At 45.6% G+C, this 71,894-nt stretch overlaps 1 protein-coding gene across 2 annotated transcripts; it reads left to right on the top strand.

The window, feature by feature from the left end:
* Positions 1–28,081: 28,081 nt before the first annotated feature.
* On the top strand, positions 28,082–71,354 carry LOC308572795 (uncharacterized protein C15orf39 homolog). Of its 2 annotated transcripts, XM_081169188.1 has the most exons (4): positions 28,082–28,749; positions 57,979–61,578; positions 64,062–64,095; positions 67,432–67,572. In XM_081169188.1, the coding sequence occupies exons 2-4, from the start codon at positions 58,026–58,028 to the stop codon at positions 67,433–67,435; spliced, it is 3,591 nt and encodes a 1,196-aa protein (XP_081025314.1). In that variant the 5' UTR covers positions 28,082–28,749; positions 57,979–58,025; the 3' UTR covers positions 67,436–67,572. The 2 variants fall into 2 exon arrangements, with proteins under 2 accessions (XP_081025314.1, XP_081025313.1); XM_081169187.1 differs by lacking the exon at positions 64,062–64,095 and having other exon boundaries at positions 28,086–28,749; positions 67,432–71,354.
* The last annotated feature ends 540 nt before the right edge of the window (positions 71,355–71,894 follow it).

Below are 71,894 nucleotides of genomic sequence, written 5' to 3'. Positions count from 1 at the left end.
AAAAAGTGTTGAGAGGCGAACCATGATCTGCATGGATGAGCTGGAGGCTGGACTGTACTTAATTCACACTTCTTGAAATGATGTATGAACCAGAATGCAGCTGTCCCTCAAAATCCCCAATTCTCAGAATTTTGCAATGCAGTTCTCAAGCTAGAAAAATAAATAAAAGCGTGTGAAAAAGTGTATGTCAGCATGCATTAAAATGCATATATTAATGAAAATGCATTTTTGTAAACCACGTTGAGGTCTTCTTTTTATAATCAAGCACTGTATAATTTTTATTTACAAAATAAATATTAGGAGGAGCTACTTACAAAGATGTCTTTATTGGCCAAAGCAGCATACAGAAACTGAGTATGTTCAGAGAAATGCAGACTCAGATGCTGACAGATTTCCATAAGGACTTTTTTCTTTCATTTAGAAAATGGCAAAGCGATGCCAGAATGTGACACACTGAACTCAAGAGGGCGAATAAAATGAGAAACCAAAACTGACAGATTCGTCAACCTGTAATACCCATGTCTGGTGACACCACCAATCAAGGGGTAAAGTGTTTTTGTATTTTTGCAATGACTTTTCAAAAGGTTCGCCTTTTATTTTTTTATTTTGTTGCTGCCATTATTTGTGTTTGCCATTTTATGGTGTCCAGGGTAGCGACTCTGTTTTATACTGTACATCACCCTGAGAGCCAAGAACACCTAATAAATGTTTATAACATCAGTGATGATCTCCTTAGGGCTGAGACCTGTTTTATTGGTGGTGCTTTGAAGAGCACCCTGTATTTTCCCCGCATTGAAGAAAATAACAACAAGCACTATAATTCCCTCTAATAGCAAACTTAGATGTGAGTGCTGACAGCTATGCGGCCCAAAAGGAAGGGATTGGCATATTTGAGGAGACATAGTATAGGAAGTATGGGACGCGGGTGGCGCTATGGGTTAAACCACAGAGCCTAGGACTTGCCGATCAGAAGGTCAGCGGTTCGAATCCCCGCAACAGGGTGAGCTCCCGTTGCTCGGTCCCTGCTCCTGCCAACCTAGCAGTTCGAAAGCACGTCAAAGTGCAAGTACAGCGGTACCTTGGGTTACATACGCTTCAGGTTACATATGCTTCAGGTTACAGACTCCGCTAACCCAAAAATAGTGCCTCGGGTTAAGAACTTTGCTTAAGGATGAGAACAGAAATTGTGCTCCGGCGGTGTGGAGGCAGCAGGAGGCCCCATTAGCTAGAGTGGTGCTTCAGGTTAAGAACAGTTTCAGGTTAAGAACGGACCTCCGGAACGAATTAAGTACTTAACCCGAGGTACCACTGTAGATAAATAGGTATCACTCTGGCAGGAAGGTAAACGGCGTTTCCGTGCACTGCTCTGGTTCGCCAGAAGCGGCTTAGTCATGCTGGCCACATGACCCGGAAGCTGTACGCCGGCTCCCTCGGCCAATAAAGTGAGATGAGCGCCGCAACCCCAAAGTCGGTCACGACTGGACCTAATGGTCAGGGGTCCCTTTACCTTTACCTAGTATAGGAAGAGGCCATATGTTAAGTCAGACCATTGGATCATCTAGCTTGGTATTATCTGATATTTCACCTTCTAACTGGGAGAGCTCAATCAGTCGATCAGGAGACTCTTAATCTCAAGGTTGTGGGTTCGAGCCCTGTGTTGAACAAAAGATTCCTGCATTGCAGGGGGTTGGACTAAATGACTCTCCGGATCCCTACCAACTCCACAATCCTATTATTCTATGACTGGCAGCAGCTAAGCAGGATTTCAGACACTGGACCCCTCCCAGATCTACCTGGAGAAACTGGGGCTCAAACCTGGGACTGAGCTATGGCCCTCCTCCAAGGTTGCAAGAAATCTTTAAGGGAAAATCTCTTACGGCAGCCCCCTCCCTTCAGAACTATTCCAGCATCTTAAGGTAATTCCTGAAATTTCCAGCTGAACTTGAATGTGAATTAAGTTTCTTTTGGCGTGGGATGTCATCTTAATCTTTTTAAGTATATGATGAAAAATCTAACTTGTTGCATTAGACTTTGAGAACATAATTACAGAGACAGTGTTGGTTTTTGTTTTGTTTCGCTTTTGCTTTATCAAAGTGGAGTTAGTTCACTGACTATTGTAGTTTTATATCAAATACCTCCAAATCTTAAGTATGGATTTTCAGTACCTTGAGCTGAGGAAAGCTGAGTTTAGAAAAGGCATCCCAACAACACTTTCTTTAAAATTTTGGTTTGATTGTATTGTTGGCAAGATAACAACAAAATAGTTTTGAAAAAAGAATATTTTCTACTTCGGCACAGGACCTTATTGAATGTCGTTTTTCCATTCTTGTGTTTTTTTCCTCTTACGATCATTCAGATGTACGTACATGAAGTAAACTCCCCATGAAACAAGCTAGTTCATTTTGTCAAGGGACAAACATAAATTGGAGCTGGTTCTCTTTGGGACGTGTTGAACTATACCTAGTTCCTCTTCAGAATGAACTTTCCAAGCTCTGCCAGGAACCACAGGATGTTGAGGATCATCTGGAAAAGAAGAACAGAAAACTGGAGGGGAGGGGAGCTGAATGACGCATCCCAGAGGAGCACATGACTGGCTTGGCTGTCGCACTGAACAAGAGCTCTCCTATTAAGAGACAAGGACATTATACTGTTGCATTCTGTTGCAGATCCTACTGATACAAGAAGCTTTCATTATTATGCAGCGAGACTTCTGCGCAAAAATTAGGTGTTTTTCCGCATCACCTTTTTTTAAAAAAATAAAAATCTGAATTATAAATGGAGGAGGAAAACAGGTGTCTGGTTTTGAAAGGGAAGGAATAGTGCAATGCCCATTGCGCTTGACGACTCGCAGGTAGAGAAGCAATGGATTTTGAGGAGCAGCTACTAAATGAAAGGACATCTGTCTGCACCTCCCTTTCGCTGGTAGCTATTTGAAAGCTTTGTCTTCCCCCACATGCTTTGAGAGGACCTGGGGGCTCTGGCTGTGTGCTTAAGAGACCCCCTGCTGCCGCTTGGTGACTGCATCAGGGTGAATCTTAGCCTAGACCTTGCCGTGACCCCTTGGTAATGACACCAGAGGGAGTTCATTAGGAGCAGGCACCCTCAATGCCTCTGCAAACCAGTAATTGTGCCCCCTGTGGTCTGGGAGCATTGCTCAGCAGACGCGATTCCGTTTTTTCTAGGCTGATTGCTAGCAAGGGCTCTGTAATGCTCTGCTATGAACATCAGCTTTGGATGACTGAACCCTGCCTTGCTCCCTGCGATAATCAGGTTGAGATAAAGGGATGCATCCTGTTTGTTTTATCCTCTGTGTACACATGCCCTTCTGTATGGCAGGCATCTCACAAACTGGGGGTGTGACTTTCACTTTGCTCACTCCCTGCATGTGCCTTGAATGGTGGGTGGAGCAACTCCTATGAGGAGAGGTTACAGCATTTGGGGCTTTCTTCTTCTTTTAATTTCTTTTAATTTTCATTTTCAAAAACAGGAATAGAGAACATATTTAACCCCCTCCCCTCCCCTCCCCCTGTCCCACTTACAACTTCGTACCAAATAAAGCATGTATACATACACTATATTATTTCCCTTCCACACTTTTCCTGGTTCATTTGCTTTTCTACTACTCCGCGTAATCCACATCTTCCAAATGATTACATCCCTCCAATCACATATATCAGGGATTTTTTGTTACACATTTTCTTCTTGACTTCCCGTCCTTCCTTCCCTGATTTCTTTTTAAAATCCCTCCTTAATAGATTAATTAAAACAATAGCGTAATTAAAACAATAGCTTAATTAAGTATCTCTGATAGGTCTGACCCCATGGATCAGTTGCCGAGACTGACAGGTCCTGCCTCCCCGCAGCTGTCTAAGTTTCCACCTCTCTAGGGCTTTCTCCCAGCAATCGGAGACTATACCTGTGTGAAGTCAACCTCTTCTGTGCCCTTTTCATGCCTCTTCTGGTTCTGGGAGATGAGTGGGGTGGGGAGCTTGTTGCAGCAGGAAGGGGAGACACCTGCGACTCTTCACCAGTCAGATTCATCTCTGCCTCTTGGCTCCCTCCTGCTTTAGATTCTGCCTCTGTTTCTGGATTCTCTCTGCCACAGACTCTCCCAGCTCACTAAGCCCTGTTACATCTTCAGTTTCTGACGCCTCCTCTTCCCTCTGCCCATTCATCATTGTCCCACCACCACTCTCTCGGCTCAGAGCCTTCTTCCCTTGACGGTTCCCCAGCTGGTTCCTCCCAGTATTCTGCTGTGTCCGACTAGTCCATGACAATGATGAAGATGCTCTTTGCATTTCCTATCCGTCCAGCCTTGCTGCTTACAATTCCCCCTTCCAACTGTGTGAAAACTTAGGATGATACTTTGTGCATTTCGTGAGGTGGACTCCAGCCCAGAAAAGCTTATCCATCAAATAAATGTGTTTGTCTTTTAAATTGCCCCAGGACTCTTTGATGCTTTTGCTGCAACAGACTAACACAACTAGACCCTCAAAAATTCTTCCCTATTTCAACACTCAAAAGGACACATTGAACCAGGTCAGGATAACCAAGTGCACTGGGACATCGTAAATATTGACTATTTTAAATATGCGTATTAATCAGCACTGCTTGGCACATGCCTGCCTTAGGGTTGCCAGCCAACTAGGAAATAACTGGTCAAGCCTGATCCTGCAAATTTAACACATGTTTAATATGCAGAAATCAGCCATGGAGCGAGGAGGGGGAAAGCGTTGCATTGCACTGAGCCACAAAGAAACCATCACTTCCTAGTCCCTGTAGTCAAATAGCAGTTAAACCAGGAAAGGGGTGCCTGGTGCCCTCCAGGTATTCTGGACTCCAGCTTCCATTAGCCCTGGCCAGCATTGCCAATGGCCAGGAATGATGGGAGTTGTGGTTCTGACAACACCTGGGCTACAGGCTCCCTGCCCACTTGAGTTACGTTTGCTGCCACCTGGTTCCAAAGCCAGCAGACATCGGTTGGTCTCCACATGGCATTCATTTGGGATCTTGAGCTTCAATGGGAAAGAACCTGAATCTGATTGGCTGATGTGTTTGTATGAGCACTTAAGGCTTCAATGGGACCAGGAACACGCATGAAACAATTAGGTAAGGGTCTCTTCAGATGCAGTTCCCCACTTGTGGAATATTTTTGAGGGCTGCCTGGCATGATCATTAACATCTTCTTGGCACTAGGAAAACACTTTTTTCTTCTCCCAGACATCTGATGAATTGGGGTGGTTTTGCTATTTATTGATTGTATGTTTTTCTGCAGAAGCTTTTGCTGCTGGTTTGTTGCACGCATTTTATAGATCTTTGTATTTCTTTATTGTAAAGTGTTATTCTTTTTTATTTTTATATTACACTTTATGGACTTAACATTTTGTAAGTCGCTTGGAGGCTCTTTGGGTGGTGAGTGGCTAATAATAATAATAATAATAATAATAATAATAATAATAATAATAATAATTTTATTACTTATATGCTGGCCATCTTACTGGCTTTCCCTGGTCACTCTGGGCACCTCCCAACAGAATATTAAAAACACAATAAAACATCCAACGTTAAAAACTTTTCTATAGAGGGCTGCCTTCAGATGTCTTCTAAAACTGGTTTTATTTCCTCAACATCTGAAGGGAGGCCGTTCCACAGGGTGGGCGCCACCACCAAGAAGGCCCTCTGCTTGGTTCCCTGTAACTTCACTTCTCGCAGTGAGGGAACTGCTGGAGGCCTGCAAGCTAGACCTCAGTGTCTGGGCTGAACCATGGGGGTGGAGATGTTCCTTTAGGTATACTCGGCTAAAACTGTTTAGGGCTTTAAAGGTCAGCAGCAACACTATGAATTGTGCTTGGAAATGTACGGGGAAGCCTGGGGAAATCACGGACAGACGGAGGGAATGCTCTTTACGGAGGTGTGGAAATGGCGTCTGTTCTTTATGTGATATGATTTTTGGAGACTGTAAAACCCACACAGAGGATGTTTGTTTTCAACCCGCTTGTGAAGATTATCAGAGATCGCAAGGAAAGGAATATATGATAACAATAAGAAGATGAGGCAAGTAATAAAGAGACTATCTGGACAGAACTGGATAGAACTGTTTAATTAAAGCAGCAACATGAGTGATGTTTGGTCCCCTTTCGGAGCTTGATGTATGGGTACTCCCAACAAAAATTAAAAAATCTGGCTGTATAATTTGGAATTAATGTGATTTGGAATTAATGTGATTTGATTGGCCTGTTAATAAAAATTATATATATATATATATATATATATATATATATATATATATATATATATGGAAATGTACTGGTAACCATTGCAGGTCTTTCAGGACTGGTGTTATACGGCCCCAGCAGCCACTCCCAGTCACCAGTCTAGCTGCCGCATTCCGGATTAGTTGTAGTTTCTGAGTCACCAAGTGTTGTTTATAGCAGAAGCTCTGCATGGTGGTCTTGGGTAGGCGATACAAGGGATTGAACCTAGGGGGTCTTGCTGCCCCCGCCAAAGCCTCCATTAATCTGGCCGGTGTGGTGGCGCTTGCCAAGTTGCGACAACAACGACTGGTTCTGGCAAGATCTCAGCAAGATCTCACTGGAAATGCTGGGGCTACCAATACTGTTTCTCCACCAGCATTGGAGGTGCTGGGCTTCCGCTGCCCGAGGCAGCTGCCTCAGCCTGCCTTATGACTGGGCCGGCCCTGGTCAGAGGTTCATACAGATGATCCACCATGTGCTTTTTTTGTTGCAGCACAGTTGTGTCTTGTAAGCTGCCTTGAATCCGCTTTAAAAAATGAAAGGGCAGGGTGTAAGTCTTTCAAACAGAATAAATAACGTATTACAAAACACCAGGAAGCCTCCAGGGCTTCCTTCAACAGGAAACGAATTCGAGGTAAGCCCTTGCCCTTCCCCCACTGCCTGGAGAAGGGGATAGGGCATAACAATGGACTTCTTCACACATTACTCTGAACTCAGGCACAACACTTGTGCAAAGGTTTGTGCGAGAGTATACACTTCTTGATTTGTACAGCTCAGCAGTGGCACACACATGGACTACACTCACTAAATATTACATGTGAATAACTTTACAGGTGTACAGCTCAACTGCTCTGAACACAGATAGTATATTTGTTGAATGTAATGTGGAATCACCCCCATCATCAAAATCTTTCTTTGGTTTATATCCTGTTTTCCCTCCCAAAGGATCCCAGGGTGGAATGTGAAATTCAGAAAGAATTCTCTGGATAAAACAACATGCTGATACATATGGATGCCTTACAGCTTACTTAATTTGCTTCAACGAATTGTTTTGGGAGGTTCCTGCAAGCCCCGTGGCTTGGTACATTGCATGCTTTTTTGGATTTAGATAATCTGAGATAAGTCATCAGTGCTTTGCATCCAAACTATCAGTCTCCCATTCAACGCCTCTGTAACAGTGCAAGCGAAATAATATAGCATGTCTTGGGAAAGATCTTGGATTACTCACAGAGCTTTTGGTTAGTTTGAACTCTCTGGTTGCCCTTCCAAGGAATTGAGAGGGCATTGTTTGCCATCACAGTGGAAGGAAGGCAGAGAGGTTGCAGGCGTGAAACATGTAAGGGCAAACACACAATTGCCCTGAAAAAGGAGGAAATGAGGAAACCCAGATTAAATTACACAATGCTCAAAAGAGCTTATCAAGATTGTTTCTTCTAGACCAGTATGCCCTCTGTATGGCCAACAGAGCTCTTCAAACCTGTTACACAAAACCTAGATTTCCAGTATGCTCTTGAATTGCTCCCACAAAACACTGACAATCGAGAAGCACCCATTTCCGCCCATAGTACAGTGGTACCTCGGGTTACGTACACTTCAGGTTACATATGCTTCAGGTTACAGACTCCGCTAACCCAGAAATAGTAGCTCGGGTTAAGAACTTTGCTTCAGGATGAGAACAGAAATCATGCTCCGGTGGCGTGGCGGCAGAAGGAGGCCCAATTAGCTAAAGTGGTGCTTCAGGTTAAGAACAGTTTCAGGTTAAGATTGGCCTTCCGGAATGAATTAAGTACTTAACCCGAGGTACCACTGTAGTTTCTTTTAGACCAGGGTTGCCCAAACTTTTTTCAAAGAGGGCCAGATTTGATGAAGTGAACCCAAAGCTGCTGACCTTTTTTTAGGATTGAAGTTGTTGAGGTTTTTTTTACAATTTTATCCCAACCCCAAAGGATTTAAGTTGTTGTTGAGCTTTCTTGGGGATTTTACCCCAGGAAATAAACTTCCACAGGGGCCAGATTAAACCAACTGGCGGGTCGGATACGGCCCCCAAAACAGACTTTGGACATGCCTGTTTTAGACAGATCAAATGTTTGGTAGAATGAGGGGGAAAGTCTTTGCTAACCTCCTAAAACTCAAGAGAAGGGAAGCAATTGTGCAATCCAAGCGCCACAACTGAGAAGGCCTTGCACTAAGCCAAACCCAACCTCCCGACTCAGTGGCCATGTAACTTGTGAAGACCTTCCTTTAATTTTCCCAACCTGGTGCCCTCCAAATTCCAGCACCCACTTGTTCCGACCTTGCTGGTGAAGACTGGTGGCAACTGGAAGCCTTGTGCTAGTGCATGGCAGAGTTTATAGCTTGTTCAATAAAATAATACAATGCAGAAGTAGTGCTAGCGAAAGCTTTTCATGCAACAGCTTGACTATTGTCATGCAATCCATTGTGCTGCAATCATGGATAACGTACTTGCATTTTTCCTTGCACAACATCATTTCACAAGCATAACAAGGGGACCACAAAGGGACTTTAATTTGGCGGGATGTTGGATACAGTCCAATAATAATGGCAAGATCTGTTGTGTTTTTGTTTGAATTACAGTACAGTGGTACCTCGGGTTACATATGCTTCAGGTTACATACGCTTCAGGTTACACACTCCGCTAACCCAGAAATAGTGCTTTAGGTTAAGAACTTTGCTTCAGGATAAGAACAGAAATCGTGCTCTGGCAGTGCCGTGGCACCGGGAGGCGCCATTAGCTAAAGTGGTGCTTCAGGTTAAGAACAGTTTCAGGTTAAGAACGGACCTCTGGAACGAATTAAGTACTTAACCCGAGATACCACTGTAACTGCTTCTTAATATGTTGCTATGTGTTTGAGGTGTTAAGACCCCTCTAATCCCAGGAAGTGTTATAATTTAATCTTGGAATAGCCAGTTTAGTCTTCTGGTGAGTTGACAGTCTGGGTGATGAGCCATTAAGGGAGACTAAGGGGTGTGGTGCGAAGAGGCAAATGGGTCTCTCAACAGAGTAAGCCAGAGTTTGCAGTTGGAGGTGGGTGTGATGTGACCAAGAAGTAATGCGGCAAGCCGGAGAGAGCGTCAGAGCAATGTTTGAAAGCAATGTTTGATTTTTGCTTGGATCCAACTCTGCACCTATGGGAGAAAAAAGACCCTATTGGGGTGCTTATGCTAGGAACCCCTCCCTCTGCCTGGATGCTGTTGGTAGCTCCCAGCTGGTTGCCCAGGAAAATATAAAGACAAGGAAAGGTTTCTTACTGTCCATTTTATTTCAATCTTTACAGAGAGAGGCTATAGAATCCAGCCTCTTGGATAATGGTGTTGTCCTGAGTGAATCTCCACCCCCTGTTTCTCCCACTTCCTCATCCATCACTTCTGTGGGCGCTGCTATGTGCCCTCTGTCTTTGAGCTTTTTGTTCTCCTACTTTTAAGGCTTGCCAGATTCTGGGAGATGGAGGGTCTGGGATGCTTTCTAATGACAATGTGTCAAGTGGGTGTTGCTCTGGCTCTCCCATGATTTCCCAGCTTTTCCCCTCATCTGCCTCTGAGCTGCTACCGCCGTCAACCCCCTGTTGTCAATCTATCCTGCCTTCCTCTTCCTCCTCCCTGGAAAGGTCAGGATGGGGAGGCAGTCTCCACCATCCCTCCTCTGCCCAGTCCCTGACACCATCATAGGCTCAGCTTGCATAAAAAGATGTTAATGATCTGTGTAAATAAACCATGTATAATAAAGACACCACAGTCTCTGTTGTGCCTCAATGCCAAAGGGAAACACAAGCCCTAGATAAGCGCCTGGAACAAGGTGGTGTGCAACAATATATAAAAATTAGCACGCACACATTTTATGCAGATCTGTGTCCTCTTTCGTTTCATTTTTTGTGGGGGAGGGATGTGCTGTGTTGAGTGACCACTTTGCCTGTCTACGCTGTCCGGGTCGCACTGGGGAGGGGAAGGCTGCCCCCCTCTGCTCCCCCGAGAGCTATAGGACATTGAATGCCTTTCATTCTCTATCTAAATCATCAGAGTATCCACCTACCTCAAAGTTAAAGCAAATGAAATCTCATTGATTCAACAGCGATCCTGTTCCAAAGCAAACTAAATAGCTCCAGCAGGTATTTGCCTACACATTCTGATAGTCTTGGATTCAGAGCTCTGGTTTCAGGGATGGCTGGCTCAGGCAGATTCCAGTTAAGCTCCTGGAAACTGAGGTCCCACCCTGAAAGATCAACAACTTCCAGTTGTTTTATAGCCGCTTCCAGAAAGGTTGGCTCACCTTACCGGACTATATTTCGGGAGCCACCAAAGCCTGTTTTTGAACTGTGAAGAATTTTTATCTGATTTGGTCATTATAAGAATCTTGTAAGATTTGGTACCTGAGCTGACTTGGTTTTCCTCTTCCCTTCCCATCCCCTTTTCATTTTGTGTTATGACTTTTTTGATTGTAAGCCTGAAGTGGGGAATGTTCTATTTCTTTTCTGATTGGTATGTAAGCCACCCCAGGAGTGGGGTATAAATGCTCTGAAATCATGATCCTGAGACTCTAGACCACCGAATGCTCATAGACCTAAGCTCATGAATGACTTTTATACTACTTTATAAATGACGCTGATATCTAGATGCTGTAATTCAAAAGTTGTTTCCATGTTGTGGTCTAATGGGACATATGAGACAAGGGATGGGTGGATGGGTGGATGTGGCAATTTCAGTTTCTCAGTTTTCCAGTTTTACATTCACTGGAATGTATATATTTATATTTCTGCTGTATGTGTATTTATATTTCTGCTGCAATTCATAATTTATTTACTTTTTAAAAATCCTCATTGACACTTTAGTGCAAATTTCTCCCAATAGGCACATTGATGTATGCAGTTTTGAGTGATATACATATTTTTGCAGGCAATTCTCTCTCTCTTATATAATAATTTTATTGGTTTTACAATTGAGTTTTTCATTTACAAAAAAGAAAAATACAATAAAAAAATATAGAATTCGCCGAATTCTCTGACTTCCACCCTCCCTTTCGTGGGGTCCACTAATAATCATTTTCACTGCATATCATATTATCTTCCATATATCCTTAAATCTATATTTTCTCCTATGGTGCTTTTCACATTGCAAGCGTAATTTCAATCCTGCTAATGTTTTTAACTGTTTACAATGTTCTGTCAAATGTATTACAAATTTCCCCCAGTCTCTGTTGAAGTTTTTATCATCCTGATTCCTGATTTCTCCAGTCATTTTGGACATCTCAGCATAGTCCATCAATTTTACTGTCCACTCCTTTCTTGTAGGTGTTATGTCCAAAATATATTCTCTTTATCCCAGAGATTTAACTCAATAATTTCTGTCCACTTATGAATCACTTCTTGTAAAATGTCTCGAAGCTTCAAATAATAAATAATAAATACATATAATACAATTTTTGCATGTAAAAAAACTATTTAAAGCTACTTCAGTTACAGGCTGATAGAGCTGCGCTCAGAAGGCTTTTGCGAAAGAGGAAGGTCTTTAATAGGAGGCAGAAAGGCAGCTGAGATGCTGCCAGTCTGATATCTAGTGGGAGGGAGTTCCAAAGGGTAGGGGCTGCAATGTGAAAGCCTCGGTTCCTTTAGCACATGGAATGGACCTCCTAATGAGATGACATCTGCTGAGCATCGTGAGCAGTTGGGTATCTGGTGGATGAGGTATCTTAGTCCTGGCTTTGAACACCAGCATCAGTGCCTTGAACACAGCCTAGTAAGATAAAGGTACAGGGACCCCTGACCATTAGGGTTGCGGCGCTCATCTCGCTTTATTGGCCGAGGGAGCCGGCTTACAGCTTCTGGGTCATGTGGCCAGCATGACTAAGCCGCTTCTGGCAAACCAGAGCAGCGCACGGAAACGCCGTTTACCTTCCCGCTGGAGCCTATTTATCTACTTGCACTTTGACGTGCTTTCAAACTGCTAGGTTGGCAGGAGCAGGGACCGAGCAACGGGAGCTCACTCTGTCATGGGGATTTGAACTGCCGACCTTCTGATCGGCAAATCCTAGGCTCTTTATTTCAGTAGCTGTGTAACATGATAGTGATATCCTGCCCAGCGAGTTCCTGCCTTTTGCACTAGTTGTGCTTTTCAAAATGGGAGCGTTTGTTCAATTCAGTAAGCCCTACTAACTGATCTGAAACATGCACAAACTCTATGTGCAGGGACACTATATATGCAATAGGGAACCCTGCAGAAACATGGGCCCTGATTGCATGAATGAGTCTGTACAACCATTTACCTTCTACCTCTGCATACGTCAGGTGAAGCAGCCTGTGACCCGAGACACATACTTGTGATTGTTAGACTTGCCCCATCATTATTGATTGTGCATGTTCTCATGCAGCCAAAAAAAGAATTTATGGGAAGTTTTAAATCAGAACACCGTTCTCTGCCATCAAGTGCCGTTTCCCCGTGACACTTTTGGGACCTTCTCTCCTTTCGTCTCACCTCTACTGGTTTCTCTGTCTTTGAAGTTTAAGTCTCAAGCATTCCTGCTACGAAAACAATAAGAATGCATCTGAGGTCAGGGCAAGAGCAGACATGCACCCAAGAAAGGAAGGAAAGAGGGTCAGGAAGGATAAGAGCAACCAATGGCTACACAGTGCAACAGTCACAGCAGGGGTCTGCAACCCGCGGCTCCGGAGCCGCATGTGGCTCTTTTACACCTTTGCCGCGGCTCCGGGGCGGATACTAGCGAGGGGAGGAGGCGCATTGTGTGCCCCGACACTCCCCACTGTGGCGGGCGCTGTACTGGCTGTGACGTCGCATGGGGGCGGTGCGTGCGTTAGTCACGCACCATCCCGACGTCACCTTCCCGCCCGCCCACCCGCTACATTGTAAGGGGCATGTACGCTGGTCACTGCATTGAAAGGGGGCATGTACGCTGGTCACTGTTTTGAAGGGGAGTGAAGAACACACACACACAAAAAAGGTAACTTGTTAATTTATCGTTTATTTCTATGAGGAGGAGTAATTCTGAGGGGTCAAACAAAGAAATAATTTTAAAAAAGTGACAAAAAAGTTATTTTTATAATGATGAGTTTTGCGGCTCCCATTTTTTTTCCTTCGGAAACGGGTCCAAGTGGCTCTTTTTGTCTTAAAGGTTGCAGACCCCTGAGTCACAGGAACATTAGATGCCTTCATACATCATGAGCAGGTTTAGGTTTGATGAGGCCCTAAGCTACTCAAGGTAATGGGGCCCTTTATATGTCCAGCTGTCCTTTGTCAGCAACAAATTGTTGCTGTTTTTTGTGCTGCATATATGCTATATGGTAATTTATGGACCGAATAGGCATCCAAACCATTTGCACATAACAAATAGGAGCCTAAACAACACAAAACACTGTTGCTGTATGTAGGTTTTATGTTATTTGTTTTTTTATCTTATATTTTGGAAATGTATATCCAGTTTTTTTCCTCCTTTACGTTTTTGGGGCCCCCAATAGCTTGTTTAGCTTATATGTAAATCCGGCATGAGTATTATTCTTTAAAAAAAATGAACTTACGGATTGCAAGGCTTAATAAAGCCTTAAGCTAATTCTCTGCATTCATGTAATACAGGCTGCCTCCTTTGCACATTTACCTAGAGGTGAGTCTAGGTGAATACTTGCTCCAGAGTAAACATGCATAGATAGGATCACACTCTAGGGCAAAGGTGGAGGGACCTGTGGCTCTCCAGATGTTGTTGGATTACAACTCCCATCAGCCCAGAGAGCACAGCCAACCATCAGGGATGCTGGCAGCTGGAGTTGAAGAACATCTGGAGGCCTAGAGGTTCTCCATTCCTATGGTAATGAGGTTTAATATCCTTCACCTATCCCAACTGTATCAGGGACAGGCCACGTATTCTGGTTCCTGCTCTTAGTTGATATAGAGATTGCACACACATCCACGGGCAAATTATTCCTAAGGACAGATGCAGATAAATGTGCTCCAGCAGCCATTCAGAGGGTTCAACTCAGTCAACAGTCACAGCTTCCCCCCCATCCAAATGGTGCAAATGTCTTGGCAGGCCTGTGAACAGCATCTTGGTAGCTGAGATGACCCCGGGACTAATTGGTGGAAGATGTAAAATGAGATCATATATGCTTGCTTTGAAGCTTTGAAGTTTTGAGTTTTGGTTTTAGTTGGGAAAGGGGAGGCTTCTCACTGCCTGCCCAGCAACTACTCCCTATCTGAGAGATGGATGGGAATGTCAAACAGGCCTTTAAGCCAGGAGTGGTTAATTGGGCTATTGTTGCCAGCTAATTTAGCTTGCTTTTCGTATAAGTAACGCTTAACATATTAGCTTCTCATGGGCAGTCCTGACGAATGCTTACTGTTTTGGTGTCTGAGTATGTAACTTACTGGCACTGCATCACAGGTTTTTGCCTTTTCATAACAAAGCACTAGGATTAATCACTCTGCTGTTTTCGACATCTTTCTTTGGAACCCCCGCACCAAACCAGTCGCACAACCCCTCCTTTGGGCCCGTGGATCAGGATTATACAGAGGTGCCGTCCCTCTGCACACCTAGCCTAGGGCCCCATTATCACAGCTGGAGGAGCAGAGATCACGAGCAGCAATATGTTGTTGTTGTTTAGTCGTTTAGTCGTGTCCGACTCTTTGTGACCCTATGGACCAGAGCACGCCAGGCACTCCTGTCTTCCACTGCCTTCCCTCAGTTTGGTCAAACTCATGCTGGTAGCTTTGAGAACACTGTCCAACCATCTCGTCCTCTGTCGTCCCCTTCTCCTTGTGCCCTCCATCTTTCCCAACATCAGGGTCTTTTCCAGGGAGTCTTCTCTTTTCATGAGGTGGCCAAAGTATTGGAGCCTCAGCTTCAGGATCTGTCCTTCCAGTGAGCACTCAGGGCTGATTTCCTTCAGAATGGATAGGTTTGATCTTCTTGCAGTCCATGGGACTCTCAAGAGAGCAGAGCAGCGATATATTGGGGTATAAAAGCAGAGAGTTAAGTGATTGTGGCAGAGAGGTGAAGAATGGCAGTGAAGATAAGGACTAGGGTTTGGAGGGTCAAGAAGCCAAATTTATTTATTAAGACGATTCCTACCATGCCGGTTTACAATTGTTTGCAATAGTATCCCACCCTCTTGCATGCATGCACAAACCCACACCACCCGGCCCCCGCTGATGGGTGAGGCCAGAAATTTTCAGGGAATTTCCTGGAAATTCTCATTCCGTGGCACAGAACGGTACAGTCCCATGGATGAGAACACAGCAAGCTGCCTTATACTGAGTCACACCATCTAGCTCAGTGTTCTCCACAGTAATTCTCTGGGGTTTCAGAGTGGGGGTATTCCTAGGCTTACCTGAAAATGCCAGGGACTGAATCGGGGATGTTCTGCATGCAAAGCAGATGCTCTACCACTGAGCTGCCCCCCCTAAAACTGCAGCCCTTCCCAGGTCAGCTGGAGGGAGGTGGCATGCTCCCAGCAGCTGTTCCTTCTCTGACTGATGGATGGGAACAAGCAGGTCTCCCACATGTACCTCCTAAGAGGAAAGAGGTGCTCTCTCCCAAGGGTTGATGGCAAAGGCCGAATTGTGCTTCCCTGCTGCTCTGAGCTCCCAGGGCAAAATTGATTTCATTCTCCAAGCGAGCCAACTAATGTTCCATTTAATTAAATGTTCTGTTTAATTGTTGCATTGCAACACACGGGTGAAATTGCACTGCACTGCAGCAAGTTATTTCCTGGAGTGGCGAGTGGGCACATCTTGTCTCTAGTACAGGGGTGGGGCTGCATTCTCCACTGGGCAACGTTCGAGGTGGGCGCATGCCAGGGGCAAAAGTGGGCAAAGCAATAAATGTGAATTTTACCATTGTGCAGGAGGCGAGTTTCTACATACGCTCACCCTGGCCCCATCTTCCGTCCCGGCAACCAAGAGTCATTGTCTGCTTTCAAGGGCACCTTTCAGCCAGGCACAAAGAAGATGTGAAGTTGTGCCCATGTATCAAGAGGCTGGGAACCTTAAAGGGAGAAACCCCATAATTACGCTCTATGGAAAGACCTCCGGGTGACTTCATGTATCGGACGAAAAATCCAGTGAAGGGGGAAAAGTGATAACACATGTCAGAAATGCTGACCCTCTCAGGGAGAAAACTCATTATAAGGAGGAGGAATAGGAATGAAGTTATAGCTGACATAGTGTAGGTTAAGCAAAGTGTGAAAGTGTTAAGTAGATGATAGCAGAAATATTATATTGCTATGAGTTCGGGGTGTCGGCTTGCATGCCATCCTTGCGGGGGTGGGGGTGGGGGCAGCCTTCCAGGCCTCAGAGTCTGTCTCCAGTAAGGGTTAGAATCTAGTAGAAGCAACTGTTGAACCAGTCAAACCAGTCATTTCATAAGGTCATGGCCTTTGCTGGCCAGTAAAGTCCTTTCATTTGCATCACAAAGTGTGAGCTAAGTGGTAGTATTCTCTCATAGCCTCCAACATTTCTCCAGTGAAAATAGGGTAATAATAATAATAATAATAATAATAATAATAATAATAATAATAATAATATCATACCATACCCCACCCATCTGGCTAGGTTGTCCTAGCCATAAACATTAAAAACTTCCCTTTACAGGGCTGCCTTCAGATGTCTTCTAAAGGTTGTATAGTTGCTTATCTTCTTGGCTTTGGGGTTGCATGACTCCATGCCCTCCAACACTTCTCTGATGAAAATAACCCTAAGGAAAAGCGGGTGGTGCTGTGGGTTAAACCACAGAGCCTAGGACTTGTCGCTCAGAAGGTGGGCAGTTCGAATCCCCACGACGGGGTGAGCTCCCGTTGCTCAGTCCCTGCTCCTGCCAACCTAGCAGTTCAAAAGCACATCAAAAGTGCAAGTACATAAATAGGTACTGCTCCGGCGGGAAGGTAAACGGTGTTTCCGTGCGCTGCTCTGGTTCGCCAGAAGCGGCTTAGTCATGCTGGACACATGACCCGGAAGCTGTACGCCGGCTCCCTCTGCCAATAAAGCGAGATGAGCGCCGCAACCCCAGAGTCAGCCACAACTGGACCTAATGGTCATGGGTCCCTTTACCTTTACCTAGGGAAAAGCAGGACATTCTGGGATCAAATCAGAAACTGGGACAGCTTCTATAAATCCGGGACAGTCCATGGAAAATGGGGACACTTGGAGGGTCTGTTCTCACAACAATTCTTCACCTCGCTAGAGGCAACATCATCCTAGGTTGGGGAACAAGAGGCCAAGGAGGTTTTGCGTGTGTGTGAATTTTGGCTGACGCCTGAAGTGGGAGAGACAGAGGCATGTCTTGCTCTGTGCTGGATCCAAAGCTGAGACTTGGGGTTTTCCTGGATACCTAATGGGGAGGCAAGATCTGTGTGAATGCTGTCAGCCCCTCCATCCCACTAGCAAGGACAAGGGACATTCGATAATTCATTAACAAGCAAAGTTTTATTTCTTACTTGAGCAAGGTTACAGCAAGCAACTGGGGACTCGATTAGAGAGTATAACACTGACCTTTGTTTCAATACAGTTCAGACATTCAACACACCCGGAGGTATGGTCTAACTGTCACCCTGATCACAAAGGCAGGTGTTTTCACACTTGAGCTATAGTATCTAGGCATTTTCCTGTTTATATATCCAAAGTTTAAGCCCTTGCAAGCTTCCATAACTTCCCTTTCTACACAAATCTGTTCTTTATTTGTTCCTCTCTTTAGCTTGTGTTACAGCGTGATTAAAACAAAATTTATGTTACACCAAAATGGCGTCTGTTTGGTTCAAGATGGCGTTAGTCTGGCTTTCAAGCCATAACACTGTAATCAGATTGTATGTATGTGTAAATAAATCCACCATAATGTCCATTTGTCTTCATTCTAGGAAAACAAAACCCTGGGTAAGCACTGCAACCCCTGGAATCTCTTGCTTGGGTGTACGCGCAATGTTGTTGTTAGGCTTCTTAGCATTTATTAGTTGCTTTTTTCATGTAAGCTAAGTGAAACGTCTCAAGAGAATACTGAGTGACATAGAAGAGCAAAAAACATTTTATCAAGGCTGGGCACATTTGGAGACAAAATCATAGCAAGGCATACTGTGTGTCGGCCATGGTGAGAGCTGGAAGGCATGGGTTGATCACAAGGGTCCAGCACACCATGATCTACACTTAAGGTGAGGCCCACCTGACCATTTTGGCATGGAATTTGGCAAGCTGACCAAGGAATTTGGCAAGCTAGCCTGGACAATGAGTCTAGTAAGGTTCGTGCTGGATTAGAATGGGAGCATATCAACTCCTTGCTTAGTGTATTAGAACAGGATGTGTGTGGGATGAAATTAGGAATGGAAGGATCTGTCCATTTCGGAGCTCTCAGCTTCTCGTTTTTCCAATTTTAAATTCAATTCTTTTCTGCAGCAATTAGTGATTAAATAATATCTCATGGCAATTCACCAGTGTTTCAGTGCAATTTTTTCTTAATAAACAAATGGCAAGAAACCAATCTTTTCGTGTACCTTGGAACTCCCTGCCTATTGGCAACTGTTGATTACAGTGGTACCTCGGGTTACAGATGCTTCAGGTTACAGACGCTTCAGGTTACAGACTCCGCTAACCCAGAAATAGTACCTTGGGTTAAGAACTTTGCTTCAGGATGAGAACAGAAATCGTGCAGCAGCAGCAGGAGGTCCCATTAGCTAAAGTTGTACGTCAGGTTAAGAACAGTTTCAGGTTAAGAACAGGCCTCCAGAACAAATTAAGTTCTTAACCCGAGGTACCAGTGTACTGTATATTGGTTTCCTCAAATCTTGTAAGGTTTTCAAGGTTAGTGTGCCTGATCATGCTAAATGAAGATGTTTTTCAGCCACCAGTCACTACTAGTATTTGTTTTTATGAATGGATGAGATGAGAGACACATAATGCCTTTTCTATGCTTTATTCACTCTTTCATTTGTCAGTACATACAACACATATATGTAGTGAATCATTTCAATTAGGAAAGGGAAATAAAATTGATTCTGTTCTCATTTAAAGGAAAATCTATCAAATTTGCACTTGGTGAAAGAATGCGACAACCAAAACACAACCATCCTTCAAATATCTTATCCAGATTTTGAGATGTGGTTCTCCAACCAAGCAGTGTTTATAAATGCACATATTAGAGGGGAGGGTGCATAAAAGAAAGCTACTAGTGAAAAATGCATTATATTAAGGGAAATTGCTTGCAAAAATGTGCATCTTAGTCAGAACTACATACCATGTGTGCCTTCTTGAGGTCCTTGGGCCAAAGGCATGGAAAAATAAATAAATGCAATAAATAAATAAAACTGACAGTCGATGTATAGCAGAGCTGCTTTGGTGTAGAAATTGCACAATAACCCTTAGCCACAGGAATGGAGATAACTACAGCTGCAAATGCAGCTGTTTCATTAACCTGATCCCGACTGATTTCAAAAGCGAAAGCTGGAGTGCTCCCACACAAGGCATTTTTCTACAGAACTTGTGGTTTCTACAGGCAGATTTGATGCCTTATCACAGACTTGATCTGAGGCTTGTCTCACATGACATGAAGCTAACCGAATTGCAGTTCTGCTGGGCTGATGCAGCGATAAGAGGGTCATCCTTAGGATCTTAGCAACGACTGCTGTACTCACATAAACAATGCTAGGTGGTTTTTGTTTCAAATTAGAAACTGCTCCCACTAAAAATAGGTGCACTGATTTCTACACAAACGCACAACCGTTTCTCAGGATCTCAAGACCAAGGGCCAAATATGGCCCCCATCACAGTCATTTCTCTGGCCCTCAGGTTCTCCTCAGGACACACTCTTCCCTGGGCTGTGCACCATCCTCAAGTGTTTTTGCCTGGCCAGAAATGTGTGTTTGGATTGTGCTAATAATAATAATAATAATAATAATAATTTATTATTTATACCCCGCCCATCTGGCTGGGTTTCCCCAGCCACTCTGGGCGGCTTCCAACTGAATATTAAAAACAGTACAGCTTCAAACATTAAAAACTTCCCTAAACAGGGCTGCCTTCAGATGTCTTCTAAAAGTCTGGTAGTTGTTGTTCTCTTTGACATCTGGTGGGAGGGCGTTCCACAGGGCAGGCGCCACTACCGAGAAGGCCCTCTGCCTGGTTCCCTGTAACCTTACTTCTCGCAATGAGGGAACCGCCAGAAGGCCCTCGGTGCTGGATCTCAGTGTCCGGGCTGAACGATGGGGATGGAGACGCTCCTTCAGGTATACTGGACCGAGGCCATTTAGGGCTTTAAAGGTCAGCACCAACACTTTGAATTGTGCTCGGAAACATACTGGGAGCCAATGCAGATCTCTCAGAACCGGTGTTATGTGGTCCAGGGCAGGTGTCAGGAACAGGTCAGCGGTAATTCACATGCCAGTGAAGTTAACTCTCTTTACTCAAAGAAACAAACAGCTCAGGAGCCTAGTGAGCACAGCAACCCTTCCCGGTAGATCTTGCCCCATTTGTGAGGACTGAAGGTCTCCGCTTTCCCACAGCTCCTTAAGTCTCCTTCTGCCCTGGCTCCTTCCCAAGCAGTCTGAGGCTCCATTGCCTTGTCTGTCTTTGCTCCTCACTCTTCATACCTCTTCTGGTTCTGGGAGACAAGGGAGATGGGGAGCTTGTCACAGCAGAAGGGGGAGAAACCTGTGCCACTTGGTCTCCGTCATCCTACTCACCTGCTTCAGTTTCAGCTTCTGATCAAAACTTCTCTCTGACACAGACTCTCCCTGCTCCCTTTACATGTTTCTGGACTCCTGGGAACTATAGTTAGCTAAGGGTGCTTGGAATTGTCAGGAGAGCCTTATTTCTCTCACAGAGCTGCCATTCCCGGAGTTCTCTGGGAAGAAGGATCGATGGCTAAACCACTGTAGCTCTGTGAGGGGAACAGGGGTCTCCTGACTATGCCCAGAACCCTTAACTGCAGTTCTCAGGATTCTTTGGTGACTATTTGGTGACTATTTAAAGTGGAATAATAGCACTTTAAACATATGGTGGAGATGGGACCGATGTTATTTTTGCATTAGTCCAGCAAAAACTAACTAGAGCAGGAGTGCTGAAACTTTCCAGTCTTTTGTGGGTGGCCTTGCAGGGGGTTGCATGCTAAGGGGGGCCAAAGCCAAAATGAGCAGGGAAAGGGCCCAAGGTTAGGCAGGGTGCTGGGTGGACTCTGACCTTTCTATGGCACTTTGCATCCTACTATGCAAAAGCCACTGGTTTCTCCGGACACACCCCTTTCCCCTACTCAGGAATGCAAGAGGCAATATCACAGTTGAAAAACTCATTCTGTTATCATTTGAAATAATTTCCAGAAGGCACTCCCTGGTACCGCAACCCACTAGTCCACTTACCCAACTCCCATTAGTCCTAGCCAGAACGACAAATAATCAGGAATGAAGGGATACCCAGTCCAACAATATTCAGAGGGCCACAGGCTCCCTATCCCAGATTTAAATCAAGCATCGCCATAATCCACTTGTCTCTTGTTTATTCTGCTATAACTACATTGCAGCTCAGGTTTATATTATTTCATTCATTCTGCAGGTGTGTGTGCTCCAAAATTCTTTACTTGGCTTATGCTTTGCTCTTCCCCTTTAGGGTAAGGACAGTTAGGAGATGGGAAGTATGCAAGCATTGCTTAACTAAGCCTTTTCTGGAAGTGAGCAATTGTGTCAATAATGGAGAGGTATTCAGTAAAGAGAAATCACTTGACATCCCTTAACTGCCAATGCATATTTTGGAACAATGATTCTATTTTCATACAAAATGAGGTCATTTGCCTAGTTTTGGGAGAAGACCTTTGCATGCAAAACAAGGTTGAGAAATACAAGCAGGTGACCCCTCTGTCCCTCCTTCCCCAAGGCCTTTGGGCTTTGCTTTTAATAATTGCATGGAAGACCATCATTCAACAAATGCAGCTTTTTTTCAACCGGAAGATGAGAGGACCTGCTCCTTGTTTATTTCATCTTATCACACAGCTGCCAAGGATCTTACCTGCCAAGGTAAGAAAAGAAGACAATGGCAGGGTGGAGGCCATTGAAGATGTACATCAGGACAATCAGGGATGCTTCCAAGACAAAGATCAAAAGCTGAATGATACCCATTGCAGGTACCGGGAATCTCTGGCCTTCAGGGTGTTGTTGGATTCCCAACTCTCATCAGCTTGAGCCAGCATAACCAATCGTCAGGGATGATGGAAACTGTATTTCGACAACAGCCCCAGGACCACATGTTCCTCATCCCTGGTGCAGCAGTTCCAGTTTCACAAGAGGCCCAGGTTCAAATTCCTGATCAGCTGTGAGACTGATCTTGGGCCAGCTCTGCCCACTAAGCCCAGGTTACCTCCCAGGGTTGATGGCCAATGGAATCATGTGTGCTGCCTTCTTTGAAAGGTAGGATACATATCTAATACATTTAATTAGCACTTGTATTTTTATAGGTGAGGGGTGTTAAGGCCGAGAAACAACTCTGAGCAACTGGAGCAAGGCAGGCTCTAGCAGAGCTCATTTGGTCTCAACTTGCAGTTATGGCTGCTATTGACAAAAAGCCTTGCTGACCTTCTAGTTAAGCTTAATCTGTTTATGCATGAAGCTCACTGGGTGACCTTGGGACGGTCGCCTCCTTTCAGGTTAGCTTCCTTCAGAAAGGAAAGGAAAATGTTTCAGCAAAAGGGCCATAGATCAGTAGTAGAGAATATGCTTTGAGAGGGAAATGTTCCAGGTTCATTTCCAGGTATGACCCTTCCATGAAACCCTGGAGAGCCAGTGCTGGTATTCATTGCACAGCAAGACAAGAGAATCTGGGGCCTTCCAGATACCGCTGGACTACAATGTCCATCATCCTAACCATTTGCAACACTGGCTTGGACTGATGGGAGTTGGAGTCCAACATCTGCAGGGCTCAGGTCTGCTCTAGCAGGGATGCCCTTTCAGCCCATCACTGCAAATGGAGGCAGGAGTTAGATTAAGCCAGTTAATTTCAACAGGCACTTGTAGGCAATAGGCTAGGGCTGGGCCGCTAGAGAAATGCTCCTGAAGGAGAATCGTAGAATTGTAGAGAGTTGGCAGGCACCCTGAGGATCATCTAGTCCAACCCCCTCCAATGAAGGAATCTCAACTAAAGCATCCATGACACATGGCCATCCAACCTCTACTTAAAAACCTCCGAGAAAGGAAAGCCCACAACCTTCTGGGAGAGACCATTCCACTGTTGAACAGATCTTAGAGAAGAGCTGTTGAGGGTTCCCTTCTCCATGCAAGGCATAAGAACCTAGGTATCTGGTCAGCCTCTCTCTCTCGGCTTTGTGGAGGTGTTTTGCTTGCTTCTGTTCAGGCTTTCACGCTTTCCCTACCCATGGGTCTTGTTAGATGAAACTTTCCACTCTGAGCTGGCAGCTCATCAAAAGCCAGAAGGTTCTTGCATCATTCACTGAAGTCTCCCTTGTTGTCAAAGGTTGGCAAGGGGAGGGGAGGGAGGGAGGGAGGGAGGAAGGGGAGGGGAGGAGGAACAACAGGAGAGGAAGGGGAATGCCTTATTCTACAGTTCGGCTGGCTGAATTTTCTTTCAAAGGGCGTCTGGTGGAAAGATGAGTCAGTCTCTCTCCCTCTCCCTCTCTCCTTCTCTCTGATAAAGTATGGAATCCAGGAGTGGGGAGGCTCAGGCCTAGGTGGGGCTCCTCAGGCTACACTTGAAGTATTTTTGCTAGGCAGGAGATGCTAGGGACTCAACCTGTGACCTTCTGCATTCAAGGCAGGTGCCCTAACCATTGAGAAACAGCCCTTCTCAAAGGCTCAAGTGGACTGTCTTATCTCGATGTCACGGTGAGCTTCACCAGCCAGTATTATGCCAGACAAACAGAACCAGGTTTCAGGGAGCTCTGGCAGTATGCCCTCCAGTGAGCTCCCTCCTCTATCCATGGGTCCCAGGTTGTGATGGCAGCACTTGGAAGGAGGTTTTGGCCATCCCTTTCAATTTCCCACAATGCCCTGGAAGTCAGAATGCATAGATCTAGTTGCCTGCCTATGCTTGAAGCACCGGGGAGGGGAAATTATAATATAATATAATATAATATAATATAATATAATATAATATAATATAATATAATATAATATAATACAATACAATACAATACAATACAATACAATACAATACAATACAATACAATACAATACAATACAATACAATACAATACAATACAATACAATACAATAAAATGGCCTCAGGCAAGCATGAGCAGTCAGCCCTGCAGGATACTGAGGCCCTGACAAGGATGACAGATGTTGACACCAGCCTTGAGATCAACCCTCTGTTGAAAATCTACAGATTCAGACCGACTCTTCCTCTTTTTCTGGCAATTTGGCAATGAGGGAGAATGACTGTGCCCTTGTGGGTCCCCCTTCCTTATTTAAAATTGGCTTCTTAGAAATTTCCTAAGGCACGCAGGGAAAGAGTTGTGCAGAAAAGGACAATGAACATGACCACAAACCTGGAACAACTCCTGCAATGAGGAAAGGTCACAGAGTTTGGGGCTTTTAAGATAGCAGTCTGCGTCTTTATTGGATTTGCAATCGTTTTCACATATGAAATTGTTTTAATAGTTTGCGTATATGGAGTTGTTTCTAACTGCTGATGTTTTTACTGTGAATCCCTTCAGGTTATTCTGTGGAAAGTGATTCATAACTAGGATCAAATAGATAGATAGATAGATAGATAGATAGATAGATAGATAGATAGATAGATAGATTGATAGTGTGGGGGTGGAGAAAGGGCATAGAGGGAAGTTTTTATCTTTCCCTCATAATATTAGAACCAAGGGTCTCTCAATGAAGCTGAAGGGTAGGAGAAGGAAGGACTGCACAATAGTGCACTGTGGAATATGGAATTCTCTCCAAAGGGATGCAATGATGGCCACCAATTTGAGCAGCTTTAAAAGGAGATTAGGCAGAATTATGGAGGATGAGGCTACTGGAGGTGGTATGTCTCTGAAAGGCAGCTGCAGGCAGAACCTCAAAGCAGGAAGCCAATGTGGCCCTCTGGGAATCTCTGTACACATACCAAAATGTGTACAGAGAAATGTCATTGCATGTTCAGAGTGCTGAAAATGTTGCTGACATATTTACAAAACTGTTGTCGTTTGTAAAGAACAAGCAAATGTGTGAAACCTTGGGTTTGCAGAGGAAAGTCGTGTAAAATACTCTTTATGTGCTCAGAAGTTAATTGCACTGTGTGAGAGCTGTGAGGGGGGTGTTGGGAAACTGTGTACATGCAGCTACTCATACAGAGTCAATTAAGGTTTGGCAGACAGCCAGAGGGTCGTGTGAAGGAGTACCGTAAGTCTGCCTGGTGATAACAGAGGCATGGAGACAGCTCTCTGACTGGTCAAACTCTCTCAAGGGAGTGATAATTAATGGCCCACTAACTGGAATGTGTTAGTTCAGAGTTTGTGAGTTCAGAGTTCTGTGTCAGTGTAGGAATTGTGAGTTGTGTGAGAGAGAGCTAGCTAAAGATCCGTGTTCTGTTCCTGTAAATAGTCCACTATAATGAACACCTAACTACAAGTTCCTGGTTCCTGCTTCGTCTATCCTGTCTGCAGCCAAGTTGCCAATTGCTTCCATGGATTCTGCTTTGACTCTGCTAGGTCTGGGTAAGGTCCTGCAACTAGTCAGAAAGTCGCGAAACGTCAAATTGGTTTTCCCAATAAGTCACACTTCTCTGAAGTCTCTCAGCCTCACTCACCTCACAGAGTGTTTGTTGTGGGGGAGGAAGGGAAAGGAGATTGTTAGCCGCTTTGAGACTCCTTCGGGTAGTGATAAAGTGGGATATCAAATCCAAACTCTTCTTCAATTTAACGGGCAATGCTGTCAGTGGTTAATTCCTGGCTTCTGTTTTTATAGTTTGTGTTTTATTGTCTTGATGTCAGATGTTATCGCCTGTGGCTTTCTTCCTTTAGGATGCAAAGGCAGGATATACCTATTTTTAAGAAATAGATAAGACGCAAGGACAAATATACACTTATTACACAATCAACTGATCATCTAGAAATATGTGATGATGTAGAACAGGCAATGACTTCTCAGGAGGGAGGACTCTGGGGAAATTTTCAAAGAGGAATTTAAGGGATAGTGTGCCCCCCATGTTCTTTTAATTGTCAGACAGTTGCCGTACTTATGTTCTGACCCCCCTTAATGGGGAGGTGTTCTTAAAGCTGTAACAACTGAATTCTGATGTCATTCTAACCCACGTTTCACAAAGTTTCGCTGGGGTTGGTTGTGAACTCCCAACTGGCAAACTGCGATATAAAGCTGTGACCTTGCACATGCATATCTGGAAATTAAGGTGACATTCGACCCTCTATGGTCTGCTTTGGGACCTGAGGTGTTACAGTGGAAGCCTTTGCATGTCTCATTGTCTTCAGTGGGGCTTACTCCCAGGAGGAACTAACAAGGACTGCAGCCTCAGAGTAGGCAGACCTGCTTAGATACAGTCAGGATATTTTTTTGGGGGGGGGGCAGGACACCCACCTGCCATCATCTGCCTAGCAGATTCAGAATAAAATGTCTCAACCACAGTTGATTTAAATTACCATATTTTTCGCACTATAAGACTCACCAGACCACAAGACGCACCTAGTTTTTGGAGGAGGAAAACAAGAAAAAAATAATTCTGAATCTCAGAAGCCAGAACAGCAAGAGGGATCGTTGCGCACTGAAAGCAGCAATCCCTCTTGCTGTTCTGGCTTCTGGGATAGCTGTGCAGCCTGCATTCGCTCCATAAGACGCACACACATTTCCCCTTACTTTTTAGGAGGGAAAAAGTGAGTCTTATAGAGCCAAAAATACGGTACTTTCTTTTGACCCGAGTGCTCAGAAAAACCTGTCAAAGTCTTCCTACAATTTCTACTTTTCGTTAAGTATTTGTATTTATTTACTTGGGGTTTTTTTAAAGGGGGGAGCAGCTTGCCCCCCTGGCTATGCCCATGACCTCCAGTACCTATATCACAGGACAGGAACCCTGCTTCCTTGAGAGTAAGGTAAAGGTAAAGGGACCCCTGACCATTAGGTCCAGTCGCGGATGACTCTGGGGTTGTGGCGCTCATCTCACTTTATTGGCCGAGGGAGCCGGCGTACAGCTTCCGGGTCATGTGGCCAGCATGACTAAGCCGCTTCTGGCGAACCAGAGCAGCGCACGGAAACACCGTTTACCTTCCCGCCGGAGTGGTACCTATTCATCTACTTGCACTTTGTGCTTTCGAACTGTTAGGTTGGCAGGAGCAGGGACCGAGCAACGGGAGCTCAGCCCGTCGCGGGGATTCGAGCCGCCGACCTTCTGATCAGCAAGTCCTAGGCTCTGTGGTTTAACCCACAGACCCCACTGAATTCAGTAGCACTACTTCCAGCTGGTTAGGATCACAGTCTTAGCTCCTGCTTTCCAAAACCTAAAGGGTGGGGAGACAGCTGGGCCTTTTTTCTCCCATTCCAAGAACTGGCTACCTGGCAGGGCTGTTGTGAGAATAAGGGGGGGGGGCTGTGTATGTTCCTTCGAGTTGAGCTGTGATTCTTGCATTCTGGGGGTTGGGCTAGAATATGATGCCCCTTCTAGCTCCATGATTCTATGAGCTCCTTGTTGAAAGGAATTGAATGAGCAACAACAACAAGTAATTCAAAAAGGGTAAAAGGTATTAAGAATAAGATGATGATGAGGATGCACAAGACTTGGCTCCACGCGCATGCTCTTTATCTTACTGGCTTCTTTTCTATCTTTGCGAACTTTCTAGCCTCTTTCTTTTCCGCCTGTTGATGCAACCTCTCCGCGTGGGATCCGATTGGCTCGGCTCGTCCCGAATCCGGATTACGCGGAAGGTTGCCATCACATTTCTGCCTCTCCGGCTCCTCCCTTCTCCCTCGCGCGCCCTCACCCTCCGGACTCCCCTTCGCTCCTTTCCTCCTCCCGCGAGGCGGGGAGGGACCGGAGAGACACACGCACACAGAGATCCTTTCAGATGACTGAAGCAGCAGCAGCGGCTCCGGATCAAGTTCTCGTCGCTTCCTTTCTGCAAAGTGGTTTTGTGTTTTTTGTGTGTGTTGGCGCGTGGAGAACCAACGGGGGACGGCGGGGAAAAAGAAGTCCAGACAGAGTTTTTAGGCCTGGGCAAGTCGGATATGAGTTTTCCCTTTTTAAAAAAGGAGAAGAAGCGAAATCAGTCCGGATCAGCGCTCGCTACGGATCTGGATCCTCTATTTGCTGCCTGCCTCTTTTAGGCACCCGGAGTTCGTTCGGCCGGCTCGGATCCGAGTGCAACTTTTACCTCCTGCGAGGCTGCCTTTTTCTATTTCTTTTTTTCTTTTTTTAAATAGAGAAACCATCTCGTTCTCCGCTACCACTTGCTCCCCCGCCCCGAGCCTCCCGGAGCGATTCCCCACCCTACCGGGGGACTAAGATGCGCTTCTGGGGGGCAGCCTTACCTGCGGGGAGCGACGGAGTCCGACCCCGGCAGCTCCAGGTAAGATCGGCTCCTCTCCGCGCAAGATTTAAGCCCGCTTTCCAGCGATGGAGAAACGGCGGCTGCCTCAAACCAGCCCTTTGAAGGCGCGCTGGAAGCGTAAAATTGTAGAGTTGGGAAGAGGTCCCGGGTTCATCTAGTCCAACGCCGTGCAATGAAGGAATCTCAACTCGCTCATACATGGGGGATCGTGGCATTAATAATAATAATAATAATAATAATAATAATAATAATAATAATAATAATAATAATAATAATAATAATAATAATTTGAATTTATATACCGCCCTAGACCCGGAGGTCTCAGGACGGTTCACAGAAAATAAATAATTTTATTATTTATACCCCGCCCATCTGGCTGGGTTTCACTCTCCGGGCGGCTTAGAGCACATTAAAAATGGTAAAACATTAGACATACCCCCCCCCATGAACCAGGGTTGCCTTCAGATGTTGCCTTCTAAAAGTCAGAGGGTTGTTTGTTTCCATATACTGACAGAGATATATCACACACACACACACACACACACACACACACACACACACACGACTTCCCCTCCCTCCTTGCAACTTACCAGAGGCATGTTTACTCGGGAGTAAGCCCCGCTGCGCCCACTAAATTAAGTCAGTCTGTGTCAGGATGGTAGCCCCGGGCTGCATCCCTGTCAAAGGATGGGAGTAGGAGCCCCGTGGAGTTTGCGTGGGCCCTACTCGCGAGTAAACACGGAGGTTTGGGAAGGAGGTATACGCGCGTGCGTGTGTTGGGGAGGGCTGCCTGCCCCCCGTCTGAAACGGCCTTTTGTTAACCTGGCCTCCCCAATGTAGACAGAAGTAAGCCAGAACAAAACCCGGAATGATAAGCATCGCGATTGCATCACTTTGCTGGCCTGGGGAGGCGGCCAGGGCGCATTTCCAAAAGCACCCAGGTGTTCAGCTGTGCGGAGGGGAGGGGGGTGTTTGGGTTGGTGTCTGGCGGAGAAGCGTCTCCTCCAAGATAAACAGAGAGCCTTAAAAAAAAAGAAAAAAAAGAAGGAAGGAAGGAAGGAAGGAAGGAGGAGAGCAAGCAAGCGTTGTTTAGTCTCTTGGCGCGTTTGGAAGGGTGCCCAAACGCGCTTTGCGGACTCGATCCCAAGAAGGGATCCTACGTTGGATGCCAGGGACCAGTTCTCGCTCTACCAAGCAGAGTTTTCTTGGAACCATGCAGGAGATTGTGCTGGCTTATTTTTTTTAATCACAGGGCAGTCTAGTCTGTTTAAAAGAAAGAAAACACAATTTTTTAATTGTTATTTAAAACAAGAGTTGCCTACCACTTAGGTTTCCTTGGAGACTTCTAATACAGAGGCTGGTTGCAAAGCACTCTGCACATGAGTGGAGGAACTCTGTTCCTCTGCTGTTATTTTTCTGTTTGTGTGTGCCCTGTCCTGTTTTCCCTAAGACAGGAGCATTTAGGAAAATTAAGGCTTCAATCTTTAGCTGTGTGGAGGCTTCATTGAAGACAGGGTTGGGGGCTTAAGTTCTGGGGGTTGGGTGGTGGGTGGGGGTAGCATGCCTAGAATTCTGGGTCCCAAACCCCCAAGGAGGTTTTTCTCAGATTTGCTGCCTGCTTACAAGAGCTAAGGAAGTAAGTAAAGCGTGGGCTTTCTCTTTCAGCAGGAGGAGGTAACATAATCCCACCCCCCTAGAGGAGGGCTGACAAAAGTGTGTTGTGTTTTTCAATCCTGACACTCCTCCTCTTCTCTCTCTCTCTCTCTCCCCCCCCCCTCTCATTTGCTAAAGGGTGGGATTTTTCCTTTGACGAAAACCCCAACAACTTGTTCCCACAAGATCATCTGTTTCTTGTTGGATGCTTATGAAAATATAAGGGCCTTGAGGCTCTGGATAGGGCCTTCGTGACCATTTATGGATTGCCTAAGTTGTGTGTGTGGTTTATAGGAGTGCTTGCATGCGCGCACATGTCCGGGGCTGGAGACTGCTGCTCTGCAGGCACGTGGTCAGCGCTGGTTGAAAAGCCATGCGTTGCGGCAACGGATCTGTGGGCACCGCCTCTGTTCCGAAAGCTCGTGTTTGCGGTAACTATAGTGCTTGTGTACACAAATGCGCTCAGTGGGCAGAGTTTAGGAAATGCCATTGGTGTGAGTGAGTGTGTGATGCTTGGAGCAGAGGCATGGAGGAACGGTTTAGCTCCGTTTTCTCTGCAGATGCCCAGAATGAAGTAAGAAAGTCAGGCAACAAAGAAAGGGGTGTGTGTGTGTGTGTGTGTGTGTGTGTGTGTGAAAGGATGTCTCTTAGTTGCACCAAACCAGGGGTGAAGAATGTGCTTCCCTCCAGATGTTGCTGGACCCCATCTCCCACAGTGATGTGTGGCGATTTTTTGTTGTAGGGGGGCAGTTAGGGCCAGAGGCGCCAGCTTGCGAAGGCGATTTGGGGGGCAGGGAGCATCACAACTCCCTCCCTGAGTCAGGCAGAAGCTTCCCAGGCTTGGAAAGGAGGTGCCAGGGGAACATTTAGGGGGCCTAGTCTCCCTTGTAACGAGTTTTGTTGAATCAATAAAGATCAGGCCTTCTGGCTGCTGGTTTGCTTCAATTTCGTGGCTGTAGTCTTGTTTGACCTTCCAACCTAAGCCTGCGGAACCCACTGCTGCACCCTAGTCCACTGACCACATGCCGCTGAACTCCCATCAGCATGACTGATGGTTGGGGAGCTATAGCACAACCACCGGCTGAAAGGCCGTAGGTTCTTCAATTCCACCACTGGTTTCGGTTGGGTGTTTAATGCCTCTGAAGGAGTATATTGTGGGGGGGGGGGGCCTATGCATGTGTACTTGGAAGTAGGCCCCCTGCCAAGTTCAGTTGGGTTTATTATTCTCAGTTCAGTGTCCACGGATTTCCATCTTTTGCATGCCAAGACATGTGCTGTGCTGCTAAGCTACGGCCTTTGTCCAGCGCACTTTGCCCGTTTACCCCAACCTATGCGTCCTTATCCTTGCACTTCTTTTCCCTGTGTCACATTTTGGATTGTAAGCTCTCTGAGACAGGGACCCCCTCCCCCTTGTACTCTAGGAAGCAGCATTCACACTAATGGCACCATCGCTTCTTCTTTGGCAATCCCTCGTCGCCAAGTAAGATTGTCTTCCATGAACACGGTTTTAACAGTGAGTCTGTAAGTGACTGTGGAGGCCAGTTCTGGATCCACACGGCCTTCCACAGTGGGGATATTGGTTTCCGGGCGGGAGTTGATCACGGTGAGGGTTTGCCAAGCGTGCCTTCCTCTTAGCTCGATTCTCCCTTTTGTCCTGAGTTTGAGTGTCTTCAAAGCCCATGACACCTTTGGTAAAGGCTGTTCTCCAACTGGAGCGCTCGTAGGCCAGTGTTTCCCAGTTGTCGGTGTATATACTACATTTTTTTAGATTTCCCTTGAGAGAATCTTTAAACCTCTTTTGTTGACCACCAGGACTACGCTTTCCATTTTTTAAAGTTCGGAATAGAGTACTGGTAGTTTCTAATGGCACTAGATAGATAACAATAACAATATTTAACCAGAACTTTCTCTCTGTGTTCCATGGGGCTGTCCCAGGTAAGTCATAGCTGTCATCCTAGGCACACTTTGGAAGTTAGCCCTGTTGAACACAGGCAAGATTACTCATCAGCAGTGCTTTTTTCTGGCAGTACTCAACGGTACCCACCGCCCCATGTTAAAAGTGTGGCACTTATTGTGACAGCTTCATAGTGAATACTGGTACCTTTTTCCCTTTAAAAAAGTGCCGCTCATTAGAAAATATGCACAGGATTGTGCTGTTAGAGTGATACACACACACAGCTGTATTCAACTAATTGAAATTAACAAATCTTAATTACTTTTGTTGGCTGATTTCAAAGGGCCTAATGGATAGGACTGACATTGGATGCAGCTACCCCCTCCTAGATCGTAGTTGATTTTATTGCCCCCACCTGTCGCCTCCTGCAACCTGTGTTTTCAACTGAGACGTTGATGACTTAGTGATTGTATTGTGACCTGCACAGTGATCTGAGGATGTAGGGAAGGATAAAAATAGCTCTAATAAATTGTCACTAATAATAACCAGAAGCACTGCCTGGTTACAGATAAAGAAGGCAGGTAACTTTGTTGGCCCATCAGGAAAAATCCAACCAGTGTTATTTGTAATGTTTCTGCTTGGCTATGAGTGGATATCAAACGTGGCAGAATGTTATGCCAGTGGTATTTGGTGTATTTGAGTTATTCCCCTATCATCAGTGGTAGTTACATCCTTCTGGACTCCCTAGTAATTATGACTATGGTTATGCCTAGCTGTGTGTATTTTGCCAATGCTGGTGGAGCATTGTGAGCTACAGTCAGCAAGAGAGTTGCACATTTCTAGCAGCCTGGAAATGCTTGTGAGCGTTGGAACCATATAGACTTTGTCACTTTGATGTTAAGAGGAACCGCAAGTAAAATGGATGATATGCTGTGTGCACCTTAATCTAGTTTGGGATTGAACAACACAGTTGTTCAGAGACAAAAGGAAACTCTCAAGCAAGGCATGGAGTTGCCAGCCGGTAGAGTTCCCCTGACAAAGGAGGTCTTTTTAAATTTTAAAAAAGTGCTTTATAAGTTGTACGCCTGTATTTATATAATATGCAACAGAATGGCCATGAAACTGGAGGAAGGCATTTTCGATTTATGTTGTACTCAGCTCTTGTAAGACTGAAAATCAGCATGATGAGGCAACGGGTGGCTTTCTAGAAAACCTTACCAAATGTGTGTTTCTCTGAGACTGAAACTTTTTGGCTTGCTTTCTCAGGGTTTATAAAATGTGGGTAGGTCTCACTATTCAGGCCTGTGATGGGAAGCTGGACTTTGTGGATAGGCAATGTATTACAGTGGTACCTCGGGTTACAGACGCTTCAGGTTACAGACTCCGCTAGCCCAGAAATACCGTAGTACCTCAAGTTAAGAACTTTGCTTCAGGATGAGAACAGAAATCGTGCTCCGGCAGCAGCGGGAGGCCCCATTAGCTAAAGTGGTGCTTCAGGTTAAGAATAGTTTCAGGTTAAGAACGGACCTCCGGAACAAATTAAGTTCTTAACCTGAGGTACCACTGTACTGAAATCTTGTGAAGGATAAGCTGTCGACACTGTACCTGCTATATTTTTAACATGTGCATGGGACAAACCTTAAAACTTTGGCACAGCAAATCCCTCTGATTGATACAGGTACACACGCCACGGAAAAGGGTTTGGCCATAGGTTTTCACACAGCATGGACACATGGACCCCATTTAAAGCAGTATTATATCACTTTGCACTGCCATTGCTTCCTCCAGGGAATCTGGGATTTGTGGCTCAAGGGTGCTGAGAGTTGCTAAGAGACCCCTGGTCCCTTTACAGAGCTACAATTCCTGGAGTGGTTTAACCAATCAGTCTTTCTTCCCGGGGAACTTTGGACCCCCCCCCTCCCCACTACGTGCAGGAAACTCTGCTCTCCTTTCAACACCTCTGATACAACCTGTTAGACCAGCCTCCTCCAACCTGGCTCTTGCTGGATTACATCACCCATCATTCCCGACCCTTGGCTGGTGCTGATGGGATTTGTTGTCCAAGAAAAATATCTTGGCTGCACTAGGCTGGCAAAGGCCGTGTTTGACAGAAGATTCTGGCCCAAGCAAACAGCAGCTAGGAGGCAAACTTCTGAATCTTTCTGATGCTCAGGATGGAGTCACTTGCCCAATAAAAGGCTTACCACACAGGTTATAGGAAGCTATCTTCTGCCAGATCAGATCATTGGTCCATCTAGATCTGCGTCAGCAAACGTTTTCAACAGTTGGCCAGTCCACTGTCCCTCAGAGCTTGTGGGGGACCAGACTATTTTTTTTTGGGGGGGGGATGAACAAATTCCTATGCCCCACAAATAGCCCAGAGGTGCATTTTAAATAAAAGCACACATTCTACTTATGTAAAAACACGCTGTCTGTGGGCTAGATTTAGAAGGCGCTTGGGCCGGATCCGGCTGCCAGGCCTTAGTTTGCCTACCCATAATCTAGATCAAAACTGGCAGCGGCTACTGACTCCAGGGTTTCAGACAGGAGCCTTTTCTGATTCTGCTTGGAGATGCTAGGAATAAATTGTGAGACCTTTTGCATATGCAAAGCCATATGCTCTACCACAATGTAAATCTAGGCATGTTTGCGGAATTTGATCTTTGCAAATTCCTATAGGAGGTGACCTCTTGGAATAATGTGCAGATAGACTCCTAAAGTTGGAAGAGACCCCATGGATCATCTACTCCAACCCCCTACAATCCTGGCATCTTGACTAATGCATCCACGACAGATGGCCATCTAACTGCTGCTTGAAAACCTCCCATGAAATCCTTTCTCACTGCTTTTTCTATGATTGAATGCATGGTTTACATCAATCATCAATCTCATTGAGATGACTTTTTGTACACACGGACTGTGTCTGTTAAACTGTTCATTTAAATTAGGATTGATAGATTATTCATGCTAACCTCATTGTAGAACAGCCATTCCTAAACATCATTTACAAACTTGCAGTTTTGGCTCTTGGAAATGCAAACAGAGTTGTTCTGATTTCCCAAACACAGCAATGCTAAATTGCACCCCTTTAAAAAAACTATCAGTTGTGTCATATTGCTGTTGTGACAATCAAACTTTAAAACTGAACACCACCAGAACCAATGATTTTTTGGGGGGAGATGATTTTGGTAGTGCAAAGTTTCAGCCATGTGGTATTAAAATCCCAGTGATGACAGTAACGGATCCAGACTTTTGCCTTGCATGTGGGTAGAGCAACTAAGCCATGTTTGAGATCCACGCACAATATTTTCAGTATGTTTGTTGCACAACTGCCAATACTAGGAGGAACAGAAGCAGAATAGAACTGTGCCTTAAATAATCCATTCTAGAGGAAAACCCCATGAAAAGAGTGACTTTTTCCCCACTGATTGATTAGAAAAACGGGCTCAGCTGCCATTACACGTGCACAACCACTTTGTATACTAGGAATGAAAAAGGCTTGAAATTTTTCCAAAGTACTACAGAGTGGCTTTGGAGTACATTTCTTAAAAGCTGGTTTTCGCCCACACTTAAATACTCCTCTCTATCCAGGCAAGCAGAAAGCACGATCAGAGTGCAAGGACACATTCCAGCCAGACAAAGAAACTTGAGGAGGGTGCAAAGTGGGGCTGGCAAAGGATTTGGCTTGCGGAAGAGGAGTGTGCGGTTTGGGAGACCTCCAAGGGCCAGATGGAGAGGTATGGAAGGCCGCATTTGTCCCTGGGTTCTGAGATTCCTATCTCTGGTTCACTCATGTGGTGGTGTTTAAGAGGGGGCTGTTGTGCGCCCCAGATGCTGGCTTTCTGCCTCCCTGCCTTGTCGGCTATCTGTCTAACCGTACCGCATACAGTGGTACCTCGGGTTAAGTACTTAATTCGTTCCAGAGGTCTGTTCTTAACCTGAAACTGTTCTTAACCTGAAGCACCACTTTAGCTAATGGGACCCCCCGCTGCAGCTGCGCCGCCAGAGTATGATTTCTGTTCTCATCCTGAAGCAAAGTTCTTAACCCAAGGTACTATTTCTGGGTTAGCGGAGTCTGTAACCTGAAGCGTATGTAACCTGAAGCATATGTAACCCGAGGTACCATTGTACTGCTGTGGAATCTGGACATAGGGTTGCCATATTTCGAAAAATAAAAACCAGGACATCCCAGAATTGTTGCGCTTTCCCAAAGTTGCTGAGGTTTTCTTTTTGATTGACTTGCCTGAGATTCAGGACAAAGCTTTTCAGAAAATTTCCCCCAGATGTCAGTTACACCATTGAAGTACTGGTGATGTCTGGATGTATGGCAGCTGTAATTTCGAGCAGCCACAGGCTTTGCGTTTGGCATTGACAGAATGGCATCATAGTTACATTATGTACCCACTTTCCAGCTTCCTGAAATTCTGGTTTAGTGCCGAGAAAATCTCTCTCTCTCTCTCTCTCTCTCTCTCTCTCTCTCTCTCTCTCTCTCTCTCTCTCACACACACACACACACACACACACACACACACTCTTTCATGGACACAATATATGCCTGCAATGCTAAGCATCATTTTCCAGGAAAAATCTACAGAATGAAGGACATGAACTTCCCAGTAAACATGCTTAAGAGTGCCAGATAGTTCATCAAGTGTCGCTGGGCTGGCTGGCTGAAAAAAAGATTGAAACTTCGTTGTAATGTTTAACATCAGCCTATTTTGGATACATGCCTCTGAGAAGGCTGGCTGTGGGCGTTTTATTTTACAAAATGGCTTTCTCCCTCGATGGCTTCCTCATCCTTCCTGTGTAACCCCGACTCTTTCTGTGGCCTGCCTCGTAATCTTTTGAAAGTGCCACCAAGCCACGGTGTGGCTTTCAAACATCAGAGAAACACTGCCTGCACCTGAGCGCGCTTGTTCTGAATAGGTCCAAGTCTTGAATGCCATCAGTGGAAAACTCAACAGAGATTCAGCAGGGCGCCTTCTGTTTTAACTTTTCCTTGTTTGCTGAAAACTTCTCTATGCTGCCAAACCTGCGTAGACAATTGGGAAAGCCTCTTCTGTAATAGCCAGCTGCTGATCTCTGATGCTCTTACGTTTTTTTTATGGCATGTATGTACAGTCGTTGCAAACGTGTATAGTTTTTAATGAGATTGTCATATAGAAGTATTTTCATAAATAAAATACAGTGGTGCCTCGCAAGACGAAATTAATTCGTTCCGCAAGTTTTGCTGTCTAGCGAATTTTTCGTCTTGCGAAGCACGGTTTAAACGGCTTAACAAAGTCGCAAGACGTTTTCGTCTTGCGAAGCAAGCCCATAGGGAAATTCGTCTTGCGAGGCAAATCGCGGACGAAAAAACCTTTCGTCTAGCGAGTTTTTTGTCTTGCGAGGCATTCGTCTTGCGAGGTACCACTGTAAACAGACTTGGGGCACAATCTGCCCAGAAACTTGTGGTGTCTCGCTGCTCTTGTTAAGTGGTCTCACACCCTCAATAACTTCCTTTGTGAACCTACTTGGGTCCTAGGTTGGCTGCAGCAGCCCAGGGCAACTAAGGCTGATAAGCTAGCAGGTATAAGAAACGGGGGCTTTTCATAGAAATCATAGAATTGTAGAGTTGGAAGAGACCACAAAGGTCATCTAGTCCAACCCCCAGCAGTGCAGTGGTCTAAAAGACTTGGCCCCACATGTTGAATTCTCTTTCCCTTAGAACTTTTTCACCCCTCTTTTTTTTAAAGAAAAAACCCCACCCAGCTGTTTATTGATTTTTAAATCGCTTACCCCCATATACCTAAAAGAGTACCTTCTGCAATTTCAACCATGTTAGATTCTACGATTGGAGGGGGTAGGCCTTGTTGGTGGCGCTGCCACTGGGGGCTTCCTGGTTGGCGTTGACCCCCCAGACAGGGCCTTCTCAGTGGTGGTTCCCTGTTGGTTGAATGCCCCCTCCGGTGAGGTATGCCTGTATCATTATTCGCTTTAAGAAGACATTTCAAAGCATTCTTATTTACTGAGGCATTTGATGGCTGAAGAGCACTAGGCATAAAATAAGTCTTTATAAGTTTTTAGTTTTTTAAAAATGATGATGATGATGATTGATGATGATGATAATAATAATAATAATGATTATTGCATGCATTCGCCACCCTGGGCTCATTTGGGAGGAAAGGTTGGCTATAAATTGCATGCATGCATGCATGCATGCATAAATTGTTATATGCTGCTGCTCCTGAGAGATGTATTGATGGCCCAAACCTGAATGGATTGGCTCTAAAGGACAATTAGATGAATTAATAGGGGAGAAGGGAATCAACGACCACTAGCCGTAATATGGCCACACCAGTAGGGAGAGTGCTCTTGCACTCAGGACATGACCTGGCAATATGTCATGAAGCATGATGCGTGTTTGTGTGCTAAGCAGAAATCACAATGTGGGAAGAACCGTGATACCAGCCGATGGATCTACATAGTTCCATCCTTATTGCAGACATTGTGATTCATCAGTATATCACAATGTTTTAACTGGTTATATATCAAGTTGAAAACCACAAATCACCCAGCCCTGCTGTTTGCTTCTACATAGTTCCAGGGTTGAAATCCCTGCTCAGCCACAAAACTCACTAGGTGACCCTCGGTCAGTCATTCTCTATCTCTCTATTATCATTATTTCTTAAATGATTTTCAATTTCATACATTTCAATAATTTTATAACCATTTTAACATTTCAAAACTCGACTTCCTTCCCCCTCTTTCTGCGGTACCTTAAATTATTTTTTAATATTTTCTGCATATTCCAAATTAACTTAATTTGCTCATTTATTCATCTATGCTTATACACTATTATAAAACTGCAGGTTATTTCAATAATCCTGCCAAGTTTCTTATCTGTTTACAATTTCTCTGTAAATATTCAACAAACCATTTCCATTCCTTTATAAAAAGTTTGTTATCTTATCTTGATTTCTTGTTTTTTCCTGTAAGTTTTGCCATTTCTGCGTTTCCCATAAGTTTTTGTATCCATTCTTCTTTTGCTGGGACTTCTTCTTCTTTCCAGTTTTGGGTCAGTCACTCTCAGCTGAAACTACCTCACAGCATTGTTGTAAAGGATAAAATGGGGAAGGAATTCCATGCTAGCCTGAGCTCCATGCAGGAAAGGTGGGTTATACATGAAATAAATATAAATGAATGAATAAAAAGGTAAAGGACCCCTGACAGTTAAGTCCAGTCGCAAACGACTCTGGGGTTGCGGCGCTCATCTTGCTTTACTGGTTGAGGGAGCCGACGTTCGTCCGCAGACAGTTTTTCCGGGTCATGTGGCCAGCATGACTAAGCTGCTTCTGGCTAAACCAGAGCAGCACACGGAAACGTCGTTTACCTTCCCGCCGGAGCGGTACCTATTTATCTACTTGCACTTTGACGTGCTTTTGAACTGCTAGGTTGGCAGGAGCTGGGACTGAGCAACAGGAGCTCACCCAGTCGCGGGGATTCAAACTGCCGAGCTTCCGATCAGCAAGCCGTAGGCTCAGTGGTTTAGACAATAACCCCCTGTGAATTGTAGTTCTTTGAGCCCTATGCATCGCCCTTTGCAAGCTAAAATAATCAGCTGATGGTGAGGGCCTTGCCTACTTTAGCTTGTAATGAGGAATGACACCCCCCCGTCTAAATTTGTTGCTGATGTGGAGGAAGTCTGGCCTCATCTGTGCCAAGGCCTCATGGCTGCAGGCTCCTGAGGGCTGAAGTGACGCTAGACAGTCATTTTGTTGACTGTCCTCAACAAGTGACAGTTCCATTGAGAAAGGACTTCCTAGTTCACGGTTGCTGGCTCGGGTGATTTTGTATATGTGGGTTGTTTTTTTTAAAGGTTTTCTTGCTTCAGGAGCTGAGGGGTAGCTGGGGTGGGAAGCAGGAAGGCGGTGAAAACATCTCTTCCCCACCCCTGGCCTTTGTGACTCTCAATGCCCCCAGATAACCCCCAGGCTGCAATTGGCAAATATTGAGCCTTTTGCGATTTGGCCTGTGGCTCATGCAGCCTCTTGTTTGGTTCTGAAGAGCAGCTGCTTTCTCCCTCCCCTTTGGTGCTTCTGGGAAAATCCCATCTAAAAACAGGAACAAGTCTTTATTTACCTAAGCAGCGAGGTTTCAAGATCGTTCACAGAGAACTTTGCACGTGTTGAAATACGGGCAAGAGTTTTGCCTTCTTTTTCAGCATCCCTCCACACCCTCCCTTCACCTTCCCTCCTTGCTCAGCAAAGTGATGATGGCGTCTATCCTGGCCTTCGTTTTTAGTAAGAAACAAGAGGGGGGAACGGAGGTGGGTGGGGGACCCTTTCTGAGTTAGAGAGCCACATTCTCTTCTGAGCAGCCTTCTGAAGCCACATTCTGGTGGCTGGGTGGTGGTGCAGAGACAACGTGCAGAGCAACAATTGAAAATTTCACTTTTGTACAGTAGGCAGTTCCTACGCACACTCTTGCTGCCCCGTCCTCCAGCCAAGCAACAGGCATTCTAGGAGCACTTGAGCCGGGCAAAAATGCTCAAGATGCAAAGCATGGAGGGTTTTGCCTGGGGAGAATTCCAGGGGCCAGGAATTTCATCCCTGGGAAACCTCCACTCCTTGCAGCTCCCCCACACCCCTCCAGCTTCTTGGCGGATATATCGATATACAGTGGTACCTTGGTACTCAAAAGGCTTGGCTCCCGAACAAATCAGATCCCAAACGCTGCAAACCTGCAAGTGGGTGTTCCGGTTTGCGAACATTTTTCGGAAGCCAAACGTCTGATATGGCTTCCACGGCTTACGATTGAGTGCAGGAAGCTCCTGCAGCCAATCGGAAGCTGTGCCTTGGTTTTCAAACTGTTTCGGGAGTCAGTTTGACAACCAAGGTACCACTGTATTGTCCGAAACTGGTTTGGAGTTAATATTGTGGTGTCGGTTTCATAATTTTTGACCTGACAATACATCACGAAACATGGTGTGTGGGTGTGTGCGCGCGCCCGCACACTGCAAAAATCACATTTCCCGTTGTTGAATTGCCATTTCAGGGGAAAAGGCTGCTGATTTTTGACCATAATGTACGTATTTGCTCAGGAGCCTGGCACTGTGTGTGTGTGTGTGTGTGTGTGTTGTGTTGTGTTACGTTGATAAGGCTATTCTGAGTAAAGTTGCATTGCCCTGCCCTGGGGGAAAAAATTACAATGTAGGAAAATCCGTGAAGCTGGCCAATGCTTCTCTAAATTTCTGCAGCCCCTGTTAACTCTGTTGGCTCTGGACTCCCCTGCCATCTGCAGGGAGCAGTGAATCACAAGAGCAGGTGCCACAAAAATCATGATGCGGTCATAATATATCGCTTTGTTGAGATGTTGAGCTGGTGATATATCACAATGTCGAAAACCAGCTATCGCCAACCCTAGTCTCCAGAGTCCTGGGCAGAGGTCTTCCCCCATCTCATGCTACCTCATTCTTCTACGTGGAGATGCCAGAGACTGAACTGGGGATCAATTGCCTGTAAAGCACATACTCTATCTCTGAACTATGGTAAACCAGCCCTTCTAGGCTCTCCAGGAACCACTGGATATGACAAAACACCAGAGGAGCCACTGATGGATGGCAACCTATGAGAAAGTCCTGCTCTGTGTAAGCCACTTGGAAATTGGGATGAAGTCAAGTGACAGCCTCCACGGGGCCTTGGAAGCTCTGTCAGTGATAATAAAAATGGCATTACTGTATATCTTATAAGAGAGAGAGAGGAGCATAAGGAGGCACCACAGCAAAGGCTAGAACCATAACATACGTACTTAGTAGATTGTTTCAAAGAAGATGATGAGATCAATTTTGCCAGTGTGAGCAATGTCAGAATGACGCAGATGGGATGCCAGCTAACCCGTCCCCTAGAGCAGGTATGGGGAAGCTGTTTTTGGACTTGTATCTCCCATCATCCCTGACCATTGGCCATGCTGGCTGGGGCTGATGGGAGCTGGGAGTCCAATTTATATCTAGAAAGCCACCACTTCCCCGTTCCTGTCCAAGAAAGATTCTAGGCATGTATGAAAGTTGGGAAAGTGCTTGTGTTCCCTTCCTCCTTCAAGCACCAAATGATGCATGCAGTGAAAAGATTTAGTCCCATCACTAATAAATATAGAAGATGTTGAGATGTTCAGTGATGCTCCTCCTCCATCAATTACATTTTAACATCATATCACTTTCCTCTTCTCTTCCCCCACTTCCTGGTGTTTTTGTTTTTCTCTTCGCTTTCCCCCTTCCTTCCCTGCTTCCTTTCCTTCTGTAGTCCTAGCTGTGTTGGGGACAAAAGGATCCTTTTTAAAAAATAATAATTTTTGTTATTTTTCATTAATAACAACCCAATGGAGGCCACATAAATACAATACCAAATCATGCCAAATCACGATACAACAAAAAAGCCAATTAATCAGTTCTGAATTCAATGTTTTTGGATGACCTCCCGTGTTCTGGTTATCTGGAGCTGATGTTAATCCTCGGTCCTGCTCCAATTCTCTTAATTAGTCCAAATTCCCCAATTCCAGTCTTAATCCTTTGTTTTAGCAGCCACTGGTGTGATGACTTTTGTTCGTATTTAATAAATCCATATCCGTTAACTTGCAGAGGGAATTGATATCCTGTAGTTTCTGTGTGAAATATTTGTTTGCTTTCTTCTTTTCCTTCATGTTGTAATTAATCAATTTTCTTCAACATTGCCCCTCCTTCGAAAACTCATTTCTAAGTACGCCACAACTCCCTTTTGCCTCTCCAAAACCGAAAGTACTCCAGCGTCCGGCCACAACTCCTGGCTTACTTTCCAGCACTTATCTCCTTTCCTCCTTTCCAACCTTCTAACGAGCTGGTGTCTTGCCAAAGCCATAATAAATCAAAATTAGAGTTCTCTGGGACAAAAAGATCCTTGAGCCTGCTCCACTGGGTGGGCAGCTATGAACTTAAGGTAAAATAACTGGACCATTCAGAATGGGGAAGAAATGCTTGGTGCTTTAAGCTGGATGGGCTGTGGGGAATTGTAGCAGGGAGGTGCAGGCTGAGGATTCTCGGTGCAAGAGATGAGTGGGCAAGCTGTAGAGGAAGAGCCAGTCCAGGGAGCTACTGCTCGGACATGGGCTCTCAGCAGGTTCCTGACCAGACTGGCCTGGTGGTGCTGGCCCTGGCAATTAATGACGTTGGCAGAAGTTTAATTAAGAGATGGGGGCTTCTTGCACCTGCAGAATGGGGACTGGTGCTGGCTCCAGGATTTGGCAATGACCTCACTGGGCCTCCTACGTCTTCATGGTTCTTGCTGCTGCCCATTTGCTTGCCTGATTAGGTTAAAGGGAATGTGGCTTTAAAACAGGGTGGATTTGATTTACAAATCAAATCGATTTCAATCACGATTTCAATCACTAGTAAGACTTGATTTAAATCATTATTTATTTATTTATTTTTACAGAAAGACTCATTCTTGCTGGTATAATCTTAATATTGACAACAAGATGAAGGTTTCATTTCTGGAATAGTAAATTTTCAGAGTACAGTGGTACCTCGCAAGACGAATGCCTCGCAAGACGGAAAACTCGCTAGACGAAAGAGTTTTCCGTTTTGGAGGTGCTTCGCAAGACGATTTTCCCTATGGGCTTGCTTCGCAAGACGGAAACATCTTGCAAGTTTGTTTCCTTTTTCTTAAAACCGTTAATACAGTTGCGACTTGACTTCGAGGAGCAACTCATAGCACGCGGTGTGGTAGCCTTTTTTGAGGTTTTTGAAGACTTTGGTGATTTTTGAAGCTTTCCCAAAACTTTTCCGACACCGTGCTTCGCAAGACGAAAAAACCGCAAGACAAAAAAACTCGTGGAACGAATTAATTTCATCTTGCGAGGCACCACTGTAGTTTTTACTGTACAGTTATATCAAAAATTAACTGATTTGGTTATACTATTAGAAATACATAGACAGATAATTATGAAATTATTGTGAGGTTGAATAAGTTAACTGTTTATATTTGGACAACATTTCTGCTGTACTTTATTGGAAGGAGAAAAACAATCATTTCCTTAAGGACAATTTATTTAACTAAAACAATAACATTATAGCATATGTATGCATGTTTGTTAACTGATGTGGTTAAACAATTTTGGGAAACAAAATGTCACGTAAGAGAAAGATCTGAAATATTTTCCTTGAAGCTTGCATTTGTTGTACTGTGGATTGTCTGATTTGATGTTTTAAGGTGTTGTAAGCCGCTTTGAGATTTGTTCTTTAAAATATAAAGCGGTATAGAAATGGAATGAATCACCGTCTTCATTGTCATCATCTCTGTTGCACAAAAAAGCCACAGCACTTAGACATCTCGTGGTGGTGACTGCAAGCTAGGTTCAAGGTGCCATTTGGCAATTAGATTATATATCTGAGTTTCGAACACTGCCAATGAGGCCAACAGCCGAAGCCAGCCCTGGCTGCGATTTGAGAAGAACTATGAAAACCTTTTTTGTTCTCTGAAGATTGCCTGCTTGTTTGTATGGGTGTGTTCTCTACAATAGAGACACCTGGTTCTCCTTAAAGGGCTTTATCATAGCAGAGCCTGCCAGCTTAAAAAGTTGGCAGTCTTCAGGGGAAAAGATCTTTATTCTTTGCGTATGAACTAAATCAAGATCTGCCCTGAAAACAAGGAAGGCGAGTGAGAGGCACTCAGTTGCTTGTTTTGCCGTGCTCACAAACCCAGATTTTTTGTGAGCAAATGGATCATAGGTAACAGTGGGCCACTTTTCCTTGGTCACGCCCAAGAATTTATGAAACAAGCACTTCTCATTTGCCCACAAAGACCACACGGATGCATTTCTCTTATTATCTCATGATAACGTAAACCAAAGACTCACTTAGTCAAACATATTTCCCTCTGGGACCAGTTGGATGCCTCCAGGAAGCCTGCGATCAGTGCTTGAAACCAATTGCCCCAGCAGCTGTTGCTCCCCAGAAATTGAAATTCAGAGGTTCTGTTCTCAGCTGTTGTAATGCTGGGGAGTCCAGTCCATGGTTTATGTGTGTTTCAGTTCACCAGGGTCTGGAGCAGTTACAGACTAGGTCTTACACACCAGCTCTAGAGACACTAGGCCCTAAAGCAGCTGAATTTGTAGATTTCTGGTGGGCTTTTTCTCATGCCTCATGTTTGTTATAAACAAAGTATTTTGGTCACTGTCATTTGTGCCAAGAATATGGCAACAAGAGACGAACTCACATGGATTTTGGGATGCTGGCTGAGGTCTACTTCACAGACAAAAGCCTCCATATACCTGCTCATAAGTTAATAATAATAATAATAATAATTTATTGTTTATACCCCGCCCATCTGGCTGAGTTTCCTCAGCCACTCTGGGCAGCTCCCAATCGAGTGTTAAAAACAATACATTAAATATTAAAAACTTCCCTAAACAGGGCTGCCTTCAGATGTTTTTTAAAAATAGGATAGCTGCTTATTTCCTTGACATCTGATGGGAGGGTGTTCCACAGGGTGGGTGCCACTACTGAGAAGGCCCCCTGCCTGGTTCCCTGTAACTTCACTTCTTGCAATGAGGGAACCGCCAGAAGGCCTTCAGAGCGGGACCTCAGTTTCTGGGCTGAATGATGAGGGTAGAGACGCTCCTTCAGGTACACAGGTGTGTATAAATGTGTATAAATAGGTGTGTAAATGTCCTTTCGTCTTCCTGCTTTGTATAAGATGGAAAATAGAAAACCAAACCTGCTATGGCTGCTCCCTCTGACTTTCCCTCAACTGATGCTCATGATTCCCACACAACCGTAGGGCTCTGTTGGGATGAATGGAGCCAGAGACTGGAAATTTTGTTCCTTGCTATGGTAATGGAATGCAACACAATGGAATATGCTCTCCTTCTGCTCTATGCTACGTGTGACATCTTTACCATCCTCCCAGTTGCAGGAGATGGTGATGGTTACATGAAAGGGAAGAATGCACTGACAAAGTACTATCGTCCAAAGAAGAACATAGATTTTGAGATGTATAAGTAATGCCAGGACGTGGGTGGCACTTTGGTCTATACCACAGAGCCTAGGGCTTGCCAATCAGAAGGTTAGCGGTTCAAATCCCTGCAATGGGGTGATCTCCCGTTGTTTGGTGCCAGCTCCTGGCCACCTAGCAGTTCGAAAGCATGTCAAAGTGCAAGTAGATAAAAAGGTACCACTCCGGTGGGAAGGTAAATGGCGTTTCCGTGTGCTGTTCTGGTTTCGCCAGAAGCGGCTTAATCAAGCTGGCCACATGACCCGGAAAAACTGTCTGCAGACAAACGCCGGCTCCCTCGGCCAGTAAAGTGAGATGAGTGCGCAACCCCAGAGTCGTCCTTGACTGGACCTAACAGTCAGGGGTACCTTTACCTTTAAGTTATGCCAGACCAGACAGAAGCAAGGAGAATGCAGGGATGAGCTTCATGCATGTCTGAGAAACCAAGCTGTTTTCTCTGAATTCAGCAATATTGTCAGCGAGGGGAAAGCTGAGATATTCTAAGGCTTTCCCCAGCAACCGTACTTTTTGGATGTCTGATGCCAGAACTTACAGTTCCAGCTCAGCATGGCAGGATTGGGATGCAAGACATGCCAGCCAAAGGAAAAATAAATGAAGAATACCGAGAAGTACAGAAACCTATGACAGCTAACCATGCAAGCAGGAGATTAATCCTTGGTGAAAAATTTGGTGACCACAAGGCAAGCTTTCTCTGTCTTATATACCAAAGCCATACAAAGTCATAAGCATTTGAGGAACTATGATTCCAGCACAGCAAAAACATAATAAAGTCACCCCAAATGTATCCCACTTTGGACTCCTAACGAGACTCTATCCTGGGCCTCTGGACGAGGTGGAACTACCGGATCTGAATGCAGCAGGGATGGTACCCAACTTCCCATGTCACCAGCTCCAGAGCCAGGTTTTCAAAGTAGCGGAGGAGCCTCAAGCTACCCACAGGGGACACACAGAGGTTGTAGAGAGTGTTTCAGAGATGATGGGTGATGTTCAACTAAGTTTTGTTTGGAGTACACCCTTGAAATTAAGTTAGGTCCGTCTATTTTGAATAATGCATCATTGAATACCACCCAATGTTATGATGCTACATTATGGAGACTGTTATGCAAAGGCAATTCTCTTTCCCCCCATTTTGTGTGCATATATATATATGTGTGTGTTTATTAAAATTTATAATTTAGAGTATTCATTTAAACAACCTTAAAATATCAGTGACTTCCCTTCTCTTTCCATGGTTCATTTTGCATAACATAAATCCCTGCATATTTTACATTATCTAAACAATTCAGTATTCCATTATTACACCCATCAAAACTTATTTACACTGTTGAATTTATCTTAATGCAGCCAACGTTTTCAAGTGTACACAATTTCCCCCCATATATTCAATAAACATTTTCCAATCTTCTCTCAACGTATGCTCTTCTTGTTCTCTTATTCTATATGTTAGATCTGCAAGCTGTGCATATTCCATCAGTTTAAGTTGCCATTCTTCTTTAGTGGGGACCTAGCTCGTTTTCCATTTTTGGGCCAACAAAACACCGGCCACGGTTGTGGCATATATAAATAACCTTTTTTAACACCTGGGAATTTCCGTCTGAATTATCCACAACAAAAAGGATTCTGGGTTGTTTTTTTTTTTTTTTGGAAAAGTGCTTTTAGACATTTTTTTCAATTCATTACTGCCCAATACTCTTTTACCCCTTTACAGGGTAAATATGAATGAACGTACGTTCTTGCAAAGACAACTCTCAGGCTTCAAGTGCAGGTTGATGTAAGATGCAGTTTTTCAGTCCTGTTTGAGTGGAATAAAATATTGGGGGGGGGGGGAGGTAAGCCATACCTTGCATAACCAATCATATGACTCAGTGCATGCACATCATTTGAATGGCAATGCCCATCTAACAACAGCTACGGTTAGTATGCGTATCTAAATTATGATAAATCTAAAGTACATAAAGGTTTCATTATTAATTACTGCCCAATACTCTTTTACCCCTTTACAGGTCTTTACATAGTAAGAAATGCCTTATTTAAGGTATGGGGAAAATACTAAATACTGATGGAACCTAAGACCTCTCAATGGATATCTCCATTAGAGGCTAAGGCCGTAAAGAAGAAAACTATGAGAGGAAACTGGCTAACATATAAGTCACTACTGATAGAAGATGGTAGCCAAATTAAGATTAGAAAATATGAGGAAATTAAAGATCAGCTCTCATGATGGCTAGAATATCATCAACTCCACGAGAACTTCAGACAGGATAAAAAGAATGGATTTGCTAATGAGCCCTCGAGATTTGAAAAGGAATAAGTAAGCATTGTAATAACGTTAAGATAATATCAAGGATGTACCGACTCTTCCTTGACTGAGAAGTCAAGGAGGAAGAGGTTAAGGTAGTTATGATCAGATGGGCCCAGGATATAGGGCGCCCTATACTGCTGAGTGGGTGGGAAAGTCTTTGGAATACAACTATGAAGTTTACTGCGTGTTACAACATCAAAGAAAATATGCTAAAGATGCAATATAGATGGTATCTTACACCATCAAATCTCTCAAAGATGTACAAAAACATAGCGAACAACTGTTGGAGGTGTGGGGAAAGCAATTGAGACATGTACCACATGTGGTGGTCATGCAGAAAGATCAGAGTTTTGGTGTCTTGTCTATGAAGAGCTGAAAAAAATTATGGGGCTAACATTCTTAAAAAAGCCAGAAGCCTTTCTGTTAAGTATTCCAGGCAATGATATACCAAAATTTTTTAGAGAGCTCTTCCTTTATGCCGTGATCGCAGCTCGAATGCTGGTAGCAATGAACTGGAAAGGGCAAAATGTCCCAACTATATCAGATTGGCAAAGTAAGTTACAGGAATAAGTAGAAATGGCAAAAATGACTAATAGTTTGAGAGGCAACTCTAGGCAAGTATTTGTTCAAAAATGGGATAAATAGAAGAAATATTTACGAAAAAATAACAGAAGCATAATGTCTATGGGAGCATTTGAATGACCCTTGTTTAAAGACAAATATGAGGGGGTGGGAAGACAAAAGGTACAAATTGCTGTAGGAATGTGTTAGAAAAAACAAAAAGAATATGATAATAATGATATGTACATTCACTATTAGAATGAGAATATACATCGGGAAATGATAGGAAGTCAAATTTTTAGTTTATTTCATTTAATCTATGTTACTAATCAGGTAAGACATTTAATCTTATGTTAGTAATTAGATAAGAATACAAGAGATACTACAAATACAACCTAAGTTTAAGTTCTGTAAATATGTGGAATATTATTTGTATATGGATTTTGTTTATGCAGTTGTTTTCTTTTTGTATATTCAAGATGATGTACATCATATATGCTATATATGTTATATGAGATTCAGTAAAGCATGAAAAAGAAAGAAAGAATGGCAATACCCATCAACCTGGGGTGTTTGTGTGTGGCCCTCTCAAATATTTTATCAGGGGGCGGGTGAGGACCCCTCATCCCCTAGGAGTTGGCTCCTATGGCAGAAGGTTTTGTTTAGCAGTAAGAAAATAAGGATGTGATGTTGGGGAGTCCAGTCCATGGTTATGCAGGTTCCAGTTTGCCAGGTTCTGGAGCAGTTCCTGCCTGGGTCTTCCACACAAACTCTAAAGAGGCCAGGCCCTGAGGGAGCTTGAGGATGTAGCTTTCTGATGAGTGTATTTCTCATCAGAGAGCCAGTGTGGTGTAGTGGTTAAGAGCAGTGGACTCGTAATCTGGTGAACCGGGTTCGCGTCTCCGCTCCTCCACATGCAGCTGCTGGGTGACCTTGGGCCAGTCACACTTGTTTGAAGTCTCTCAGCCCTACTCACCTCACAGAGTGTTTGTTGTGGGGGAGGAAGGGAAAGGAGAATGTTAGCTGCTTTGAGACTCCTTCGGGTAGTGATAAAGCGGGATATCAAATCCAAACTCCTCTTCTTCTTCTTCATGCCAAATGTTTATTTGGGTTTGTTATAAAGTGGCATTTCTCAACCTTGGGTCCCCAGATGTTTCTGGCCTACAACTCCCATGATCCCTAGCTCACAGGACCAGTGGTCAGGGATGATGGGAACTGTAGGCCAAAAGCATCTGGGGACCCAAGGTTGAGAAAGGCTGTTTATAAAGTATTTTGGTCACCATCCTCGGTGCCAAGAGTACATCTTGCAGCTATCATGATTTCAGACATCTGGGTGGACCAAAACGTTTTGTCTTCTCCTTCGCAAGAAAATAAGAAAAGCTTTGCTGGGTGAGGGCAAAGACCCACCTAGTTCCTCATATTGTTTCACACCGTGGCTGATCAGGTGCTTAGGAGAAGCCCACAACCAGGATGTGAAGGTATTTCTAGAGGAAGGTGCAAGGAACCGTCTCATAAACCTGAGAGTAATGGTGCTAGCCAAGTGAGATCATTGCTAGCTGCAATCTTTCAGGGCTTGATGTTGGGCCACTATGTACTGGTGGCTTGGGCAAAAATACCTTTTGTATGAGTTCAGTAGGTACTGTGCCTACTTATCTCCCTGTGCATATTAAGTGTGTACAGCATGCTGCCTTGCCATGGGCTTGCCTCATTGCATAACAGGCTGGTGGCGCAACTGTGTTCTCATAATGAGTTGCCTCCTGAGAAATGTGTGGTCCAAAGTTACGCCACGAGCAAAACCATTTAAATAAAGTTGCGGTTATCAATGCATTTTTCAATGCATGCAGGACTGCAGCAGGAAAGGGGACTGCCAAAATAAGTGGCCCCATGAGTTCTGACACCGAGAGTGGATGATCTATGGGGTGGGTGGAGTAAACAGGAGAAGTGGATTGCTATGAAAGCATCCCAGGACTTCTGGCTATAGCATGATAGGTTTCTGTCTGCAGGCAATGGATAATAGCAGGGGTAGGCAACCTAAGGCTCAGGGGCTGGATGAGGCCCAATCGCCTTCTAAATCTGGCCTGTGGGTGGTCCGGGAATCAGTGTGTTTTTATATGAGTAGAATGTGTGCTTTTATTTAAAATGCATCTCTGGGTTATTTGTGGGGCATAGGAATTCGTTCCCCCCCCCCAATATAGTCCACCCCCCGGCTGAAAAAGGTTGCTGACCCCTGGACTACAGATATTGTATGTCACACTTAACCCAGGCTGAAAGCCAGTGTGGTATTGTGGTTTGAGTGTTGGGACTAGGAGCCGGGAGGCTAAGGTTCAAAGCTCCATGAAGCCATTAGTTTGCTGGGTGACCCCAGGCCAGTTCCTGGCTGCATTCAGACTACACTTTATTCCATTTTGATAATAATTTTTATTAGTTTTCAATTGCAATCCAATAATGGCCACATTATAACAATACCAATTTATAATACAATTATTAATGCTGACAGTTCAAATACAAAATTAAATAATTTAGATAAGGTGCCCCCCCCACGTGCTAGAATTGATGGCTTGATTATTTGCTGTACAGTGGTACCTCGGGTTACATACGCTTCAGGTTACATACGCTTTAGGTTACAGACTCCGCTAACCCAGAAATAAGAACTTTTGCTTCAGGATGAGAACAGAAATCATGTGGTGGTGGTGCGGCAGCAGCAGGAGGCCCCATTAGCTAGTGGTACCTCAGGTTAAGAACAGTTTCAGGTTAAGAACGGACCTCCAGAATGAATTAAATACTTAACCCAAGGTACCACAGTATTTCTGCATTCCAAAATCTTATTAACTTCCATTACATTCCAGTCATAATAATAATCCCTTGTGCAACAACTGCAGTATTAATAACTTCTATTCGTGTTGACACATTAAATGATTTATTAAACCATGAGTGAGGAACTCAAACTATATCCTTCTTCTTCCTGTGTGTGGCAATTATTCTGTCCGTGGTGCTTCTTCCCGTACTTCATTCCATTTTGGTGACATTTCCTCATCTGAGAATTTCCACGTTTCACGTGATCTTTCTCACGATGCAAAAATCGCCTCTGGAAACCTAGCAAAACCGAGTGGAAGTTTTGCATTTATTTCTATGTTATTTGCTTACGGAAAACGTACGTTTGCAACCCAGCCGACATGGAAAATTGCGAGAGTTTTGAAAATGGCAATTTATTGTAATTCCATACTATGGAATTTGGTGTGTTGGCATTCCAAGGTACATTTTTTCCTGCCATTTAACATTTAGCGGTATGTTGATTTTTATTTTTTTTTAAAGCCACAGTTCCAGAATGGAATGGCTAATGCTTTGTAAAAGGAGCCTTAGAATCTGGGATAGAAATACTAGAATTATAATAGGAAAAAGAAACACAGCAATTCCTGTGTGTGAATGGATTTCCTGTCTCTGTCAGCCTAGTCTACGTCACAGTGCTGTGTGAGGAGAAACACAACACATACCGTATTGGTCCGAATATAAGCCGCACCCGCAAATAAACCGCATCTTTAAAATTCATGGGGGGAAAAAGACAATACCCGAATATAAGCCACTCCCTTTGAATTGGGTTACAGGCTGAAAATTGCTGCGGTTGGTAGACTTGTAACTCCGAGCCAATTTAAGCCCAATTTTGCAAGCCTACAAAAGTTACCGTACAATCGCTAAAATTGCAAATTGCTCTTCAATTGCTACAATTCCACAGGCACTCGCACCCGTAAATGACAAATGAACAGTATCAAGCTCGCAAATCGGCAATAAAACATTTTTTGTTCCGTTTTACCGTACGTCTGTTTCAGCAGCGACATCATAAAAGCCCATTTATGTAAGGTCACGAATTTAAGCCACCCTTTAACTTTTCACGGTCGGAATTTGGGGAAAAAGTGAGGCTTATTATATTCAGGCCAATATGATACAATCCTCCATGCTTTGTTCACCCCCTGCTAAAAAGCTCACTCTGGTCCCTACCAGAGAAGAATGGCAGATTAAGTTGATGGACTATGCCAAAATGGCAAAAATGACCGAAAGAATTAGAAATCAGGAAGACTAAAATTGTAATAAGGAATGGAGAAAGTATATGTACCAGTTACTTGCCTTAAAAATATGTAACTTACCTTCATGTGTAACTTACCTTAAAAACCACTGTAAACAATTAAAATTATTGGTAGGATTGGAATAACACTTACAGTTTAATGTTGAATTTTGGTTATAAAGAAGATTTAATAGATTTGGATTAATAGACAAGATTCAAGAGAGAAAGGTGAATATAAGGACCCACAAAGGGGTGGAGATTCTTCAGAGCTCTCTTTTTATGTTTGTTAATTTTTTTTGTAAATTTCAAAATCTGGAGAAACTAAATAAAATTTATAAAAAACACATACTCTAAGGGTTTCTCGGAGTACAAATAGAAAATATGTGTGGGAAGATGTGGGACGGATTCTGTGTGAAAAGCAATAGAGCCGGGAGGGTTAGTTTGTTGTGACGTGAATTAACTCCACACTCTTGTATCGGTATTCCCCACCCCCACAAACAGATATCTTTCCCCCTTCGTCTTCTGTTTCCTCTCTTGAGCTCAATATATGGCCACTGTATGGAGAGGGGGGCAGGATAGAAGGGAAGAAAGAGCTGCACCTTTATTGATTGTGTAGAAGAATTTCACCTGCTGAAAGGCCTTTTGCACCTGGCTACCCCTTTCTATGGACACCTGTGTGTTTTCCCCAGGGGATGAACAGCAGTGTGTATGTGTGAGTGATGATTATAATTATCATCTTGCACAGATTCAGCATGCAGGTTTCCACTTCAACTCCCCAGATATATTTTTCAAACACACTGTTTTGCCGCAGTTAATAGTTCCAATCCGCGGTGCATACAGCTAATCTCGGTTTGTTATTTGGAGAGAAGTATATAATTAGCATTTCCTTAGGGAGGTGGAAAGGAAAGATAGTTCGCATCCAGCTCTGAACTTTGGAATCTGAGTCTGTTGTACCTTGGCTTAGATGCTGACACAAATCTGGCTATGAATGTGGCTGCTGATTCTGACCTAATTGCATTCTCTTTTTTAAACTGGGGTGCTGATGAGGCAGGTCTCATGGGACCTTACTGTATTTTTCCTTTTTGTGTGTGTGTGTGTGGGGGGAGGAGAATGGGGGTGAGTTAGGGGTCAGAGAGAGTTGATGATCTCAAAGCGCCCGTGGCGCTGTGGTCTAAACCACTGAGCCCAGGGCTTGACGATCAGAAGGTCGGCAGTTTGAATCCCCGCGCTGGGGTGAGCTCCTGTTGCTCGGTCCCTGCTCCTGCCCACCTAGCAGTTTGAAAGCATGTCAATGTGCAAGTAGATAAATAGGTATTGTTCTGGCGGGAAGGTAAACTGCGTTTCCATGCGCTGCTCTGGTTCACCAGAAGTGGCTTAGTCATGCTGGCCACATGACCCGGAAGCTGTCTGAGGACAAACGCTGGCTCCCTTGGCCTATAGAGTGAGATGAGTGCGCAACGCCAGAGTCGTCTGCGACTGGACCTAATGGTCCAGAATTCAGTTGTGGCCAAAGTAGATAATCCATGAAAATTGTGTTACTAATTTATTTGGGAGAATGTAAAGCACACCTGCTAAGCAAAGTGCTTCAGGTGGTTGACAATTTAGGGAAGGGGAGAAATTTGATTCATTGCCTAGCTAGCAGGACCAGTGGTCAGGGATAATGGTGGTCCAATAACAGCTGGTAATCCAAGTTTTTTTTTTTAATAAAAATTTTTATTGGTTTTTCACACTTTATATAAACACAAACAATCCACAATACAAACAAACAAATACATAAACAAACATGTATAATTTCAAATCCTTTTTTCTTAAACCTTACTTCACCGACTTCCCCATACCTCCCCTTTCTGCATCCCAATTTCCAAATTTGTTTCAGCAAATCCTCCCCCTTGAGTTTATCTAATTTTCCCTTATTCTTTTCTTTTACTTAATCTTTTACAGCTGTAGTCCCCTTTTTTCTATAACCTCCACATTTTAGCAGAACGATAGCCCCAACAGAACGATAAACAATTTGTGGAGAGACAATAAACAAATCTTTCCACAATAAACAAATTGCAAGAGCAGAATGTTCTCAATCTTATATTTCTGCTTCCAAACATCTTTTGTCATCGGTGACCAAGTCATGGGATAAGTTTATAACTTGACTAAGATCCTAAGCAGACTTGCTTACTAGCGAATAAGCCTTTTTGAGCTTATTCCCTTGTAAGCAAGTAAGTAGTAAATGGGACTTCACTTCTGTGTAGACATGCACAGGATTGCTCTGTCAAAGTAGTTTCTATCTGAGTTGTTTACCTTCTGCAGACTCAGAGGCCTGGATGAGAGCAGGTGTTGACTGTAGCCTGGAGGAGAGCAGGTGTTTGAGGTCAGATTTGAAATTTTCAAGAAAAATAGAGGAACCTTTAAGAAGTGCCTCCTTCCTAATGTGAGAATCCCAAATCCCAAACGGTTTAGTGGTGACTCTGCATTTGCTGAGAAGCCTGAAATGTTTAGTTCCTAGACATTTTTGGCTCCTGCCAAGGAATCACGCAGGGACCTAGTGCTGTCTGACGGTTCCTTCTTAGTTGGTTGTTTTACTGACTTTCTGACTTAAGCGAATGTGTAACTGCAAAGATGTGAATGCAGGGGGACCACTTAAGTGATGCAAGATTTGAAACAGGAGCCAGCATGGCTTAGAGCTTGTTTCTCTCTTAAGTCAGGCTCCCTTCTCCCTCCTCTTAACCCCCTCTGCAAAAGTTATTGTTTGCTTTGAAAAATCAGAGTATGGACCAGTGGGATCACCAACAAAATGTATTAGTGTAGAATGCTCCTGTTTTACATTCCAGCCAGCTCTATCCTTTTCTAGGGTATTTCATTCTCCCTGGTTTTCCATCTCCCCACCCCAAAAGTCAACCAGCGTACCATGCCCACTGGGCATGTTCAGCCTTTTCTATTTTCCAAGAAGCAAGAGACACCATGAAGGTATCAAGGACACCTTCCAGCCAGGCAAAAACCCTCAAGGTATAAATTTGTTCCTATGCAAATGATGGCAGTTTGCATTGGGAACTTTTTCACCAGAGGGTGAATTTAGCATGTTTATTTTATTTGTATTTAGTGAACAAAGCTACAAAAGTCAAAACTGCCATGCTTCCCAAATATTGCATTGGCCAAATATAGCATTTGTTCACTAAATACAAATACAGTGGTGCCCCGCAAGACGAATGCCTCGCAAGACGGAAAACTCGCTAGACGAAAGAGTTTTTCGTTTTGGAGGTGCTTCGCAAAACGAATTTCCTATGGGCTTGCTTCGCAAGACAACAATGTCTTGCGAGTTCCTGCTGGTTTTCCCCCCTCCCCCCTTTTTCTAAGCCGCTAAGCAGCTTATCAGCTGATCCGATCAGCAGATAAGCCGCTAAAAGCCGCTAATAGCGCTAATAGCGCTAATCCGCTAATCCTTCAATGGGCTTGCTTCGCAAGACGAAAAAACCGCTAGACGAAGAGAATCACAGAACAGATTCTTTTCGTCTTGCGAGGCACCACTGTAAAATAAACATGCTAAATTGACCAGTTAGCGTAGCACTCTGAGAATTTCCACTTTCATGTTTTGTTTCATTTTTTTTTTTAAAAAACCCCAGTTTCTAGTCCTTAAGACAGTGGATGTATCTTGAAAATGTGTGGATCATGCCAGATGAATCTGAGCAGGTTTACTGTAGGGGACTTTGTCACCCTACTTAATACTTTTGCCCCTTGGGGGGCTATGGGAAATAAAGCAGAATGAAATTATGAAAGATGAAATGAATGTGTACATTTATGATTGATTCCTCCCCCCTTTTAAAAACTAATCTTCCTCGATAAATGTTTTCTATACAAAATACTGCCAGGTTAAAAAAACCACAGGAGCTTGGTAGATAGCCAAGCAATTCCTCTGTTATATTGTAGTGAAAAGGGGATTTCCTCTTTCAGTTCCTGAGCAGCTGGCTCTGTGTGCCCTCTGCTGGAAAGATGTCAGATCTATCTGCAACCTTTTCAGTTCAAAAGAAGAAGAAGAAGATGAAGATGACTGTGGTGTATGAAATCTGGAATGGAGTGGGAAAAATGCAAGAGAGAATTTTCTCCTTCTCTCATGATTTTCCCAGTTTGGTGACATAACCAGAGAACTCTATTTGCAATAGGTTATATACCCCCAATGTTTTACATAGTCAAACAGGGAGACAACACACTGTATTTTTCACTCTATAAGACGCACCAGACCATAAGACGCACCTAGTTTTTGGAGGAGGAAAACAAGAAAAAAATATTCTGAATCACAGAAGCCATAATAGCAAGAGGGATCACTGCGCAGCGAAAGCAGCGATCCCTCTCACTGTTCTGACTTCTGGGATAGCTGCGCAGCCTGCATTCACTCCATAAGACGCGCAGACATTTCCCCTTGCTTTTTAGGAGAGAAAAAGTGAGTCTTATAGAGCGAAAAATACGGTAATTCCCTCTGTTTCTGAGGTTGAGGCTGTGAGTGCTGTTGCTTGTGTCTCTAAAATGGCATCACCCACTTGCAAGAAAGAAGCACCAGCTATGTAGGGATAGGTAACGCTGATGGCTTCCAAGTATTTTGGGGCTACAGCTCTCCTGGGCCCCAGCCAGCATGGCCAGGGATGAAGATGGGAATTGTGGTCCATCAACATCTGGAGAGCCTTGGTGTACAGATGACTGCCATGCGAGCAAAGAAAACAGTGTGGTAGGCTTGGATCCCTGATTGTTTGCCTTTTCTTTCGTCCCCTTGCAGAGAATCCAGAGTGACTCTCCAAGACCGGAGGTGGTGAGGGCAGTGTAATGGCTGAGAAGCGACGTTTGGAGCCACTCGGGGCCCTGAGTTACAGCAAGCACCCTCGACTGGAGGTGGAGGCAGGCCATGTTCTCTCGTCGGGTTTGTGCCGGTCGAGCGCCCTGCCTGGCTACACCTCAGACAACCATTACAGCTACAAGGGATCATGCTTTGCCTACCCGCTTCAATGCCACGAAGGGCCCAAGTCTTTGTCTCCCTGGACTCCCACCGAGACCTACGCCCACTGCACGGGGGCTGCGGCCAGCCACCCCCCGAGGACAGACAAAGCCCTGTGCATGCTGTACAGACAGGAAGCAGAAAGTTTTGGGGCACGGGGTCAAATTTCCGGGCACGAGAAGGCTGGCAGCAAGTGCATGACTGCTCAGGAGAAGCTGGCCAACTACATGGGCCATACAGGACTCGCTCAGCAGGCCTGGGTGCACAGCTACCCGGCACAGCATTCTCCCCGAACAGCGGCAGGTTTCTCGACTCTGGCGGTGCCGAAACCGGTGTACCGGAACCACAGTTACTGCCCCGAGTCCGGCTACAGCCCGAAAGGCTCCCTAGCCTTGGGGATGCAGGTAGAGAGCATGCCCAAGCAGCCGGCGGGAGCAGAATGGGCTCTGCCACCGTCTGGACACCCGGTTCACTTGGAGAGGGCTGGTTGCGGCACAGCCGTGCCCCCCAAATCGGTGGTTTCTGAATCGGGTTACCTGCCGTCCCACCAAGGGTCCAAAGACACTTCTGTGAGCCCTGTTGGCTTTTCGCCATTCCGCAAAGTGTTTGAGAAATGCCAGGCCACATACCACAGCCCGCCGAATATCCCTGAGACTCATGGCGGAAGTCCTCGCAAACATGCCTGGTCAAAGCTACCTCCTGCTACCAGCCCACTGGCCAATCCCCAGAACCTGATGTATCAAGAGAGGTCACCTGCATGTTACCCGCTCACTTCCTACCCACTGACTTCACACGAACAGATGCTGTTGTACCACCAGAGCTGTGTGCAGGCGGAAAAACCCAATTCCCTCTTTGCTCTGCCAGCCTGCAAAGGCTTTGCCTCTCCAGGCCGCGAAGATCCCCAGCTTCTCCCAGGATCGTACTTAACACCGCAGAGTTATTATCCTAGTCACTTGGACAGCTATATCTACAGATCACTTGGTCCTCCTCCTGCGGCAACCCCGCCCAGCCACCAGCCTTTTCGGGAACATGAGCCCCAACCAAACGCGAGGACCAAAGCAGACTTGGTGCACGAGGCTCCCATCTCTAGCTGCACCCTGTCGGAGAAGGCTTCGTATTGTGGCTCTTTCCCCAGCAGAGATGGCCTTCCGGATTGTCGCGAGGGCGATCACGTTGCCAAGCTAAGCAATGAGAACATTCCAAGTCAATGGGCAACTCCTCAACGCCAGCCTTCGCAGATGCACCACCCTGCAGACAGATTGCCTGGCTTCCTTAGTCGGTTTCGGTCCATGCAAGAGGCTGCCTGCAGAGCGGGTCTGAGCCATTCGGAAGAGGCCAACGCTAAGGGAGAGGAACTCTGTGATGCACCCAGAAGGTCCGCTTTAATACCTGAAGCCAAGAAAAGGAACCTCTGGGCTTGCAAAACTGAATCGGGGAAATGCATAGTGATTTCGGACAGTCCAGTTGCGTCCCATGACTCCTGCGTTAAAGGAGATCTCCTCCAAAACATCCTTGAGGATTCCGGTTCCTCATTCCCAAGTATGCTGCAGCCATCAGAGGACAAAGGAAGGGGTGCTAAAAGACCCGAGGAACCCCATCCCTCTTCTTCCCCTCCTATGCCGGTTATCAACAACGTCTTTAGCTTGGCGCCTTACCAACGTTACCTGGCTGATTCCGAGTCAGCAGAGATTTCGCTCTCTAAAAGCTGTCAAACCCAGGAGACTTCTTTTGGTAACTCAGGCAAATGCATGGAAGTTCAGAGCCCACCGCAGCCAGACCCTGGACGGTCAGGGGAAGTGTCTCAGGCACCGCTGCCCGGAAGGAAAGAAACCGTTTGTGATATGATGGCAAAAGTTGCTAAAAGGGAGCCAAGCAGAAACTGTGCTGGGGTTGTGAGAGGGCGTGAAGATTATGCTGGGACTTGGGAGAGCTGCCGGGTCAAATGCTTGCCTCCCAGTGGACCTGCGCCCAGTCACCAGGCCCCACCAGCTTGTATAAATGGCAGTGCTGAGGCCAGAGAAGACCATGCCCTGGATCTCAGCTTTAAAACAGAAGGCTTGGCAGAAGTGCCCAGTCTTCAGAGGTCACCTGGGAAGATGGAGGCTGTTGAAAGGGAAAGTTCAGAGAGCAAAGGGAAGGAGGCGAGCGAGACTTTGCCTAAGAGGCAGGAGATTGTGCAGGAGTCTAATGTGCAAATGGCAGAGTTGGCCGGGAAAAGTGGCCCTGCGGGAAAGAGCAGTTTTCACAGCTCTTCGGCATTCTTGTACAAAAAATTCAAAATCCAAAAGTCGCATGCAGCTGGGCGAGGTTGTGCAGTGCAACAAGACTCTTCCTCCTTGCAGCCGAGCTCCCATGTGTTTGTTAAGGCCAGTGATGTCTCTACATTGCGAGAAGGCTCTGGACAAGCAATAGATCTGCAAAGCAACCCACTAGTTCAGCAAAGCCTCCTGCAAGTGGCGACTCAGCAAAACACGCCTCCGGTTCAGCAAAGCCTTCCCTATGCAGCGACTCAGCAAAACACGCCTCCGGTTCAGCAAAGCCTCCCCTATTCAGCGACTCAGCAAAACACGCCTCCAGTTCAGCAAAGCCTCCCACACGCGGCGACTCAGCAAAACACGTCTCCGGTTCAGCAAAGCCTTCAGCAGGCGGTGACTCAGCCCGAAACTCACCTCTTGCCACAGAATTGCTTTAATGTTAAGCTGCCAGATGCTTCAAAAGCCCCACCTCCTAGTGCACCTGCTGCGTCTCCTGCCCTGGAAGAGACCGGTGCCTCGCTTTCCACCAGCAGTGAATTGCCCGATAAGCAACATTCCCCCAGGCAGCATTTCACTGCCTTGCATACTTCGATCTGCGCCATCATTTCCTGCTCCGTGTCTACCTCCGCTCCAGAGCTGCTCAAGGAGTGGCTGGAGAAGACCAAGTCCAAAGGGGATCGCCAAGGGAAGGCAGTAGGGTCAGCGAAGCACAAGAACGGCTCGAAGTTTTCTGAAGCTCCGACGCCTTCCAAGGGCAAGGAGATCTGGCTGGCTTTCAAGGACATGGCGCTGTTCCTTAACAAACTGCTGTCTCAGCTGGAGGCCATCCTGTTTACTCGCAGGTGCCCCTTTCCTCACGTGATCCGAGCGGGCACCATCTTCATCCCCATCCACGTGGTGAAGGAGACCCTCTTCCCCAACCTGTCCAGCTCCTCTGTTGACCATGTGCTGCAGGACCACAGGGTGGAGCTACGTCCCACAACCTTATCTGAGGAGAGGCTGCTGAGGGAGCTGGAGCTAAAGAGTTGCACCTCCCGGATGCTGAAACTGCTGGCCTTGAAACAGCTGCCCGATATCTACCCAGACCTTCTGAACCTCCACTGGCACGACTGCGTCAAGCAACAGCTTGGTAAGTGCAGCTAACGGTGGCATGCAACCTGCTTTTCAGCAAGGAGCTCTCTCTACCCTCTCTACCTCTACCCTGAAGCAAAATGATATCTCTGCTGTACTCTTGGGTTTTCGTGCCTGCGCTCAGCTGCTTCTCGTTTGGCATGGATGCTATTCTTGTGAAGTCTAGGCATTTGCATGACTGTGAATGTGACGTGTAGGATGGGAGCTCTTGTCTAGTTCAGAATCTGGTGGGGTGTGGGTGCAAATATCTCGGACCATTCCAGCCTCTTGATTTGGATAGGGCAGAATGGAGCAGGTTTAGGCTTCAGGGAGGTCAGCAGAAGGAATGGTGAAATTGTTAGGGGAAGGGGGAAATCTCTGTGTGTGCATATGCATACGCACATCCTTGAGCTGGAAAAAATAGAAACAGGCCGAGGGAGCCGGCATTTGTCCACCGACAGCTTTCTGGGCCATGTGGCCAGCATGACTAAACGGCTTCTGTTGCAATGGAACACCATGACGGAAGCCAGAGCGCATGGAAACGCTGTTTACCTTCCCGCCGCAGTGGTATCTATTTATCTAGTTGCACTGGTGTGCTTTTGAACTGCTAGGTTGGCAGGAGCTGGGACAGAGTAACAGGAGCTCACCTCGTCACAGGGATTCGAACCGCCAGCTTTCCGATCAGCAAGCCCAAGAGGCTCAGTGGAGTTCCACAACCCCATAGTCACCTTTGACTGGACTTAACCATCCAGGGGTCCTTTACCTTACCTTTACCTAAAGAGAAACATTTCTACCTGTCAGAATTATAAAACCATAGAATTGTAGATGGAGTTGGAAAGGAGGCGGGTGGTGCTGTGGTCTAAACCACTGAGCCTCTTGGGCTTGCCGATTGGAAGGTCAGCAGTTTGAATCCCCGTGATGGAGGGAGCTCCTGTTGCTCTGTCCCAGCTCCTGCCAACCTAGCATTTCGAAAGCATACCAGTGCAAGTAGATAAACCTGTACTGCTGTGGCGGGAAGGTCCAGGGGTCCTTTACCTTTACCTTCTTTTTTTTTTTTAGTCCAATCCATGCAATGCAAGAATCTCCACTAAAGCATCCATGACAGATGGCTATCCAACCTCTGCTTAAAAACCACCTAGGAAAGCCCACCACCTTCCGAGGAAGCCAATGTGGTGTAGTGGTTAAGAGCTGTGGACTTGTAATCTGGTGAACCGGGTTCGCTTCCCTTGCTCCTCCTCATGCTGCTGCTGGGTGACCTTGGGCCAGTCACACTTCTCTGAAGTCTCTTACCCCCACTCAACTCACAGAGTGTTTGTTGTGGGGGAGGAAGGGAAAGGAGAATGTTAGCTGCTTTGAGATTCCTTCGGGTAGTGATAAAGCGGGATATGAAATCCAAACTCTTCTTCTTCTTCCTACAGTCAGAAAGTTATTGAATGCAACACCCACTGCACACCAGGATATTCCGTCTGCTCCCTAGCCTTGGGGATGCAGGTGAAAATCATGCCCAAGCAGCCTGCAGGGGCAGAATGGGCTCTGCCACCGTCGGGATACCTGGTTCTCGTGGAGAGCCCCGGTTGCAGCATGGCCGTGCCTCCCCCACCCCCCCGCCGGTGGTTTCTGAATCTGTTTTCCTCCCATTATACCAAGGGTCCAAAGACGCCGCCGTGAGCCCGGTGGGCTTTTTTGCCTTTCCGCAAAGTGTTGAATAATATCCCCGAGGCTCATGGTGGAGGTGCCAGGTTCAGTCCCCAGCTAAGGGATCAAAGAAGCGGCTGATAGGAAAGACGTCTGCCTGAGCCCCTGGAGAGCTGTTGCCAGCCAGAGCAAGCAATACTGGGCTAAGTGGACAATCTGACCTTGTAAAAGACAGCTGTCTATATCCACGTGTGTGTGTGGGGGAGGCTATTAGGGGCTGGTGGCCCTATTTGTGCTGCTCACCGATCCTAGCACCCCGCATTACACTTCATGTGAACGCTGCATCCCCTAAGAGCTCCTTGGATCCCCCATAGCCTCACGGCTCTTCCAAGCCTGTCCCCCCTCCTCATGACAAATCCAGGCACTACAACTCCTCACACAGGGGGTGTGCAATGGCAGCCTAATGTGTGTACAGTGGAACCTCTGTTTACAAGGTTCTGGAAGACCGCTCGACTTCCGAAACATTTGAAAACCAAGGATCAATGGGCTGGCTGCCAAGTCAATGGGGAAAAAATATGAAAAATGCGCCTCGGAAGCTGTTTGACTTCTGAGGCACGTTCGAAAACGGAAGGGATTACTTCCGGGTTTTTGGCGTTCAGCTTCCGAATCGTTCTGCTCCCAAGATGCTCAAAAACCGAGGTTCCATTGTATGTATATATTTGGAGAGAGAGAGGGCACAGTCTTTTTTTGCAGAGGGGGTTGTCACCCTTAGATTAGCTCCAACCAAACACCCAGTGCCAGCCAACTTTATGACTGACCCTTTCACTAACACACCAGATGATTTTGCGTAACTTTATTTTTTTCCAGGTCCCACTTCACAGGCTGTCCTGCATACCTCCAAGTAGGTATCTGTTCTTTGTGTGGGTTTATGTGGTGTACAGCTGCTTATAGTGGTGGAGACCAGCTGGTGGCCCCGGCCTCTGGACCTCCAGGGGTGCTTGGACTCCCAACTCCCATAATCCCCGACCAGCAGGTATGCTGGCTGGAGCTGATGGGAGTTGCAACCCCTACCAGGAATGGTGGGGTTTGTAGTTCAGCAACAACTGGAGGGCCAAATGTCCCCCCTGCACTTACCCTATGTAGTAGAGCCTATGCTTTGCTTGCTGAAGGACCCTGGCTTTGATCCCTAGCACTGGGATGGCGAAACCCCTAGCACTGGGATGGGTGTACTCTTAATGTTGCTGGATTCCAGCTCCCATTAGCCCCAGGCAGCATGACCCAATAGGCAGGGGTAGTGGGAAGTTTTAGCTTCAAAGGTAGCGAGTGCTGAAAAATACACACACACACCCCAGTCCTAACACTGTAGTGATTCATCACTGATCAGAGTTAAATGGACTAGTGGCTGGGTTCAAGGCATCTTGGTTCAAGGTGTCAGAGAGAGAGAGAGAGAGAGAGAGAGAGAGAGAGAGAGAGAGAGAGAGAAGGGGCTGGTGGAAGAAGTCAGAAAAGCAGATTCCTGCCTGCCTTTGGCCTCACCCTCTGCCAACCAGCTGCCCCTGGCAGATTACCCTCAAGGCAATGCAGCCCTTAAGAGAAAGACGTGCCCCACCGTCTGCCCTGGAATGATGCTACTCTGGCGCTTTGTGAAATTTTGAATGGTAGTGCATGGCCAACCTTGTTGTGGGGGTGTCCCTGAGCAGGCTGTGGTGGGCCCTGTCCCAAGGGGCTGGGGCTGCGGCAGCTGTCCCAAGGTGCCAGATGACGATGCCAGCCTTGCTTGAAAACATACTTTGAACCTCGCTGTTCCTGTGTGAATTGCCTGGAGCAGAGATGGTCGGCTTGCAGCCACCTCGGCATGTGTGCGCCAGTCGCCTCGTCGCTCAGCAGGCGAAGGGTGCTGAAGAAATCAATTGGAAAATGCAAGTGGTGATAAGCTGTCCTAAAGCATTATATATCAGGGACTGGGCAGAGGAGGAATGGTGGAGATCACCTCCCAAGCCTGTCCCTTCCAGAGAAGAAGAAGACAGTTCAGAATTACAACAGGTGTTTGAGCAAGAACACAGCTCAGAGGCAGATGAGGGGGAAAGCTGGGAAATAGTGGGAGAGGAGGAGGAGGAGGAGGAAGAAGCACCAAGCGGGGGGATGACAGCTGGCACACACAGTCCTTTTGGAAAGCATTCCTACTGCCCCCCGAACCTGGCAAGCATTGAAAGTAGGAGAGCAAAGAGCTCAAAGGCAGAGGGCCTTTTTCAGCACCTGTAGTGATGATGCATGAGTAAGTGGGAGAGACGGAAGGGTGGAGACTCACTCGGGACAACGCCATTATTCCTGGAGGCAGCATTCCTAAGCCTCTCTCTGTGAATTTTGAATAAAAAGCACATGGTAAGAACTTTTGCTTGTCTTATTCTTTCCTGGCAATCCGCTGTGGGGGTTGGTTCCTCTGCCACCTGACATGAGCACTGCAAGTGTGGGCATCAATGGGTGCCACCTCTGTGATGGAGATTTCAAAAGGCTGCAGTGATGCTGTTATCCTGGAGTCTGCACTCTTGCTTACGAACGTGGATGGGGAATTAGTGGCCATCCCAGGTACAGTGGTGCCCCGCAAGACGAATGCCTCGCAAGACGGAAAACTCGCTAGACGAAAGAGTTTTCCGTTTTGGAGGTGCTTCGCAAAACGAATTTCCTATGGGCTTGCTTCACAAGACGACAATGTCTTGCGAGTTCCTGCTGGTTTTCCCCCCTCCCCCCCTTTTTCTAAGCCGCTAAGCCGCTTATCAGCTGATCCGATCAGCAGATAAGCCGTTAAAAGCCACTAATAGTGCTAATCCGCTAAACCTTCAATGGGCTTGCTTCGCAAGATGAAAAAACCGCTAGACCAGGGGTCTGCAACCCGCGGCTCCGGAGCCGCATGTGGCTCTTTTACACCTTTGCCGTGGCTCCAGGGCAGATACTAGCGAGGGGAGGAGGCGCATTGTGCGCCCCGACACTCCCCACTGTGGCGGGCGCTGTTCTGGCTGTGGTGTCGCATGGGGGCAGTGCATGCGTTAGTCACGCACTGTCCCAACGTCACCTTCCCGCCCGCCTGCCTGCTACATTGTAAGGGGCATGTACGCTGGTCACTGCATTGAAAGGGGGCATGTACGCTGGTCACTGTTTTGAAGGGGAGTGAAGAACACACACACAAAAAGGTAACTTGTTGATTTAACGTTTATTTCTATGAGGAGGAGTAATTCTGAGGGGTCAAACAAAGAAATAATAAAAAAGTGACAAAAAGTTATTTTTTATTGATGGGTTTTGCGGCTCCCAGTTTTTTTTTCCTTCGGAAACGGGTCCAAGTGGCTCTTTTTGTCTTAAAGGTTGCAGACCCCTGCGCTAGACGAAGAGAATCACAGAACGGATTCTTTTTGTCTTGCGAGGCACCACTGTATTTGCTGGGCCACAACTCTTATCAAACCCTGACCATTGGCCAAGCTGGCTAGAGCTGTTGAGAGTGTGGAGTTCAGCAACATCTGGAGAGCTCCAGGTTCCCCAGCTGTGTGCTCAAGAACAAGATTCACTTGACCCCCAGTTTCTTTGCAAGGAAACCAGTATTCCATTGCAAATTGTCCAATGTACTCCAGTTGACCTTCTTCCCTCTCCATGGCTTAAGAGGATCCTTGCAGGAGCTAGATCAGGTGTACAGTCCCACCTAGGGTCATGGGGGGCACTGTGGTCTAAACCACTGAGCCTCTTGGGCTTCCCGATTAGAAGGTCAGTGGTTCGAATCTCTGTGACGGGGTGAGCTCCCGTTGTTCTGTCCCAGCTCCTGCCAACCTAGCAGTTCGAAAGCATGCCAGTGCAAGTAGATAAATAGGTACCGCTGCGGCGGGAAGGTAAACGGCGTTTCCATGCGCTCTGGCTTCTGTCACGGTGTTCCATTGGGCCAGAAGCGGTTTAGTCATGCTGGCCACATGACCTGGAAAGCTGTCTGTGGACAAACTGTCTCCCTCGGCCTGAAAGCGAGATGGGCACCGCAATCCCATAGTCACCTTTGACTGGACTTAACCATCCAGGGGTCTTTTACCTTTTTATCTACAGTCCCACCTACTGGGGGAGTCCAGGTGAGAGTCTGTTGCATCTTCTGAGTGAAGGCTGTGTATTTTCTGATCAGGTTATAGGACTGCGATGGATGGTTGTCTGTTGAGGGCGCAGACACTAATTTGGCTGAACGTTTATTATTAATTTTCTGTTTCCACAGGTGATCTTGCAGAGGAGAGCCCAAAGATGGACACTGAAGCTTTATCACCAGACGTCTTGAAGTCAACAGATGCAACCAGATGTTTACAGGGTATGACAGCCCAGTCTCTCACCCAACACTTCGCAAGGAAGCATAAGCAAGGCAAAAAATATAGATTGGCTTCTTGTTTGCCCTCCAAGACCCGCCATCAAATAGATGATGATATGTCTCAGGGACCCTCCTCACCTTCTATCCAAAGGGATGCTGCATTAAAGGGAGCAAAGTTGCAGCCTGAGAAAGACTCTGCCACTGTGGCCTTGAAGACCAAAGGACTGCCGCTTCACCCTAAAACTGCGGAGCAGCTTTTGCCAGCCCTTAAACTCCCCGGGGCTCTTAAGGTGAAGCTGGCCAAATCAGATGACAGGAAAACAGCCAGTACCTCAAAGGGTCTCCATCACTGTAAGAAATCTATGGTCCACATCAAATTCCAGAACGCCCTTCGAGATATCCAGGGGCCACCAGCCCCAAAAGCTGCCCGCAAGAAGAGGAGAAAGCAGCCTTCAGTGCTCCTGAAGAGGTTCAGGCACCGGGCACCGGGTGGTACGAAGGCCTACGCTTTGCCCCCTCAGTATCCGGACCTTGTTGGCAAGCGGATCAGGCACTTGTACGAGGAGAAGGACAAGACAGAAGCGTGGTACCCAGGATTGGTGGTGCGGATTCACAAATACCACAAGAACCCTCTGAAGACAGTTTACGCGGTGCAATATGACAGTGAACCAGAGTGGCAATATTACCTCGAGATTTTGCAGGACTATAAGAAAGGCTGGTTGGAGGTGGATGAGTGAGTGAGTGTGTGTGTTTGGTGTGGGTGGGAAGAGTGAGATAATGTCAAATTGGGTCATCCTGCTGGCAGATTGGAACCCCATTAGCAAGGTGCCTGAAAGCATAGCTATGTTCCATGGTCCTGGGCATCTCCCAGGCCCAATCTCCATGCTTTGGAGAGGCTGATGAGGACTCTCTCCAGATATTCCTCTGGTGGCGTGGAGCCCACCAAATACCACAGGGCTCCACATGTCTTCAGGAAACCTTGGCATAGTGTGGTAGTTTGTGGTGGCAGCCATGTCAAAGGAGGAACATGGGAACAGGACCTAAAGTTCACAAGATGGCTTCTGTGCTCTTCCTCCCGGCACCAAAGCACACTGCGCTTGCTGCTGAAGGAGGCAGCTGGCTACTGGTCTTTAAAAACTCCTCAGTTCAGGGTTGAGGTCCAGGTTTGAGGAAGCCCTTGGTCTGCTTGCTGCTGGTGGGCCTCCTCTTGTGTTGGTGAGCACCAGCAAGTATAGCTGGCCGCAGTGACAGACAGCTGTCACCCTCTAAATTTCCCACAGTGCTCCAGAGTGACAGCAGGTCAGGGGCATTGTGGGAAAGGAAAAGCTGCCTGGCACTGCTCAGAGGGCCAGCGAGAAAAAAGGAGGTGTGGATCCCTGGATCCCTTTCAAACCATGAGACTTCCGTCTATTCTGAAATGGTCCAGAGACAATTCTTAAGCAATTGCCAGTTTGGGTGCTGGAGAGAAAAGATTTTGCTTGGCAGTTTGTAGTTCATTCTCCTTCCTGCTGCCTCAACACCCATGACAAAAAGAGTGAATTCAGCATTACTGGTCCAGGGGCATAAGAGGGCAGTGAACTTCAGCTGTGACCACTGGCCCTATTTGCTCACCTTGGTGAACAATAGCTAATGGTTCATTGTGAACACATTGATTTTAGCTGCTCTGCTACCCCTTGCTGTTGCAAGGAGAGGAACAAACCGTGATCCCTGGCTCAACATTCTTGCCAACTAAGTCAGAGTAGATTCATTGAAATAAATGGACTTAAGTCCATTAATTTCAGTGGCTTGGCTTTGAATTGGACTAGCACTGGATCCAAGCCTATGTCCAGGTCAAGAACTATGGTTTGTTTTGTTCAAAAACCAACCACGGTCAGCACCTGAGGTTTGTTCATAGCTTACCTCTCGGGGGTTTGCTTGAGTGGAAAAAAAGACCGCTATTCCATAGTTCAAGACATAATGCTATGCCCAGAATCATCAGTTTGTTTCTCCCAATGGGGTGGAAGAAAGCAGCCCAGATCATCACGTTTGCAGTAAAAACCTTGGTTTGCCACAAATTGTGGATTGGGCCTGCAGTTCTGTTGATTTGCTTGTTGAGGCAGCAGGCAAGACTGGTGGGTGGGTGGAAGAGAGGAACGGATCCTTCAGCATGGAGGCAGGAGCTGTTGCTGTACTAGCAGCTGCTGCTTCTTCCTGCTTTCTTGAGGCCTCCAAAAAGTGATGAGCAGCACCTTTCGGGAGTCCTGCCTCCCCCACTGGCATTGCAGAAAGGGCTGCATTTCATGGGTTTCCTTTTCCTGTAGATGAATTTCACTCATGGGAGGTGCCATGCTACCTACCCGACTCTGGTTCCTTTTCTTTTTTTGATGCCTTTCTTGCCAAATTCACTTGCTCAAACCATGCAGGTGAGGTGGAAGCCCAATTTTCTGAGTTACTGAATACGCCGTCCATACAACAATACGTATGGATGCAAAGTATCACCGCACATAGAAAGCTAGCACACCATGGTTCTATTTCCCCCTGATGTGCTACTTTTCTAAGTGCGGCAGGTTTTTCCTTTCCTTTTTAGGCTGGAGATTTGTGAAGCATTCAGTCTTGGTGGCCTCCACCCGTCACCATCAGAAGAGAATCAGCCTTGGAAATAACTTTACCATTTCACCTGCTTTCTGTGATAACAATGACCCATGCTTAATTCTAATGGGGACCACTTGATACATTTTTTTTTTAAAAAGAGTTTCCTTCCTGTTTTTTTTTAAAAAAAATAGAAGACAGGTTTGAAAAGTCCTGGTTTCTCCATAACGTCAGTGGGGACATGGCTCCTGTACTTAAAAGTTTGGGTTTTTTGCGGCTTAAACTACCACATTTTAGAAATGTGACAGCTTGGCCTTTATAAGGAGTTGCTGCTGCCTTCAGATCTATTTTTTTTTATTAAAGGCTTCAAATTTGGTACTTTATTTTTGTGCAAGTTTTCAAAGCAGTTCTTGGTACTGTTTGTGGACTTAAGATCTTTTTTTTTTAAGAAGCTCTTGTGTATATTAAAGGGAATCGGAAAGGAAAGTATGAATGACAGATTAGCTCTGTCATGTGCGAATCGTCCAAGACACCTAAAGATGTGTTTGTGCTGGTGGCAAAATTACTGTTCTGAAAAAGAGACGTGAGGCAGTTATGGAAGATAGTTTTAAGGCAGGACTGTGGTGCTGCCCAGATATTCTTGGGCTGCAATTCCTATCCGTTCCTGACCATTGGCCATTCTATGAGAGTTGGGTGTCTAACAGCAGTTGGCCCTCCCTGCCACACATTGAAACTTGCAGCGGACTGGAAGGCTTTGGATATGACAAAGTCCCTTTCCAGCCAGCTCCGGACAGAATTCAGAGACTAGATGTGTGTATAGAACACAACACCGCAAGCTGGGTCACAGAGGAAGCGATTTATCTTAAGCAAATCTTAGGCGAGGGATGCACTGCGACGCCCCTTGTGCTCATGTGATAGTATCTAGAGGCAGCACCGCTTGCCATTTTCTCCTTGTTATTTTTGCTGTTATTATTGTTGTTAATATTATTATTTCCGTGGTGCACTGAGTATGCAGATCGGTTTGGAAAGGGGAGGGAGAAAGCCTGCTATTTCCCCATCTTGCAGTCCTGCCAGACGATTTAAAAAGGGGTCTTTTCTCCACCTCATTTAAGTACTGTGCAACCATTTGGAAACAAGTGTTTGATACTGTATATTTTGTACAGAGTTCCAATGAGAGCACCTTGGCCTTTTTATTTAAATAAAAAAAGTTTTGTAAGGATACAATTTCTAAGTGGTGCTTCACCAAGATTAAAATGTCTGTTTTGGAACTGGTGTGTTGCTGTCTTCTGTTTGTGTGTTCATTCATCATTCTGTTTAATAGCAGACCTGGGAGACCTGTCATTTTTGGAAGTGCAATGGAACCACCCGAAAATACAGCAGTGCTTTCAATGCACACCAGTGACTCTCTAGTCTAGTGCAATTCTACACATATTTTTTTTTAATCCCCCAAAAGGCCGGTCAAGAACTTGAATGCTTCCAGGACAAATAGAACATTGGAGAGTCCATTGGCTGGTGCCAAACTGGGTCTTTGACCTGGGTGAAATAAAGCCCTATAGTTTCTTAATTTCTAGGATTTAGGGGGTGGGTCCCCCAAAACATATAACATTATGAATAAAAAGAACACAACTGGTCTGTCTAGAACAGGCTTCCCCAAACTTGGGTCTCCAGCTAGACTACAATTCCCATCATCCCTGACCACTGGTCCTGCTAGCTAGGGATGATGGGAATTGCAGTCCAGCTGTTTTTTTGGAGACCCAAGTTTGGGAAACCCTGCTCTAGAAATCCATGGAAAACTGGCAGGTAAGGCA

The sequence above is a fragment of the Podarcis bocagei genome (assembly GCF_964188305.1).
Source record: "Podarcis bocagei genome assembly, chromosome: 14".
NCBI classification, from domain to species: domain Eukaryota; kingdom Metazoa; phylum Chordata; class Lepidosauria; order Squamata; family Lacertidae; genus Podarcis; species Podarcis bocagei.
The sequence above is the reverse complement of the archived record's forward strand: the minus strand, read 5'-3'. Positions and strand labels throughout refer to the sequence as shown.

What these genes read in the sequence shown, in the direction of transcription:
- LOC308572795 (XM_081169187.1), top strand. Translation starts at nt 58,026, where the DNA reads ATGGCTGAGAAGCGACGTTTGGAGCCACTCGGGGCCCTGAGTTACAGC. An exon ending in CTGCGTCAAGCAACAGCTTG is followed by an intron (nt 61,579 to 67,431) that starts GTAAGTGCAGCT and finishes CTGTTTCCACAG; the next exon opens with GTGATCTTGCAGAGGAGAGC.